This window comes from Nomascus leucogenys, chromosome 8, assembly GCF_006542625.1.
Source record: "Nomascus leucogenys isolate Asia chromosome 8, Asia_NLE_v1, whole genome shotgun sequence".
Lineage (NCBI taxonomy): Eukaryota > Metazoa > Chordata > Mammalia > Primates > Hylobatidae > Nomascus > Nomascus leucogenys.
In genome coordinates, this window is record NC_044388.1 from 3,505,727 (window position 1) to 3,577,815 (window position 72,089).

Genomic DNA, 72,089 nt, shown 5'->3' on the forward strand with positions numbered 1-72,089 from the left:
GATGGGGTCTCACAATGTTGCCCAGTCTAGAGGACAGTGGCTATTCACAGGTGTGAGCACAGCACACTACAGCCTTGAACTCCTGAGTTCAAGAGATCCTCCTGCTTCAGTCTCTCGAGTAGCTGGGACTATAGGGATGTGCCACCACACCTGGCTTAGGCTCTACTTTAGCTGCTACTTGTTAAGGATGAAGATAGGAGGAGACACTCTAATTTTATTTCTTTTTTTTTTTTGACAGAGTTTTGCTCTGTCGCCAGGCTGGAGTGCTCACTGCAACCTCCGCCTCCCAGGTTCAAGCAATTCTCCTGCTTCAGCCTCCCAAGTAGCTGGGACTACAGGCGTGAACCACCACACCAGGCTAATTTTTGTATTTTTAGTAGAGACAGGGTTTCATCATATTGGCCAGGATTGTCTTGATCTCCTGACCTCGTGATCCGCCCACCTCGGCCTCCCAAAGTGCTAGGATTACAGGTGTGAGCCACCACGCCTGGCCTATTTGATTTCTTTCTAAGTTGTTATGGGATATAGATCTTTCCAGGGACTTTTTGGCATGAGAACAAAAGAGGAGTTGGGTTACAGTGCCAACATGGACTATCCCAGAATGCAGAAGGACATTTGCTAGTGCTCTGATAGGTTGATTTACCTTTTGTGCATAGACATAAGTAAAAGGGAGAGGGAGAGGCAGGAAGAAGAGGGATAAAAAGGCAAGAAATGAGAGGAAAAAGCATTAGCTATAGAAATGGCCAGGGATGCCCTGAGGATTTTCTTGCATAATGACTGGGCCCCCTCTGATGGGTGCTACCTGCTCTGTGACAGTTTCCTCATTGCCTTTGGCTGGGAGCAGGGCGTTGGAGGAAAGAAACTAAGGTCTCTGTTTTGGAAAGAGATGAATGTTTAGATAGCTGAGTGGTGATAGCTCTTCCTCCCTCCTTTTTTCCCCATAACTTTTCCTCCTGCTGAGGCAGGGGCGCTGGGCTACAAGGGAAGCCTGGACTTCCTGGCCAGCATCCTCCTCAGAGCCACCTTTACCTCTTGGTTCTTCAGACTGTAGATGAGGGGGTTCAGCAGGGGGGTTATCACACTGTACTGCACGGAGAGCACTTGCTCTAGGGCTGAGCCGGATGCTGGAGTCATATACCTTGAAGGGAATTGCACAGAAAAGCAACTTATGACAATGGTGACAATTCTCACTGTTGGCAGCAATAATTCATCCCCTCCCTGCAAAGACTCTGCAAAGGAGGTCTTCAGAGCTGACTTTCTCTGGTGGCAGCATCTAGAAATGGCTGATCTGTGAAAAGTCAGTCATTTCTGCCTTCAAACACTTCCAAACATAAGTGAGCTCACACAGAAAGTTATAGGAGCTGCCCCGAAGAACAAGCAGTTCTGCAGCATATCAAAGGTTGCGGGTTAGAACAGAATTAATATTAGGGACAGATACAAAGTAAAACAAAAAAATAGAATTAATAATAATTTCATACATTTCCATAGCATTTCATACTCTTCAAAGCATTATTCCTTAATAGCTATGATGATCCTATGAGGAATTTTTCTCTTTATACACAACAGTACAGAAACGCAATGTTCTCACCTTGTGATGACTGTTCATGTAAAACTGTACACTTAGTTTAAAATATTGTCATTATTCCCAACTTTTATAGCCCTGGGAATTACCCTCAGAATCCTGGCCTATTATTTGTATAAAGTTGAGTGGAACAAACATTTGTCCTTTTAGTTGCATTTTTCTTTGGTTTGGAAAAGAAGCCAAAACTGGTAAAATGGGAGATAAAAATGTGTTAAGCACATAATATGATTCCAAAATAATAAGATTAAAATCTTGGGTACATTTTGCTAAGTACCACTTGGAGTATCTTCCAAAGAAGCACTAGTATTATTATTTATTTGCAATGGCACCATCATTATTGGAATAGACTATCCCAAGGATGTTCCTTGTGGGTTCCAATGTGTTTGGTTATAAAAAAAAATCATCATTTTACTGTTATTTTTTGTCATCTAACTTATTCTTTCTAACATTTCTATGAAGTAAGTAGTCACATCCCTTATGGCAGATGAGGAGACTGAGACAAAGGGAGATGAAGAGATTGGTGCACAGCTCAGTTGAGCTCTCCTGGGCTATTTATTTACTTTTTTCTTTTACTTTTTTTTTTTTCTTTCCTAGCCACTGGACTATAGGTACTGGACTATTCTTACCATCCATTTCCATCCTTGACTTCTCTCTGAATCACAGGCAGGTGAGAAAAATATTGAACAATTTGTGCAAATCCACCTTCAATTTACTAGTAGAAAGCACAGGCATCGATTGTTTTGTCTCCTAGTGAAGGAGGACTAGGCAGCCAGAGCTGTCGAGGTTTGAGAAGCATGGTAAGGAAGGGCACGGATCTTGGTCCAACTTATGGCTCCATTACTAGCTTGTTCTGGGACAGCTGAGAAATTACCTGATCACTCCCCAAACCCCGGTTCTTTGCCTAAGAGTGGGTTGATAATATTTCTCTTGTAGTGTGATGGATGCTAAAATTGGCTTGGCGATGTAAAGCAGCTGGTATACAGTAAATGGCTAGTAAATTGCTACAACATATGTAAGCTTTGGTGACCATCTCCCAGTAGGAAATAAAGATGGCATATGTTTCAAAGAAAGGTTTTATTTTTTGTCTAACACTGAATAAAAATCTAACAAAGTTTCTCTGATTTCTTTTTGCAAACTCCCAAATCTTAGGTTAATGAAGTAGAAAAATCTTTATCTTGGTCTAAACTCATTTTCCAGAATGGACAATTGAAGACTTAGGAAGAAAATAGATTCTGTTTTTTTTTTTTTTTTTTTTTTTTTTTTTGACCTAGTCTCACTCTGTCACCCAGGCTGGAGTGCAGTAGTGCAATTTCCACTCACTGCAACCTCTGCCTCCGAGGTTGAAGCAATTCTCCTGCCTCAGCCTCCCGAGTAGCTAGGACTACAGGTGCATGTGACCACACCTGGCTAATTTTTATATTTTCAGTAGAGATGGGGTTTCACCATGTTGGCCAGGCTAGTCTCCAACTCCTGGGCTCAAGCGATCCACCCACCTCAGCCTCCCAAAGTGCTGGGGTTACAGGCCCGAGCCACTGTACCCAGCTGAAAATAGATTCTTTACAATTCATACAGCTAGTCCATGGTAGAGCCAGCACTAGAGCCTAGGCCTTTTGAATGTCCTGCTATTTTGTAATACTCTCTTCTGCCAACGGAGGCCACTTAGGGTAAGGAATATCCCACATTTATATTCAGGGGTGTAGTATGACATACCTGAGAACTCCTGAAGTATAAAAGATGGTGACCACAAGGAAATGGGAAGAGCAGGTGGAAAAGATCTTGCTCCGACCTGTGGCAGAGTTGATCCTCAGGGCTGTCATGATGATACAGCTGTACGAACCCAGCAAAAGGACAAGGGTGCCAAGGCCCAGGACTGACATGGTGGTGAGAATGGAGGCGATGCTAGCGCGGGGGTCAGAACAGGTCAATGAGAGCACCGGAGGAAGCTCACAGGCAAAACTGCGGATGACATTAGGGCCACAGAAGTGCTGCTGAGCCAGGAGGAGGGTGTTAATTAGACCAGTCCCCATTCCTATGGCCCAGGATGCCCCCACCAGGCCAGCACACACCCTCCTGTTTATAATCACCCCATACAACAGTGGATGACACACGGCCTGAAACCGGTCATAGGCCATGACCGAGAGGAGGCAAGCCTCAGTAGCTCCGGAAAATATGACCAGGGAGATCTGAGTGAAACACTCAAGGAAGGATATTGTCTTCCCCTTAGAAAGAAGGTTCTCTAGCAGTTTAGGCACAATAATGGAGGAATAGAAAGCATCCAGGAAGGAGAGGTGTCCCAGGAAGAAGTACATGGGGGTGTGGAGGTGGGAATCAGTACTGATCACCAGCACCATCAGCAGGTTCCCCAGTAGAATCAAGAGGTAAATCACCAGGAACAGAACAAAGAGCAGCGCCTGAACCTGAGGGTTGTTGGACAGTCCTAGGAGAACAAACACAGTGACTGTGGTCATGTTGCTGACTTCCATGGAGCATTCAAGTTTCCCTTTTGACTGACAAGAACTGAAAAGAATGGTCCAATGGGTTATCAGTGTCAGGGTATGCCTGGGGATCAGGCATTGGCAGTAAAGCTTCAGGGCAGACCCAGGACAGATTCTGTAGCAGAGGAAGCCTTGCCATGTCAGGCTGTGCCAGTCCTTTCCAGCTCAGGGCAGTAACCTATTGGCCATGGTAGACAAGGTGGGGAGGAAAAGTTCAGAGAATCAGACCTAGAAAGGAAGGAGAAGAGAGCAGGGATTATTCAGTCTGGAGAAGGAAGGGAAGGGAGTTGGGACTCCTGAGCGCTGAGAAGTGCTATTCTCTACTTCCAAAAGGAACCGAGCTCAAACCACCGGAAGGCTAACTGGCATAGTGAATAAGCAATGAACATTTTGGCTGACCATCTGGGTGGCAGACCATGACGAGTGTCTGAGTGACTGATAGAAGTATTATGAGACCTGGTCATGGTGCAAGTTGTCTCTCAACCACTGTAAGCTCATAAGCCACTTCAGTTTCTTAAAAAAAAAAAAGTCTGGGAAAAATAGATGGTTTCGAAAGTTCATTCCAGATTAGATTTTTTTTTTTTTTGAGACAGTGTCTTACTCTTTTGCCCAGGCTGGAGTGCAGTGGCACAATCTCGACTCACTGAAGCCTCCACCTCCTAGGTTGAAGCTATTCTCGTGCCTCAGTCCAGCTTAGATTTTTTAAATCTGATTTTTAATTTAATTTTTTTCTAGGGATGGGGTCTCATTACATTGCCCAGGCTAGTTGCAAACTCCTGGTGATCATCCCTCCTTAAGCCTCCCAAAGTACTGGGATTACAGGTGAGTCAATATACCTACTACCAGCTTAGAAATTAAAAAGATGGGGAAACAGTCTTCCTGGGGTGTTTCTGGTACTAAATAGAAGCCCCTTCTCCCCTTCTGTGTCAATCCAAGTAGAAATAACACATGAGTGTATTGGTTTCACGGAAGCCAGGCAGAGGGAAACCCTTGAATGGAAATGAAGACTGTGAACATCAGTCATTCCAAGGCCTTCCTTCCCATTTCAGCGTTTCTGTGAATCTATGATGCCCACTGTTTTCACTGCAATTTCAGGCCTTAACATGGGCATCCACAGAGACTATGCTATTCTTTGGAATATTTGGAAAAAGATTTGGAAAAAGCCAAGTCAAACTTGGATAATTTTTGTGCATCAGAGGGAAGTTAAAGACCAAAAATAGGGATGAGAAATAAAAGAACACGTGGTAAAATGGACAGTTAGAGGATTTAGTCTAGATCAGAGGAAGGTAAAGTGGCTAGTCCCCCTCCCCTTGATGGTTAACTCAGGAAGGTTATCAATGAGAATCTGATCTCAATTCATGACTTGTACCCTCGTGGGTTCCCAGAGTGGGTAGTTTTAGGAGAAGATTGATTTGAATGAGAAGGAAATTTGCCTTCACCTGGGCTCCCTCGGCCAACGAGATGCCCTGAATGGAAGATCCCTGTATGGCATCCTTTCCAAGAGTGGAGCAAAAGCCACAGATAGGAGAGGGCTCTGTGGGCTTCCCTCGGCTTTGTCCTTCCTTTAGAGAATGCAGGGGTGAAACTTCTGAGCAAGAAAATATCCCTATAGCCTTTCTGTCCAAGGGGAAGCCTTAAATCTACCTCCCAAATAATAATGGCCGGAGGGACTTGGTCTCAGCTCTAGGCCTTGGAGAGTGAGGGAGGTCCCTGGAGAGGTCCTTAAGCAGGAGACCTGTTCTGATTCTGAACCGGTTCTCCAGGGCCAACTACATCCCCCTTGTATCATTCTTGTTTCAGTGGGTTGCATCATCAAGAGGGCCCTAGGGTGGCCAATAATTTCATTTTTTCAGGTCTATTATTATGTTTTAAAGTATCTTTGAAAAAAAAAATTTTTACAGTATTTTCAACTTACACACTATTCCCATTGAGCATGTATGGCAGCTTAACTACCCGAATATAAAGTTCGGGAAGTCAAAACTAATCTAGCTTTGTTTTAAAAAATTGTGCTATTGTTATAACGGTTAACAAAGTGAGGAGAAGCACCACTCAAATCATGTTACAATCTCTTTGTTCAGTTGGATTATGGGTTGGTCAAACATTAGACTTCACCCAGGCATAGCTACGATGCAGTGATTCCTCAGAAGAAGACGAAATTCTCAAATCACATACTACCTCAGATGTAATATTAGGGGCAGAATTTAACATTTTCAACATAATACACCATAAAAGTCAGGACTAGTTCTTATCTGAGCCCCACCTTGTAACTTCAGTAACCAAAGACATACTGGTCTATAATGAATTATTTCAAATTAACTAACCAGCCTTTCTCACAAAGAGGAGATTCTTTTTGATGGGGAGAAATGCGAATTTAAGTCTGAACTGAGAAATCTGCTTAACAGTTAGAACTTAATTGTATTTCTGCATTTAAAAAAAGTTTAGGCTTTAACAATTGTTAGTTAACCCTAAAGAACCATTTTAGTTTCCAAAAAGCCAATCCAAATCCCCCAGCAAAAGAGAGCCCCATCTGCTCAAATATGTGAGTACTTCACCCCAGGAGCAAATCCTCTGCATTTGGATTGATTGCTGTGGATCACAGGGTCTTTTAGAGAGGAGTCATCATTGATAATAAGGTCATTCAACTGGTCTTGGACTTGGTCCACAGTTCGTGGGAAGTCTTGAACCGGAATAAACTACTCATGTTCTTCCCCTTCGGCATTTCTTGGAAACAGTGTGGTAGGAGTTATTAAGAAATTATTTTAGGCAGATAGAGAGGAAAAGGGGTCCTTGGAAAGTTTTCATCTCTTTTAAAGCAGCTCCAGAAATGTTGCCTGTCTTAGAGCCAGGTTGGCAACCTTTGATATGCAAATGCAAGCCATTAGAAATTGGGTCCACCCAACATGGCGATTCCCACTATTGTCCTCTTGCCCTTGCCCCCTTATGTGCCTGGCAACAAGGCCACCCCCACATATCCCCATGTTTGTAGAACATCATGGTGCCCTGCATTTGTGTATTAAAAGGCTAGAGTGGGAGGGCCGGTTTTTTTCATGGGCTATGTGAATGATGTACCCGGTCAAACCAATCCCCTAAGCCCTGTGCAAAGCAGACACCACCTCCTCCAGCCTCTTCATATACCTGGCTGCTTTCCACCACACTTGGGGTCTCCTCTGTTGGCTTTAGAGACCCCCACCCTCTATCTCTGTACAGGGGAGCTTCTTCTTTCTTTCTTCTCCCTTCTTTCTTGCCTATTAAACTCTCTGCTCCTTAAAACCACTCCATGTGTGTCCCTGCCGTTTTATCTAATTCAGCATGGGGACCAAGAACCCTGGTGTTCCTCTGCTTATCAAAGCCATATCAGTTTGGTGCATTGGCTGGGAATCTGAGGCACAGCCTTTGTTGGAGTGGTGAATATGAAAGCAAGCTTAAAACCTGTTCTATCATTCAGAGGTGCTCTTAGCCTCTATATTAGAATAAATCAAACAAATCAATGGGAATCTGTCAGCCTAGTACATATGCTTAGCATTGGCTGCCGTACTAAAGACACAGATGTGAAGCTTTCTGGGAAGAACATGGAGAATCCCCTATTACCCACGGGTACTGGTAATGTTGGCCATGTTTGAACTAGCTTCTTTTTACAGGGAGACTTTGCTATCATGCGAGGCTGGGAAAAGTTCTGAGGCAACTGAGAATTACAGACCAGGGCCTAGTGTGATTCAAATGCCTCTGGACCGAATGCAGCCTCTGACAGGCCATTCCAGTGTTTAGGTAGAGAATCCTCAACTGTCCTGTTGCAAAACTCTTCTCCCTTCTCTATCTGTGGCCTCTTACTCTTTCTCTGCGTGAAATGTGCAAGGATTTTTACAGTCTAGGAACAGCGTTTTCCCCTTTTCCTCTGAGGAGAGGTTACTTGCTACAACTTCTCTGGTGAGCACGTGGTATTTCTAAGCCACCTAGTGGAAATAAAAGTCCTCTTCGTAAGACACGTTGCTGCTTCTCTGCGGGACATTGCAGCTTTGGAAGTTTTCTATTTTGCGCTTTTCTACTGCTACTTCTGTAGGCGGGAAAGCTCTGCTTTTAACAGTTAGGAGTAAGATGTCTTCCATAGCCAAATTTTAGTCTTGATATTGTCCCACTGGCAGGAAAATGGCCATTCGGTTTCTACGTTCCTTTAAGGCACCTATTGTGTCTTCTATTAAGACTACTTAATTGGTAAGGGGATTTTAAGTCTGGAAGTTAACCAGAACCATTCTTCTATGGGTAAGTGCTTTAGTATGAGCCATAATAGTATATAAAGTTCAATCTAGCATGCCCCCCGCCTTAAAGGGGGCTTGCCCAATTATGACCTCCTAGAAGTCTAGGAGGTCAAAGGGAAATAAAAGGCAGAGGACTAAGACTTCTTGGGGACAGCATGACTAAGGCCCAAAAGTATAGTTCCTCTGGTGTCATGGCTTGGAGGGTCATGCCTGCAGTCATGGGCGGCACATTTAAATGGGTGCCAGGGATTCAGGAGCCAAGGAGAGAAAATAATTGGGGGGACGCCTCCTACTGCTTTCTTCTCCATACTGGATCACATACTAAAAGGAAGGAGACTAAAAGGATGCTTTTCTTCTCACTTCTCTTTCTAGATGGGTAACAGATCATCTTCAACATGCACTCCCCTGGATTGTATTTTGAAGCACTGGGACTTCTTTGACCTTTAAACTTTGAAGAAAAAGTGGCTTATTTTCTTTTGCAAAAGGGCATGGCCTTTTTACTAGACCTTTGCAAGTGTTGCAAAATCAATCCAGCTCTTTTAGCAACCACATTGGGCAGGCCCAGGGAAAATAGTTCCCCAGAATTAAAAAAGTAACATTCAGGGAAATAATCTGAATGTCCCCCTTATTTTGGGCCCCTTCACGTTCCCTTCTCATTGCAGGACCTTAGTCAAGTAAAGGAGTCTTAGGCCAATTTTCTGATAACACTGATAGGTGTATAGAAGCTTTCCAAAGTTTAACTCAGGTATTTGACTTCTCATGGAGGAATGCTATGCTGCTCCTAAGCCAAACCCTGCTGCAGCTAAAACAGGCAGCTCTGCAAACAGGAGAAAATTTTGGAGATGAGCAATATGTCTTCTATAGTAGGCCAAAAGGGAAAAGAGAAAATAGAGAAGGCAAAGAAATAGGGGAAACACCATTCCCAATAGGAAAAGAGGCAATACCTCTTGACAACCCAAATTGGAACTTCATTCCGTGGTGTTTTTCCTTCTTTCATGGTTTAAAAAGGCTTCTATCTCTTTTATAATGTTCTCCCAACCTGGAAAAGTTAATTTTCCAAAACTTAAAAATATTTGGCTTAGAGTTGAGCTGGGGGAAGGGAACCCAGAAGACTAATATGCTGGCAAAAGGGTAAAAATTTCTTACCAGTCAGGCTTTTGTCTTCTCTCTCACTGTGCAAAATGGCAAAAGGGATAATAAGAATCATTGTTGGAGAGGTTCCAAGATGGCCAAATAGGAAAAGCTCCAGTCTAGAGCTACCAGCATGAATGATGCAGAAGATGGGTGATTTCTGCATTTCCAACTGTGGTACCAGGTTCATCTCACTGGGGCTTGTCGGACAGTGGATGCAGCCCACGGTGCGTGAGCCAAAGCAAGGTGGGGCATTGCCTAACCCGGGAAATGCAAGGGGTCGGGGAATTCCCTTTCCTAGCCTAGGGAAGCCGTGACAGACGTTACCTGGAAAATAGGGACACTCCCACCCTAATTCTGTGCTTTTCCAATGGTCTTAGCAAATGGCACACCAGGAGATTATAGCTTGTGCCTGGCTCAGAGGGTCCCACGCCCAAGGAGCCTCGCTCACTGCTAGCACAGCAGTCTGAGATCGAACTGCAAGGCGGCAGCGAGGCTGGGGGAGGGGTCTTGCCATTGCTGAGGCTTGAGTAGGTAAACAAAGCGGCCGGGAAGCTCAAACTGGGTGGAGCCCACTGCAGCTTAAGGAGGCCTGCCTGCCTCTGTAGACCCCACCTCTGGGGGCAGGTGCATAGCTGAATAAAAGGCAGCAGAAACTTCTGCAGACTTTAATGTCCCTGTCTGACAGCTTTGAAGAGAGTAGTGGTTCTTCCAGCATGGAGTTTGAGATCTGAGAATGGACAGACTGCCTCCTCAAGTGGGGCCTTGACCCCCGAGTAGCCTAACTGGGAGGCATTTCTAAGTAGGGGCCAACTGACACTCATATGGCTGGGTGCCCCTCTGAGACAAGGCTTCCAGAGGAAGGATCAGGCAGCAACATTTGCTGTTCTGCAATATTTGCTGTTCTGCAGCCTCCACTGTTGATACCCAGGCAAACAGGGTCTGGAGAGGACCTCCAGAAAATTCCAACAGACCTGCAGCTGAAGGTCCTGAGTGTTAGAAGGAAAACTAACAAACAGAAAGGACATCCACATCAGGACCCCATCTGTATGTCACCAACATCAAAGACCAAAGGTAGATAAAACCACAAAGATGGGGAGAAACCAGAGCAGAAAAGCTGAAAATTCTAAAAATCAGAGCTCCCTTCTCCTCCAAAGGAGTGCAGCTCCTCACCAGCAACGGAACAAAGCTGGATGGAGAATGACTTTGATGAGTTGAGAGAAGAAGGCTTCAGATGATTGGTAATAACAAACTTCTCTGAGCTAAAGGAGGATGTTTAAACCCATCACAACGAAGCTAAAAACCTTGAAAAAAGATTAGATGAATGGCTAACTAGAATAAATAGTGTAGAGAAGACCTTAAGTGACCTGATGGAGTTGAAAACCATGGCACAAGAACTACGTGACATATGCACAAGCTTCAGTAGCCGATTTGATCAACTCGAAGAAAAGGTATCAGTGATTGAAGAACAAATGAATGAAATGAAGTGAGAAGAGGAGTTTAGAGAAAAAAGAGTAAAAAGAAATGAACAAACCTCCAAGAAATATGGGACTATGTGAAAAGACCAAATCTATGTCTGATTGGTGTATCTGAAAGTGACGGAGAGAATGGAACCAAGTTGGAAAACACTCTGCAGGATATCATCCAGGAGAACTTCACCAACATAGCAAGGCAGGCTAACATTCAAATTCAGGAAATACAGACAATGCCACAAAGATACTCTTCAAGAACAGCAATTCCAAGACACATAATTGTCAGATTCACCAAAGTTGAAATGAAGGAAAAAATGTTAAGGGCAGCCAGAGAGAAAGGTTGGGTAAACCACAAAGGGAAGCCCATCAGACTAACAGTGGATCTCTTGGCAGAAGCTCTACAAGCCAGAAGAGAGTGGGGACCAATATTCAACATTCTTAAAGAAAAGAATTTTCAACCCAGAATTTAATATCCAGCCAAACTAAGCTTCATAAGTGAAGGAGAAATAAAATCATTTACAGACAAGCAAATGCTGAGAGATTTTGTCACCACCAGGCCTGCCTTACAAGAGCTCCTGGAGGAAGCACTACACATGGAAAGGAACAATCGGTACCAGCCACTACAAAAACATGCCAAATTGTAAAGACCATAGGTGCTAGGAAGAAACTGCAGCAACTAACGAGCAAAATAACCAGCTAACATCATAATTACAGGATCAAATTCACACATAACAATATTAACCTTAAATGTAAATGGGCTAAATTCTCCAATTAAGAGACACAGACTGGCAAATTGGATAGAGTCAAGACCCATCAGTGTGCTGTATTCAGGAGACCCATCTCACGTGCAGAGACACATATAGGCTCAAAATAAAGGGATGGAGGAAGATCTACCAAGCAAATGGAAAACAAAAAAACAGCAGGGGTTGCAATCCTAGTCTCTGATAAAACAGACTTTGAACCAATAAAGATCAAAAGAGACAAAGAAGGCCATTACATAATGGTAAAGGGATCAATTCAACAAGAAGAGCTAACTATTCTAAATATATATGCACCCAATACAGGAGCACCCAAATTCATAAAGCAAGTCCTGAGTGACCTACAAAGAGACTTAGACTCCCACACAATAATAATGGGAGACTTTAACACCCCACTGTCAACATTAGACAGATCAACGAGACAGAAAGTTAACAAGGTTATTGAGGAATAGAACTCAGCTCTGCACCAAGCAGACCTAACAGACATCTACAGAACTCTCCACCCCAAATCAACAGAATATACATTCTTTTCAGTACCACACCACACCTATTCCAAAATTGACCACATAGTTGGAAGTAAAGCACTCCTCAGCAAATGTAAAAGAACAGAAATTATAACAAACTGTCTCTCAGACCACAGTGCAATCAACTAGAACTCAGGATTAAGAAACTCACTCAAAACCACTCAACTGCATGGAAACTGAACAACCTGCTCCTGAATGACTGCTGGGTACATAACAAAATGAAGGCAGAAATAAAGATGTTCTTTGAAACCAATGAGAACAAAGACACAATATACCAGAATCTCTGGGACACATTTAAAGCAGTAGGTAGAGGGAAATTTATAGCACTAAATGACCACAAGAGAAAGCAGGAAAGATCTAAAATTGACACCCTAACATCACAATTAAAAGAACTAGAGAAGTAAGAGCAAACAAATTCAAAAGCTAGCAGAAGGCAAGAAATAACTAAGAATAGAACAGAATGGAAGGAGATAGAGGCACAAAAAACCCTTTAAAAAAATCAATGAATCCAGGAGCCAGTTTTTTGAAAAGATCAACAAAATTGATAGACAGGTAGCAAGACTAATAAAGAAGAAAAGAGAGAAGAATCAAATAGATGCAATTAAAAATGGTAAAGGGGAGATCACCACCGATCCCACAGAAATACAAAGTACCATCAGAGAATACTATAAACACCTCTATGCAAATAAACTAGAAAACCTAGAAGAAATGGATAAATTCCTGGACACACATACCCTCCCAAGACTAAACCAGGAAGAAGTTGAATCCCTGAATAGACCAATATCAGGCTCTGAAAATGAGGCAATAATTAAGAGCCTACCAACCAAAAAAAATCCAGCACCAGATGGATTCACAGCCGAATTCTACCAGAGGTACAAAGAGAAGCTAGTACCATTCCTTCTGAAACTATTCCAATCAATAGAAAAGGAGGGAATCCTCCCTAACTCATTTTATGAGGCCAGCATAATCCTGATACCAAAGCCTGGCAGAGGCACAACAAAAAAAGAGAATTTTACGCTAACATCCCTGATAAACATCGATGCAAAAATCCTCAATAAAATACTGGCAAACTGAATCCAGCAGCACATCAAAAAGCTTATCCACCACGATCAAGTTGGCTTCATCCCTGGGATGCAAGGCTGGTTCAACATACGCAAATCAATAAACATAATCCATCATATAAACAGAACCAAAGACAAAAACCACATGATTATCTCAATAGATGCAGAAAAGGCCTCGACAAAATTCAACAACCCTTCATGCTAAAAACTCTCAAAAAATAGGTATCGATGGGAAGTATCTCAAAATAATAAGAGCTATTTATGACAAATGCCCAGCCAATATCATACTGAATGGGCAAAAACTGGAAGCATTCCCTTTGAAAACTGGCACAAGACAGGGATGCCCTCTCTCACCACTCCTATTCAACATAGTGTTGGAAGTTCTGGCCAGGGCAATCAGGCAGGAGAAATAAATAAAGGGTATTCGATTAGGAAAAGAGGAAGTCAAATTGTCCCTGTTTGCAGATGACATGATTGTATATTTAGAAAGCCCCATCGTCTCAGCCCAAAATCTCCTTAAGCTGATAAGCAACTTCAGCAAAGTCTCAGGATACAAAATCAATGTGGAAAAATCACAAGCATTCTTATACACTTATAATAGACAAAGAGAGAGCCAAATCATGAGTGAACTCCCATTCACAATTGCTACAAAGAGAATAAAATACCTAGGAATCCAACTTACAAGGGATGTGAAGGACCTCTTCAAGGAGAACTACAAACCACTGCTCAATGAAATAAAAGAGGACACAAACAAATGGAAGAACATTCCATGCTCATGGGTAGGAAGAATCAATATTGTGAAAATGGCCATACTGCCCAAGGTAATTTATAGATTCAATGCCATCCCCATCAAGCTACCAATGACTTTCTTCACAGAATTGGAAAAAACTACTTTAAAGTTCATATGGAACCAAAAAAGAGCCTGCATCGCCAAGACAATCCTAAGCAAAAAGAACAAAGCTGGAGGCATCACACTATCTGTCTTCAAACTATACTACAAGGCTACAGTAACCAAAACAGCATGGTACTGGTACCAAAACAGAGATATAGACCAATGGAACAGAACAGAGCCCTCACAAATAATACCACACGTCTACAACCATCTGATCTTTGACAAACCTGACAAAAACAAGAAATGGGAAAATGATTCCCTATTTAATAAATGGTGCTGGGAAAACTGGCTAGCCATATGTAGAAAGCTGAAACTGGATCCCTTCCTTACACCTTATACAAAAAATAATTCAAGATGGATTAAAGACTTAAAGATTAGACCTAAAATCATAAAAACCCTAGAAGAAAACCTAGGCAATACCATTCAGGCCACAGGCATGGGCAAGGACTTCATGACTAAAACACCAAAAGCAATGGCAACAGAAGCCAAAATTGACAAATGGGATCTAATTAAACTAAAGAGCTTCTGCACAGCAAAAGAGACTACCATCAGAGTGAACAGGCAACCTACAGAATGGGAGAAAATTTTTACAATCTACCCATCTGACAAAGGGCTGATATTCAGAATCTACAAAGAACTTAAACAAATTTACAAGAAAAAATCAAACAATCCCATCAAAAAGTGGGTGAAGGATATGAACAGACACTTCTCAAAAGAAGACATTTATGCAGCCAACAGACACATGAAAAAATGCTCATCATCACTGGCCATCAGAGAAATGCAAATCAAAACCACAATGAGATACCACCTCACATCAGTTAGAATGGCCATCATTAAAAAGTCAGGAAACAACAGGTGCTGGAGAGGATGTGGAGAAATAGGAACACTTTTACACTGTTGGTGGTACTGTAAAGTAGTTCAATCATTGTGGAAGACAGTGTGGTGATTCCTCAAGGATCTAGAACTAGAAACACCATTTGACCCAGCCATCCCATTACTAGGTATATACCCAAAGGATTATAAATCATGCTGCTATAAAGACACATGCACATGTATGCTTTCTGCAGCACTATTCACAATAGCAAAGACTTGGAACCAACCCAAATGTCCATCGATGATAGACTGGATTAAGAAAATGTGGCACATATACAGTATGGAATACTATGCAGCCATAAAAAATGATGAGTTCACGTCATTTGTAGGGACATGGATGAAGCTGGAAATCATAATTCTGGGCAAACTATTGCAAGGACAGAAAACCAAACACCTCATGTTCTCACTCATAGGTGGGAATTGAACAATCAGAACACATGGACACAGGGTGGGGAACATCACACACCGGGACCTGTCGTGGGGTGGGGGGAGGAGGGAGGGATAGCATTAGGAGATATACCTAATGTAAATGATGAGTTAATGGGTGCAGCACACCAACATGGCACTTGTATACATATATAACAAACCTGCACATTGTGCACATGTACCCTAAAACTTACAGTATAATAAAAAATGAAAAAATAAAAAAATAAAAAAATAAATCCAGTCTACAATGGCAAGAAATAAAAAAGAATCATTGTTTATATTCTTTGTAAATTTATAATTAATGACAAAGAATTTGTGAGGTTGGTCGTAAGCTGTAGACTATCTGATGTGCTTTGCATGTCTTTCTCATTGGTTCTGTCAAAGAAAGAGTATCTTAGGTTAGGAAGCAGGCCCAGGATCCCATAAGCCTGCTGTTCAAGCCAGCCCAGCAAAACGATCAGTAACAAACTGGGTACAGGCCTCCTTCTTGTTTCATGTCCTTGAGAACATAACCTGTAACCAAGTGGCAATACTTTTGAGGCAGAAATTAGAGAAAGAAGAAAATAAAATTAAAAAGAAAAAGAAATAAGCTTTCCTATATTTCCTATATTACCCTTCCCAGCCTCTGGTAGCCATCCTTCTACTGTCTATGTTCATGAGTTCAATTGTTTTGATTTTTAGATCCTACAAATAAATGACAACATGCAATGTTTGTTTTTCTGTGCCTGGCTTATTTCATGTTACATAATGATCTCCAGTTCCATCCATGCTGTTACAAATGACTGGATCTCAATCTTTTTAATGGCTGAATAGACTCCATTGTGTATGTGTGGTAAGACAGTCTTGATTACCATAACTGTGTAGTAGTTCTTAGAATTGGATAATGTGAATCTTCCAATTTTGTTCTCTTTTCTCAGAATTGTTTGGGCTTATCCTAGTACCTTTGCCTTTACATATTCACCAGTTTCCTCAGGGTAAGGTTTTGAATCTGTTTTCCTGTCTACAATGGGATTGCACCAGTACCCTCAGAGTAGGTGCCTCTGGTTTAGCCTTTTGTTCTATACGGGAGATAAGAGAACCAGGTCTGGGAGGATTTAACAGTGGCTTCTGTTCTCCTACCCCAGCTAGAACTATGGGGAGAGATTTTCTTGAGAGCCTCATGGGGCTCCTGGAGGAAAAGGCTGGAAAAAGTTGGGAACCCCTCTATGATTGTGACCCTCAGGAACTTGAAAGTCTCATACTACCGTACACTCAGTCACCAGCAATTTGTCAAAATTTCCAGTTTAATCTTCCTATTTCTTTACATAACACCCAGCAGCTTCTGTCCTAGGTAAGCAAATGCTCAGGTTCTGTGTCTCCTTGCAGGAATCTGCCTCTCCAGATTGATTTCTGTATGGTCATCTGCCCTGTGACCTCAGTTCTCTTATGGTCCAAGAAAAGTTGCTGATTTTCAATTTTTTCAGCTTTTTTTTTTTTTTTTTTTTTAAATAAGAGTGGGAGTGACATCTTTCCAGCCCTCTACTTTTTTTTTTTTTTTTGAGACAGAGTCTTGCTGTGTCACTTAGGCTGGAGTTCAGTGGCACAATCTCAGCTCACTGCAACTTCCACCTCCCGGGCTCAAGGGATTCTCCTGCCTCAGCCTCCTGAGTAGCTTGGATCGCAGGTGCATGCCACCATGCCTGGCTAATTTTTGTATTTTTAGTAGGGATGGGGTTTTACCATGTTGGCCAGGCTGGTCTTAAACTCCTGATCTCAGGTGATCCGCCTGCCTCTGCTTCCCAATTTGCTGGGATTACAGGCATGAGCCACCATGCCTGGCCTAGCCCTCTGCATTTTTGAGTGGAAACTGGAAGTCTGAGTTTTAAGATAATAAAATCAGAGCTCCTTGTTCCAGGATGCCTTTTATTGTGCTGTATTTGAATCTGTAATTCCTCTTCATGTATTTTTTTTTTTTCAGGCCGGGTGCAGTAATCCCATCACTTTGGGAGGCCTAGGCAGGTGGATCGCCTGAGGTCAGGAGTTTGAGACCAGCCTGGCCAACATAGGTAAACCTCATCTCTACTAAAAATACAAAAAATTAGCTGGGCATGGTGGCAGGTGCCTGTAATCCCAGCTACTCAGGAGGCTGAGGCAGGAGAATCACTTGAACCCAGGAGATGGAGGTTGCAGTGAGCCAAGATCATGCCATTGCACTCCAGCCTGGGCAAAAAGAGCGAAACTTCATCTCAAAAAAAATTATATATATATACACACACACACACACACACACACACACACACACACACACACACACACATATATGTATTTTTTTCCATGGTAGTTGTTTTGGTCCATGTGTATCTCCTTCAACATTTTTTAATGGGGTTGTTCTGATTATTCCTCTTGATGGTTCTCTCTCATCGCCTGTTTGTACTATTGTTTCGTTTGCTCATTGTGGCAAAAGACTGGCTATTTCAGTTCTTTAAGTGGTAACAGTCTCATGAGAGAAGGGAATCTCCGCCTGTAGTGTAGCAGCAGACAAGTTGCCAGTCCCACTTCCAGGCACCCACCTCTGCACTCCAGTCTTATGCTTTCCCATCCTCAAGATAGGGAAAACTTCCTCTGTTTTAGTTCTTCTTTAGATGCTTGGGAGTCAGATAGAGAGGTGCATTTACATGGGGCAATACCAGCCTTTCAGCTGTATGTCCATCACCCGAGTGCTAATGTTCCTGGAACATCCATGTTCAGCCCCTGGAGAGAAAGGGTCGCACACGCTGCAGCAGCTGCTGCTGCTGCTGCAGACAGGACTCCCATGGGACCTGGGGCTTTACCACTCCCATCTCCTGATTGCTGTAGCTGCAGCTTAGCTCAGGAAAGCCTTGGACTTGGGATTAGAGAGTATGGTGGGACATGTTCATGTTAGATATAGATAATATTAGATATATTAATGGTCAGTCATGCTGCATCTTCAGTTGATTTTGCATATCATTAGCCTATTCCATTAAATACTAATTATATTATTTAATAGAAAAATCTATTATTTTCACTTCCAAGTTTTATGAGACTTCATTCAAGTCCTTGAGTACTTATGATTTATTCTCCCTCCAGAAAAAATTTCCTCAAACCCAGATATCTTCTAATGTCCGCCTTTCTCAAAACCCCCAGCAAGCTCTTTGGTTATGGGCTTAGGGCAAAATAACCCTAGCTCATTTAGACTTCATTGCATCTGAATGACCAACCTACCATTTCTCCCCTTGGCTCATGAGAAACCCTCCCTGCCAAGCTTCTGGGCCTCCTTGCTGACCCCACACTTGCTATTCAGCTCCCACTAAACTGCAGACTTCCTGAGGGTGAGAGGTTTTTTTGTACTAATGATGACAGTTAGACAGGACTCCATTGATAAAGAAGACTCCAGGGACCCAAAATGACATTGCTTACAAATCTATGATTTGCAGGAAAAATGATACAAATGTAGCAACAGCATTAAAGTAAGGGTATGCATCACAGCCAAAAGCTGCCTCCCAGCAAGGAGTCCTGCAGAGAGCCCTGGAGGGAGCTCCAATATTCTTCTCCCTACAAGGTCGTACTAGCATGTGCTCACTCTCCTGATTAGAAACCACCAATGTGTATGTGAAACACATCAGAACCAGGAGCTCAGACATATCTGGGTATGTATGACACGTCCTTCCCTTGATCCAGTCTAGTGAACTAGCAGCTGCCCTATGAACTGTCCCTGCAAAGGTAGCAGACAACTGAAGATCCAGCATAAGCCCAAATATTCCCTTAGGAGCTGGCAAACATTCTTCCCTACTCAGCAGTGTTCAAGGACAGGAACACTGCACCTTGATCTAAAACCCTCAGGAGCCATTTCAACAAGGGCTCAAAGGGAAGCTGCTTTTAACACTACAAAATGTCTCAATTATTTCACCTAACAACCCCTTACTTTCATGTTTCCTTTTGCCCTCCCTCCATTATCAGTCAGCTTGCCCCATTTGAAATGTCTTTTTTTTTTTTTTGAGACAGAGTCTCGCTCTGTCACCAGGCTGGAGTGCAGTGGCATGATCTTGGCTCGTGCAACCTCCACCTCCAGGTTCAGGTGATTCTCCTGCCTCAGCCTCCTGAGTAGCTGGGACTACAGGCACGAGCCACCACGCCCAGCTAATTTTTTTTTTTTTTTTTGTATTTCAGTAGAGATGGGGTTTCACCATGTTGGCCAGGTTGGTCTCGATCTCATGACCTCGTGATCTGCTCCCCTTGGCCTCCCAAAGTGCTGGTATTACAGGTGTGAGCCACCGCGCCCGGCCAATAACAACTCTTTATTAGCAAAGAACACAGAATAAACACCTTTACAACCAAAAAGTAATTTTTGCCATAAAAAGGTGGCATATCTATCTATCTATCTATCTATCTATCTATCTATCTAATGGCTGAGGAATAACCAAAACTTGCCATGTAAGGCCAGTAAGAAAATTCCAACAATTAACAAGAATGTAATTTTCAATGGCCCATTAATTACAGAAAAATTAAACAACTACATCAAAATTAAAATTGCCTACATATTAGAAATACATTTCAACTTACCTAAATATCTTTTTAGTAGTAATTAGTCTCATAGGCACGGCCTGGTGTCAGGTTATGGTTGCCCAGGTTCCTTTGGTTGGAGCGCCGTCTCCTGGCCAGAGAGGGTGAAGCTCAACCAAAGGAGATCTTTGGGCTTCCTTTTATCTTTGCTAATGCAGCAACCGTGGAACTGAATTTTAGTGGACCTGCCACCAGATTGAAATTTCCTGCCAATCCATTTTACTTGCTCCTGGGGTTTCAGTTTTACAATTTTCAGATCTCACTGGGAAGGTTTATTATCAGCAAGTGATTTCAAAGCATGTGCTACTTCAAACTAAGGGCAAAGAGGCAACCAACCACATGGCGTCAATGATTCATTTTCATCCTCTTTATCAGAACCACCCCTTTTCTATCTAAATAATGCCTTAGTTATAGTTTTAGCTAAAAATGAGTTGGGGAGACAAATTTCTAATCCCACATATGATGCTGGCTGGCTGAACTAATGGCAGCAGTTAGGCAGAGTGTAATGGCTAAATCCAAAACACTTAATTTTTCTTTAATTGCAAAGTCCAAAAACACTTCTGGTCCCTCACAGGACCCCAAATAATGATGCTTACCAACCTATGGTTACTTCGGGAAAGGGATACAACACAGCAGTAACTTCAATTCAGGAGAAATGTTACAGCCAAAGGATGTCTCACACAAGGTGTCCAGAGAGACCTGGCATGGGTTCCAGTTGTCCTCTCTTTATAAGGCCATGCCAGGACCTGCTTCACCCTCAGATCAGGAATCAGCAATGGGTAATGAGCTCAGCTAAGTGTAAGAGCAAGGCCTTCTTCATCTTCTCCCCACAATATCTGGTGAATTCTATTATACAAGACAGGCTTAGTCAGCTGCCTTAGCACCTCGATGGTTTCTGTGTGTGACCAGGCCGTTATCTTTGCAGGACTGCATTGTGACACTTTTAAAACTCATAATCTATAGCTTGATTATTGTGGAAGTCAAGCAACAAAATGATAAAATTCGAACTCTGTCTGAAAATCTGTAAAGACACTAGGTAGTTCATCATTTTTGTCTCCCGTACAAAGACAAAGAAGTCTCAGGGAGTAAAGGTAATGTCAACACAAACTTGCATTTTCTTTTTTCTTTTTTTTGTTTTTGAGATGGAGTTTTGCTCTTGTCGCCCAGGCTGGAGTGCAATGGCGTGATCTCAGCTTACTGCAACCTCCACTTCCCAAGTTCAAGTGATTCTCGTGGCTCAACCTCCAAGTAGCTGGGATTACAGGTGCCTGCCACCACGCCTGGCTATTTTTTTGTATTTTTAGTAAAGACAGTGTTTCACCATTTTGTCCAGCCTGGTCTCGAACTCCTGACCTAAGGTGATCCACCCTCCTCAGCCTCCCAAAGTGCTGGGATTACAGGTGTGAGCCACTGTGCCTGGTCTAACTTGCATTTTCTTGATCAGTGGTGTATTGTAATTTTTTAGCCCACAGACTCAGGTATGCAAAATATAATTTTATTTTAAACACCTGCTACATGTTGAGTATCTCTCATCCAAAATGCTTGGGAGTAGAAATATTTTGGATTTCACAGTTTTTCAGATTTTGGAATATTTTCATCACACTTGTCAGCTGAGCATCCCTAATCTTAAATTCCAAAATTCAGATGCTCCAATGAGCATTTCCTTTGAGCTTCATGTTGGTGCTCAAAAAGTTTTGAATTTTGGAGAATTTTGGATTAGGAATCCTCAATCTGTATTAATTTATCTTTCAAGCTTCTGTTTATGTCTGAAGCAAAAATTTAATTCAGTCATGTTAAGTATGAACTCAGTGAAAAATTCTGTGATTTCTCAGTCATTTAAGGTTTCATAACTATACATTAAGATTTCCCCCTTCTTGTCTCTTACTGGGGGCTGATGTTATGCTGACCCCAGAGTAACTGTGGTGTTGGTGACCACAGGCATCTACTCACCGGTGGCCTGCCTTGGTTCTATGCTGATTTCCTGCTCCACATGTGACTCATCCCCTCTGGTCCTCAGGTGTGGCCCTCTCTCTCCTGGTAATCTAGCATGGCGTAGATGATCCTCATCCAGTTGCTGGCAAGGCTGTCCAAGGCATATTTGCTAAGTCAATTTCCTTTTGTTCTGGTCATGAGACCCTTTGTGGGTGTAGTATATACTATTAGAGACATACTGTGGCTACAAGATTAACAATAACCATAAGGCCCACTCAAATATCACACAGGGCCTACACTATATGTCAGTTAGCAGTATCATGCAAGGTGGCCTGGGGATTTCCAACTCTGGCCAGAGTATTACTAGGATAAGTTGCATCATGATATATAGTGTAGGTCCTGTGAGATGTTTGAGTGGGCCTTACAGTTATCATTAATCTTACAGCTGCAATATGTCTCTTATAGCATACTGCAGTGGGCTGCTAACTCTCTCGTAAGCTGACATTCTTTTTTTTTTTTTTGAGATGGAATCTCCCTCTGTCACCTAGGCTGGAGTGCAGTGGCGCAATCTTGGCTCACTGCAACCTCCGCCTCCGGGTTCAAGCGATTCTTCTGCCTCAGCCTCCCGAGTAGCTGGGACTACAGGTGTGCGTTACCATGCCCGGCTAATTTTTGTATTCTTAGTAGAGATGGGGTTTCACCATACACGCCAGGCTGATCTTGAACTCCTGACCTCGTGATCTGCCCTCGGCCTCCCAAAGTGCTGGGATTACAGGTATGAGCCACTGCGTCCGGCATGTAAGCTGACATTCTTGCCCTACTAGTAGAGTCACTGCCTTCCCCTGTCATTCTAAGGCTAAGGGGAACTCAGGAAAGGATCTCTTACCTCTTATACCTGTACAATTCATTCTTCCATTTCTTGTTCATAGTGGTTGCACCATATTTTGCAAGGAAGTTCTCAAGGGACTTGCCATTTTTCTGGGTCCCAACTAACCTTATGATGATAAGAAAGAGAGAGGACATGTTTTGCGGAATGAAAACATGATGCTTACCATTTAGCTCATTTAGCTATGCTCATTTTTCTGCCCAAGTCCACTTCTCATTTCTCTTTTCATGTACTCTTTAGGGACCAATCTGAGTGGGAACAGAGGTGAGGCCAAGGCTTAAGAATGGTGGCAGCAAGAGAACTCCCACTATTGCTAGTCATGCTAATTTAGCCTTTCCACCATTTTCCTTTCCTTTGGAGTTTGATGGATACTTTCTGTGTAAAGGGAAAGGATACTTAATTTAAACTATTGATTGTTCCACCACTTGAGTTCTAGGGCTAATGTAATAAGTCAGAGTTAAGTAGAGAAGCCTGACCCTTCTGAAATGTCTACTGAATTCTATTCCCAAACCACTTGTATCACATATAGTATGTTATCACTGGATCAGAAGGGAGTCAGTGATTGCCTGCCTTATCTCCTCTCCCTTCTGACACTTATCCCCACCCCAAACACTTGTAATTCTTTTCAAATGGGATTCAGTGTTTTTGTGGGGTCATTCCTATGGGTCTGAGATGTAAACACAGATATCTAGGCACAGTGACGGCGCTGAGGGGTCATTTGAAGGCATGCAGCCTCCTTGTATATCCTCATTCTTAAATAGGAAGAATAAATGTCTTTTCAATATTTCATTAAATACACCAATACATCCTTCCCCCCAGCTTTTATGAGGTATAATTGATGAATAAAAATTGTATATATTTAAGATATGCAAACTGATGTTTTGATATATGTATACACTGTGAAATAATCACTGTAATGGAGCTAATTAACATATCCATCATCTCCATACTGCTTTTCATAGAGGTTGTACTAATTTACATTCCCACCAACAGTGTATAAGCATTCCCTTTTCTCTGCATCCTCACCAACATCAGTTATTTTTTGTCCTTTGAATTCTAACCATTCTGACTGGTGTAAGATGATATCTTATTGCAGTTTTAATTTGCATTTCTCTGATGATTAGTGACGTTGAGCATTTTTTCCTATACTTGGCCATTCATATGTCTTCTTTTGCAAAATATCTATTTACATCCTTCTTTCACTTTTTTTTTTTTTGAGATAGAGTCTTGCTCTGTCACCCAGACTGGAGTGCAGTAGTGCAATCATAGCTCACTGCACCCTCAACCTCCTGGGCTGAAGTGATCCTTCCACCTCAGCCTCCCCAGTAGCTGGAACCACAGGCTTACACCACCATGCCCAGCTAACTTTTTAATTTTAATAGAGATAGGGTCTTGCTACATTGCCCAGGCTGGTCTTGAACTCCCGGCTCAAGCGATCCTCCTGCCTCGACATCCAGATGTGTTGAGATTGCAGGCATGAGCCACTGCGCCTGGTCATTTGCCCACTTTTAAATAGGATTATTTGTTTTTGTTGTTGTTGTTTGCATTCCTTGTACATTCTGAATATTAATGCCCTGTTGAATGCATAGTTTGCAAATACTTTCTCGCATTCTGCAAGTTGTCTGTTCATGTGTTGGTTATTTCTTTTGCTTTGCAGAAGCTTTTTAGTTTAATTAAATTTCATTTATTTATTTTTGTTTTTGTTGCTTGTGCTTTTGAGGTCTTAGTCATGAATTCTTTGCCTAGACAAATGTCCAGAAGAGTTTTTCCTAGGGTTTCTTCTAGTATTTTTATAGTTTCAGTCTGTTTTTTTTTTTTGAGACAGAGTCTTGCTCTGTCACCCAGGGTGAGTGCAGTGGCACCATTGTGGCTCACTACAGCCTTGACCACCCAAGCTCAAGCGATCTTCCTGCCTCAGCCCCCTGAATAGCTGGGATTACAGACATACACCACCATGCTTGGCTAATTTTTATACTTTTTGTAGAGAGAACATTTTGCCGTGTTGCCCAGGCTGGTCTCGAACTCCTGAGCTCAAGTGATCTGCCTGCCTCGGCCTCCCAAAGTGCTGGGATTATAGGAATGAGCCACTGTGCCTGGCCTAGTTTCAGCCTTTTAATTTAAGTCTTTAATCTATTTTGAGTTGATTTTTGTATATGGTGAGAGACATAGGTCAGTTTCATTCTTCTGCATGTGGTTATCTAATTTTTTCAGCACTTTTTATTGAAAATGTTGTCCTTTCCCTAACGTAAGTTCTAGCAGGCTTTGTCAAAAAGCATTTGGATATAAATTTGTGGCTTTATTTCTGGGTTCTCTATTCTGTTCCATTGGTCTACGTGTCTATTTTTATACCAATACCATGCTGTTTGGTTACTGTAGTGTTGTAATATATTTTGAAGTCAGGTAATGTGATGTGGACTGCTTTGTTCTTTATCCTCCAGATTCTTTGGCTGTTTGGGCTCTATTTGGTTCCATATGAATTTCAGAATTGCTTTTTCTAATTCTGTGAAGAATGATGTTGGCATTTTGATAGGGATTGCATTGAATCTGTAGATTGCTTTGGGCAGTATGGTCATTTTGATGATATTAATTCTTCTGATTTGTGATCATGGGATGTTTTTCCATTTGTTTGTGTCATCTACAATTTCTTTCATCAGTGCTTTGTTGTTTCCCTTGTAGAGATCTTTCACTTCCTTGGTTTAATTTGTCACTATAGGTATTTTATTTATTCTGGATACTGGATCCCTTCCTTACACCTTATACAAAAATTAATTCAAGATGGATTAAAGATTTACATGTTAGACCTAAAACCATAAAAACCCTAGAAGAAAACCTAGGCATTACCATTCAGGACATAGGCGTGGGCAAGGACTTCATGTCTAAAACACAAAAAGCAATGGCAACAAAAGCCAAAATTGACAAATGGGATCTAATGAAACTAAAGAGCTTCTGCACAGCAAAAGAAACTACCGTCAGAGTGAACAGGCAACCTACAAAATGGGAGAAAATTTTCGCAACCTACTCATCTGACAAAGGACTAATATCCAGAATCTACAATGAACTCAAACAAATTTACAAGAAAAAAACAAATAACCCCATCAAAAAGTGGGCGAAGGACATGAACAGGCACTTCTCAAAAGAAGACATTTATGCAGCCAAAAAACACATGAAAAAATGCTCATCATCACTGGCCATCAGAGAAATGCAAATCAAAACCACAATGAGATATCATCTCACACCAGTTAGAATGGCGATCATTAAAAAGTCAGGAAACAACAGGTGCTGGAGAGGATGTGGAGAAATAGGAACACTTTTACACTGTTGGTGGGACTGTAAACTAGTTCAACCATTGTGGAAGTCAGTGTGGCGATTCCTCAGGGATCTAGAACTAGAAATACCATTTGACCCAGCCATCCCATTACTGGGTATATACCCAAAGGACTATAAATCATGCTGCTATAAAGACACATGCACATATATGTTTATTGCAGCACTATTCACAATAGCAAAGACTTGGAACCAACCCAAATGTCCAACAACAATAGACTGGATTAAGAAAATGTGGCACATATACACCATGGAATACTATGCAGCCATAAAAAATGATGAGTTCATGTCCTTTGTGGGGACATGGATGAAACTGGAAACCATCATTCTCAGTAAACTATCGCAAGGACAAAAAACCAAACACCTCATGTTCTCACTCATAGGTGGGAATTGAACAATGAGAACTCATGGACACAGGAAGGGGAACATCACACTCCGGGGACTGTTGTGGGGTGGGGGGAGGGGAGAGGGACAGCATTAGGAGATATACCTAATGCTAAATGACGAGTTAATGGGTGCAGCAAACCAACATGGCACATGGATACATATGTAACAAACCTGCACACTGTGCACATGTACCCTAAAACTTAAAGTATAATAATAATAATAATAAAAAAAAAGAAAAGGTCTAAGCTCTCAAGGTTTTCTAACTTTTTCAGGGGCTCTATTGTGCTGAGGTCTTTAATTTTGTTGCCACTTAAATTTAGATGTATGAGGTTCGGACACTTTTCTGCCAATACTTCTAGCCCCCCTGAGGCTCTGTTACTGCTTAGTTCAAGCTTCTTAAGTTTGTTTAACTTCGGCAAGTTTGCGATTGAGGTGAGGGCTACATTGATTGTACTTAAGAATTCCAGTTCTTTAAATTCATCTGTGAGGCCTTCCAATTTGCCTTCACTCGACTGACTGTTGTCCAGGAGAAGTTCTTTCACATCAGAGGGCGTCCTGTTCTACAGCTCTAAATGAATCTGTTTGCCCATCTCCATCTCTCACACTTTCTCTGCAGAGGCTCCCGAGCCAGCGGAATTCAATCAATAAACCCCGAACCCACAACCACGCATTTGAAAGCTCAACCAGCTCCACTGGCTTCTCCAAAAGTAAGTTCTTAATTCCACCCACACCCAAAATCTATTATCTCCCATCACATTAAATTGTGCTATCATTCACCCAGTTGCTCCAAAACCTTAGAATAATGACTACTTCCTCTATTTTTCTATTTTACATCAGATAGATGTATTGGCTGTACCTTTACAGTGTATCCTAAATCTGATCACTTCTCATCATCTCTAGGCCACGCCATACTATATATCTCACGGACTGTTGTCAAAGCCTCCTAACTGGCTCATTCTTATCTTCCTGCAGCAGCCAGAATGCTCATTTTAAAATGCAGAAAACCCTAAAGACTCTGCCAAAAGGTTAATAGAACTGATAAACTGTTTTAGTAAGGTTTCAGGACACAAAATCAATCTACAAAACTAGTAGCATTTCTATACACCAATAGTATTCAAGCTGAGAGTTAAATCAAGAACACAACCCCATTTACAATAGCCACAAAGAAAATGAAATACCTACAAATACAGCTAACCAAGGAGAGGTGAAAGATTTCTACAAGGAGAACTACAAACCACTGCTCAAAGAAACCAGAGATGGCACAAATAAGTGGAAAAACATCCCATGTTCATGAATTGTAAGATCAATATTATTAAAATGGTCATATTCCCCAAAGCAACTTACAGATTCAACACTATTTCTATCAAATTACCAATGTCATCCGTCACAGAATTAGAAAAAAACTACTCTGAATTCATATGGAACCAAAAAATAGCCTGAATAGCAAAAGTAACCCCAAGCAAAAAGAACAAAGCCAGAGACATCACACTACCTGACTTCAAACTATCCTATAAAGCTATAGTAACCAAAACAGCATGGTATCGACACAAAAACAGACACATAGACAAATGGAACAGAATAGAAACTTCTGAAATAAAGCCTTACACTTAAAAATATCTAATCTTTGACAAGACCAACAAAAACAAGCAATAGTGAAAGGACTCTCTATTCAATAAATGGTGCTGGGATAATGGGCTAGCCATATGCAGAAGAATGAAACCAGACCCTTACCTTTCACCATATACAAAAACTAACTGAAGATGGATTAAAGTTTTAAATGCAAGACTTCAACCTATAAAAATCCTAGAAAATATGCCCCAAAGAAAGGAAATCAGTATATAGAAGAGACATCTGCACTCCTATGTTGGTTCCAGCACTGTTTACTAAGATTTGGAAGCAACCTAAATGTCCATAAACAGCTGGATGGATAAAGAAAATGTGGTACATATACACAATGGAGTACTCTTCAGCCATAAAAATAATGAGATCCAGTCACTTGCAACAACATGAATGGAACTGGAGATTATTATGTCAAGTGAAATAAGACAGGCACAGAAAAACAAACATTGCATGTTCTCACTTATTTGTGGGATCTAAAAATCAAAACAATAGAACTCATGAAGGAGGGGCTGAGAAGTGTAGTGGGGGCTGCTGGGGGAGATGAGGATGGTTAATGGGTACAAAAAATAAAAAGAATGAATAAGACCTACTATTTGATAGCACAACAGGGTGGCTATAATAAAAATAACTTAATTGTACATTTAAAAATAATTTAAAGAGTGTAATTGCATTATTTGTAACTTAAAAGATAAATGCTTGTGGGGGATGGATACTCCATTATCCATGATGTGCTTATTTCACATTGCATACCTGTATCAAAACATCTCGTGTATGCCATAAGTATATATATCTAATATGCACCCACAAAATTTTAAAAAATAAAAAAAGAATAAATAAACATAAAAATTGAAAACAAATTCGAGAAGAAAACCTAGGAAATGCCCTTGTTGACATCAACCTTGGCAAAGAAATTTTTGGCTAAGTCCCCAAAAGCAATTGCAACAAAAACAAAAAAAATGGAACAGTGGGACCTAATTAAACTAAAGAGATTCTGCACAGCCAAAGAAACCATCAGTAAACAGACTACCTACAGAATGGGAGAAAATATTTGGAAACTATGCGTCTGACGAAGATCTAATATCAGGACTCTATAAGGAACTTAAATCAACAAGCAAAAAGCTACCCCATGAAAAATGGGCAAAGGACATGAACAGACACTTCTCGAAAGAACACACACAAGTAGACATATGAAAAAATGCTCATCAGAGAAATGCAGATCAAAACCACAATGAGATACCGTCTTCCACCAGTTGGAATGGCTATTACCAAAAAGTAAAAAAATAACAGATGTTGGGGAGGCTGCAGAGAAAAGAGAACACTTCTACACTGTTGGTGGGAAAGCAAATTAGTTCAGCCACTGTGGAAAGCAGTTTGGAGATTTCTCAAAGAACTTAAAACAGAAATACATTTGATCCAGCAGTTCCATTACTGCGTATCTACCCAAAGGAAAATAAATCATTCTACCAAAAAGAAACATGCATGCATATGTTCATTGCTGCACTATTCAGAATAGTAAAGACATGGAATCAACCTAGGTGCTCATCAATGGTAGACTGGATAAAGAAAATGTGGTACATAGACACCATGGAATAGCATGTAGCCATAAAAATGAATAAAGTCAGGTCTTTTGCAGCAACATGGTTGGAGATGGAGGCCATAATCCTAAGGAAATTAATGCAGGAAAAGAAAAGCAAATACTGCATGTTCTCACCTGTGGGAGTGAAACAGTGGGCATTCATGAACATAAACATGGGAATGACAGACATTGGGGACAACTAGAATGGGAAGAGACAGTGTTGTGGGAAGTCAGGGACCCCAAATGGAGGGACCGGCTGAAACCACAGTAGAACATACACTGTGAAGATTTTGTGGACATTTGTTAGTTCCCCAAATTAATACTTTTATAATTTCTTATGCCTGTCTTTACTGCAATCTCTGAACATAAATTGTGAAAATTTCATGGACATTTATCACTTCCCCAATCAATACTCTTATAATTTCCTATGCCTGTCTTTACTTTAATCTCTTAATCCCATCATCTTCGTAAGATGAGGATGTATGTCGCCTCAGGACCTTGTGATGATTGCGTTATCTGTGCAAACTGTTTGTAAAATATGTGTGTTTGAACAATATGAAATCTGGGCATCCTAAAAGAACAGGATAACAGCAATTTTCAGGGAATGAGGCAGATAACCATAAAGTCTGACTGCCTGCGGGCCCAGGCAGAACAGAGTCATATTTCTCTTCTTTCAGAAAGCGAATAGGAGAAATATCGCTGAATTCTTTTCTCAGCAAGGCATAACCCTGGGAAAATGAATGCATTCCCAGGGGGAGGTCTCTAAAATGGCCACTCTGGGAGTGTCTGTCTGATGCAGTTGTAAATAAGGGATGAAATACACCCTGGTCTCCTGCAGCACCCCCAGGCTTGCTAGGATTAGGAAATTCCAGCCTGGCGACTTCTAGTCAGACCGGTTGTCTGCTCTCGAACCCTGTTTCCTGTTAGATGTTTATCAATGACAATGTGTGCCCAGCAGGACATGAAACCTCATTAGTAATTCTAATTTTGCCCTGGCCTTGTGATCTTGCTCTGCCCCCATTTGCCTTGTGATATTTTGTTGCCTTTGAAGCATGTGATCTCTGTGACCCACACCCTATTCATACACTCCTTCCCCTTTGAAAATCACTAATAAAAACTTGCTGATTTTGTGGCTTGAGCATCACGGAAGCTGCCGACATGTGATGTCACCCCCGGAGACCCAGCTGTAAAATTTCTTCCTTTTGTACTCTTTTTCTTTATTTCTCAGACAGGCCGATGCTTAAGGAAAATAAAAAAGAACCTACGTTGAAATATTGGGGGCTTGTTCCCCCGATAAGACAGAGGGGGGTGTGGGCTGGAAAACTACCTATTGGGTACTAAGCTCACTACCTGAATGCAATATACCCATGTAACAAACCTGCACGTGTATCCCCTGTATCTAAAATAAAAGTTGAAAAAAAAGCGACTACTTTGTCTGATATTAATATAATCATAACAGCTTTATTGTTGTTGTAGTTAGTGTTTGCATGATATCTTTTTTGGTCCTTGTACTTTTGATCCATCTGTATCTTTATACATAAAATGTGTCTCTTGTAAAATAAATAAACAAACAAATATATAAAACACATATAGATCACATCACAGCCTTCCTCAAAACCCTGTGTTCCCTCTGCATCATTCTTAGGATAAAGCACACAGTCCTTCCATGTCCAGGCCTACCCCTTGGACATCATTCCTGCCCACTCCACCTGTCCATTCTGCTTTAGTCACACTAGCTTCCTTTCCCTCAGGTGTGCCAGATGTGCACTTCTGTCTCAAGGTTTTGGCTCCCTCACTCAAATGACATATCCTCAGAGAGATCTTCTTATATCCCCTCTCTAAAGCATCAGCTGCCACCACTTGCCCTTTACTCTGATTTGTATTTTTTAAATCCCCACTGGACATTATAAATGCCTAATAGTTTTATCTGTTTCATCTCATGGAATGTAAGCTTCATGAGGGCTTTTGTCTTAATCATTATTGATTGTGTTTACACTACCAAGATCTATATTTGAAAAATAGAAGGAACTCAGATGTATGTAGAATAAATGAGCCAAGGAATACTACATAGTGACATTTCCTGTGGGTGGGAAGCCATCGGATTATTATCCAGGCCAGCGATGAGGATAAGAGGGCATCCTACAGAGGAGAGGCACCCCTCTGCTGCCATGATATCATCTAAAATAGCTAAGTTGTTACATGGCCCCCCAACACAAAGACTAAATTTAGACTATATTTTCGAGAACTTTATTGAGGTATAATTGACATGCAATAAAAGACATATACTTGTTAAGTTTGGGCACGTATATACACCCATGAAATTATCAACAAAAACAAGATAATAAAAATATCCATGAATTCAAAAGTTTCCTTGGGCCCCGTGGTAATCTGTCATCTTAGCCCTCTCTGTCATCCTGAAGCAACCATTGATATGCTTTCTCTTATTATATTAATTGAATGTTATGCATTTTCTAGAATTTTATTTAAATAAAATTATACAGTGTGTACTTTTTATGGTACAGGTTCTTTCATTCGGAATAATTATTTTGAGATTCCTGTTACTATGTACAGCATTCATTTCATTCGTTTTCATTGCTGAGTAGTATTCCATCATGTGGTGTATTCATTTCATAGGGCTGCCATAACAAATTACCACAAAATTGGCGACTTTAACAACAAAAATGTATTCCCTCACAGTTCTGGAGGCCAGAAGTCTGAAATCAAGGTGTCGACAGGGTTCGTTTCTTCTAAAGGCTTTCAGGGAGAATGGGTTCCAAGCTTCTCTTTTAGCTTTTACTGGCTGCAGACAATCCATGTGGTTCCTTTGTTTGTAATGCCTCATTTCAGTCTCTACCTCTGTCTTCCCATCACCTTCTCTTCTGATGTGTCTTTTCCCTTCTCTTCTAAAGACTCTTGTCATTAGACTTAGGTCTCATCCTAATCTAGGATGATCTTATCTTGATATCCTTAACTTAGTTATATTTGCAAAGACCATTTTCCCAAATAAAGTCACATTTACAGGTTCTGAGTGAACATCTGTTGGGGAGGGGTACCATTCACATCACTACATATACATATACTACCATTTGTTTTTCCATTTACCTGTTGATGGACATTTGGTTATTTTCAGTTTGGGGCTATTACAAATAAAGTGGCTATGAACATCCATTCACAAATTTTTGTATGGACATATGCTTTGTTTCTTTTGGGTAAATAGGAATGGAATGGCTGGGACATATGGTAGGGGTTGTATATTTAAAAAATTAATAAACTGTCAAACTGTTTTCTAAAGTTGCAGTACCATTTTACATTCCTACTACCAGTGTATGAGATTTCAAGTTGCTCTATATTTTTACCAGAATTTGGTATGGCCATTATTTCTGATTTTAAATATCCTAATAGGTGTGTAGTGTTGTCTCATGGTTTTAATTTGCATTTCCCTAATAACGAATTGTGTTAAGCATCTTTTCATTTGCAAGCCATGTATCTTTTTATTGAGGCAGAGTTTCGCACTTGTTGCCTAGGTTGAGTGCAATGGCTCGATCTTGGCTCACTGCAACATTCGCCTCCCCAGTTCAAGCGATTCTCCTGCCTCAGCCTCCTGAGTTGCTGTGATTACAGGTGCACATCACTATGCCCGGCTAATTTTTGTATTTTCAGTAGAGCTGGGTTTCACTATGTGGGCCAGGATGGTCCCGAACTCCCGACCTCAGGTGATCCATTCACATAGGCCTCCCAAAGTGTTGGGATTACAGGCATGAGCCACCGCGTCCAGTCCCAAGCCATATATCTTTGATGAAATGTCTGAACAAATATTTTACCCATTTTATAATTGGGTTTCTTGTTTTATAATAATAGATTAAGTTTTGTGTGTTTGTTTATTCTGGATTCAATTCCTTAATCATATATGTGAATTGCAATTGTTTCTCTCAGTTTGTTTTTTAGGAAGAGGAAAATCTTTAATTTTGATAAAGTTCAATGTATCAATTTTTCTTTTTAGAAATCTTTGCCTATCCCAAGTTTGCCAAGTATTTTTCTAAGGTTTTCTTCTAGAAGTTTTATAATTTCAGATTTTTTAGGCTTTACTTTTAGTTCTATGATTCATTTTGAATTAATTTTTGAAGTGGTGTGAAACATATCATAGATAGAAGTTCTCCCTTGTTGATATTCAATTAGTCCTGCACTTTTTTTTTACAAGACAGTCTCTTCTCCCCAACTGCCTATGTACTTTTGTTGAAAAACAATTGACCATATGTTCATGAGTCTATTTCTAGACTTTCTATCTGTTCTATTTGTCTATTTTTCTGTCTTTATATCAATACTGCATTGTCTTAATTGTTATAGCTTTACAATGTCTTGAAGTCAGGCAGTGTAAGACCTTTGACTTTGTTCTGTTTCAAATCGTATTGGCTATTCTAGATAATTTACATTTCTATGGGAATTTTAGAATCTTTTTGTCAATTTCTACATAAAGACCTGCTGGGATTTTGAGTACAATTGTATTGAATCTATAAATCAAACTGGGGGGCACTGACATCTTTAATATTGAGCTTTTTTATGCATTAATGTATATCTCTAGCTCTTTTTAAAATGTAACTTTTAAGTTCAGGGGTACACATGTAGGTTTGTTATGTGGATAAACTTGTGTCATGGGAGGTTTGCTGTACAGATTGTTTCATCACCCAGATATTAAACCTAGTACCCATTAGTTATTTTCCCGATCCTCTCCCTCCTCTCACCCTTCACCCTCTGTTAGGCCCCAGTGTGTGTTGTTCCCCTCTATGTGTCCATGTGTTCTCACCATTTGGCTCCCACTTGTAAGTGAAAACATGTGGAATTTGGTTTTCTGTTCGTGTGTTAGTTTGCTAAGGATAATGGCTTCCAGTTCCATTTATGTTACTGCAAAGGACATGATCTAGTTCTTTTTTTGTGGCTGCATAGTATTCCATGGTGTGTATGTACCACATTTTCTTTATCCAGTCTATCACTGATGGGTGTTTAGGTTGATTTCATGTCTTTGTTATTTTGAATAGTGATGCAATGAACATATGCATGCATATGTCTTTACACTAGAACAATTTATATTCCTTTGGTTATATACCCAGTAGTGAGATTGCTAGGTTGAAGGGTATTTCTGTTTTTAGGTTTTTGAGTAATTGCCACACTTTCTTCCAAAGTGGTTGAATGAATTTACACTCCCACCAATAGTGAATAAGCATTCCTTTTTCTCCACAACCTTTCCAGCATCAGTTATTTTTTGACTTTTTAATAATAGTCATTCTGTCTGGTGTGAGATGGTGTCTCATTGTGGTTTTTATTCACATTTCTCTAATGATCAGTGATGTTGAGCTTTTTTTCATATAATTCTTGGCTGCATGTATGTCTTCTTTTGAGACATGTCTGTTCATGTCCCTTGCCCACTTTTTAATGGGATTGTTTGTTTTCTTGTAAATTTGTTTAAGTTCCTTATAGATACTGCATTAGACGGTTGTCAGAGGCATAGTTTGCGAATATTTTCTCCCATTCTGTCAGTTGTCTGTTTACTCTGTTGATAGTTTCTTTTGCTGTGCAGAAGCTCTTTAGTTTAATTAGATCCCATTTGTTAATTTTTGCTTTGATTGCAATTGCTTTTGGCATTTTTGTCATGAAATCATTGCCTGGTTCCTATGTCCAGAATGGTATTGTGTAGGTTGTAATACAAGGCTTTTATAGTTTTGGGTTTTACATTTAAGTCTTTAATATATCTTGAGGTAATTTTTGTATATGTAAGGAAGGGGTTCAGTTTCAATCTTCTGCATATGACTAGCCAGTTATCCCAGCACCATTATTGAATAGACAGTCTTTTCCTCATTGCTTGTTTTTGTCAGCTTTGTTGAAGATCAGATAGTTGTAGGTGTGTGGCCTTATTTTTGAGTTCTCTATTCTGTTCCATTGGTTTATGTGTCTGTTTTTGTACCAGTACCAAGCTGCTTTGGTTACTATAGTCCTGTAGCATAGTTTGAAATTGGGTAATGTGATGCCTCCAGCTTTATTCTTTTTGCTTAGGATTGCCCTGGCTATATGGGCACTTTTTTGGTTCCACATACATTTTAAAACCATTTTTTCTATTCTGTAAAGAATGTCATTGGAAGTTTAATAGGAATAGCAACGAATCTGTAAATTACTTTGGGCAGTATGGCTATAATAATATTGATTCTTCCTACCCATGAACATGGAATGTTTTTCCATTTGTTTGTGTCATCTCTGATTTCTTTGAGCAGTATTTTGTAATTCACATTGTAGAGATCTTTCACCTCCCTGGTTAGCTGTATTCCTAGGTATTTCATTCTTTTTGTGGCAATTGTGAATGAGATTGTGTTCCTCGTTTGGCTCTCAGGTTGGCTGTTATTGGTGTATAGAAATGCTACTGATTTTTGCACATTGATTTTGTATTCTGAAACGTTGCTGAAATTATCAGCTGAAGGAGCTTTTGGGCCGAGACTATAGAGTTTTCTAAATATAGGATTATGTCATCTGCAAACAAAGATTGTTTGACTTCCTCTCTACTTATTTGGATGCACTTTATTTCTTTCTCTTGCCTGATTGCTCTTGTCAGGACTTCAAATACTATGTTGAATAGGAGTGGTGAGAGAGGATATCCTTGTGCCAGTTTTCAAGGGGAATGCTTCTAGCTTTTGGCTATTCAGTATGTTGTTAGCTGTGGGTTTGTTATAGATGGCTCTTATTATTTTGAGGTATGTTCCTTCAATACCTAGTTTGTTGAGAGTTTTTAACATGAAAGGGGGTTGAATTTTATAAAGAAAGCCTTTTCTGCATCTATTGAGATAATCATGTGCTTTTTGTCTTTAGTTCTGTTTACGTGATGAATCACATTTGTTGAATTGTATATGTTGAACCAACCTTGTATCTCAGGGATGAAGCCTACTTGATCATGGTGGTTAAGCTTTTTGATATGCTGCTGGATTAGGTTTACCAGTTATTTTGTTGAGGGTTTTTGCATTGATGTTCATCAAGGATATTGGCCTTAAGTTTTCTTTCTTTCTTTTTTTTTATACTGTGTCCTCCAGGTTTTGGTATCAGGATAATGCTGGCTTTATAGAATGATTGGAGAGGAGTCCCTCCTCCTCAATTTTTTGGAATAGTTTTCTTGGTACGAGCTCTTCTTTGTATCTCTGGTAGAATTCAGCTGTGATTCTACCTGGTCCTGGGCTTTTTAAAGTTGGTAGGCTATTTATTACTGACTCAATTTTGGAGCTCATTACTGGTCTGTTCAGGGATTCAATTTCTTCCTGGTTCAGTCTTGGGAGGATGTATGTGTCCAGGAATTCAGCCATTTCTTTTAGATTTTCTAGTTTATGTGCATAAAGGTGTTCATAATAATCTCTGATGGTTATTTATATTTCTGTGGGGTCAGTGGTAATATCCCCCTTAGCTTCTTTAAGCTATATTTCATAGTTTTCAATGTACAATCTTGCACATCTTTTGTTAGATTTATACCTAAGCATTTAATATTTCTTGACGCTATTGTAAATTGTATTTTTCCCTTTTAAGTTTTGGTTGTTCCTAGTATTTGAATATCTACATCTAGTTTGTATGTTGAATTTTCTATTCTGCAACCTTGCTAAACTCATATATTAGTTGTAGTGGAAGTTGTTTTATGAATATTCTACATAGATGATCATGTTGTCTATGAATAAGCGCAATTTTAATTTTTCCTTTCCAGTCTGGAAGCCTTTTGTCTCTTTTATTGTCCTAATTGTACTGGCTAGAATCTATAGTACAATGTTTAATAGAAGTGGTGAAAGCAGATTTCTTTCCTTGTTCCAAGAAGGCCTAAAGAGACTGCTTTCAGTCTTTTACTATGAAGTATCATGTTAGCTGTAGATTTTTTTATAGATCTCCTTTGTCAAGTTGAACAAGTTTCCTTATATTCCCACTTTGCTGAAATTTGCTCATTGGGAATATTATAGATTTTAGATTTTGTCAAATGCTTTTTCTGTCCATATTCAGATTAAGATTTTTTCTTCTTTATTCTGTTAATATGGTATATAATATTAATTTTTGAATGTTAAACTAATCTTGCATTCTTAGAGTAAACCCCACTTAGTTATAATGTATTATCTTCTTTATGTATTATGAAATTTGCTTGATAAAATTTTATTGAAAATTTTGCATCTATGTTTATGAATGATACTGCTGTCTGGTTTTTTCTTATGATGTCATAGTCCGATTTTTGGCATCATAATAATCTTGGCATCACAAAATTAATTGATAAGTATTCCTTCCTCCTAATATTCCAGAAGTTGTTGTTTATTTTTTATTATTTATTATTTAAATGTAGAAGTCATTAGTAAAGCCATATGGGCCTGAATTTTTCTTCATAGAAAGGTTTTAACTAGAAATTATTTCTTTAATTTAAATATTTAATAGGGCTATTCAAATTATCTATTTCTTCTTGAGTGAGCTTTAGTAGTTTGTATCTTTCAAGAAATATGTCGATTTCTTATCCATTTTCAAATTTATTAAAATAAATCTTTTCTCAAAATTCCCTTATTAGTCTTTTCATATCTATACAATTTGTAGTAAAGTCACCTTTCTCATTCTTGACACTGGAAATGTTGTGTCTCCTTTCTCTCTCTATCCATCTCTCTCCCTCCGTCTCTTTTTTCCTGATCAGTCTGATTAGAGATTTATCAGTTTTATTCATCTCAAAGAATCAGCTTTTGATTTCACTAATTTCTCCTTTTCTATTCCAATGATATCCGTTATAATTTTTATATTTATTATTTCTTCTGCTTACTTTGGTTTTATTGGATCTTAATTTGCTAGCTTCTTACAGTAGAAGCACTGACTTTAGACCTTTAATTTCTTATGCAGACATTTAATACTATACATTTCCCTCTAAATTGGAGGGAAATTTGTGGGACTTAGCTGCATCCCGCAAGTTTTAAAATATTGTTTCCATTTGTATCTAGTTCAAAATGCCATCTAATTTTCCTTTTTGATTTCTTCTTTGACCTTTAAATTATTGAGATGTACGTTAGTTTACAAATTTTGAAGATTTTTCCAGATATCTTTTTGCCATTGATTTATAATTTAATTGCTTAATAATCAGATAAAATACTTTTATGACTTGAATTTTAAAAATTTTATTGAGACATGGTTTATAGCCCAGAATGTGGTCTCTCTCAGAAAATATTCCATGTATACTTGAAAATAATGTGTATTATGCTGTTGTTGGGCGGAGCATTACATAAATTTCAATTATGTCAAGTTGATTCATAGTGTTTTTCAAGTCTTCTATTCACTTACTGATTTTTGGTCTACTTGTATCAGTTATTGAGGGGGTATTTAAATCTGCAACTAAAATTATGAATTTGTCTATTTCTCCTTAGTTCTCTGTCTTTGTGACATATATTTTGTCAGATGCACAGATGCCTTTTTTATGAATTGACCCTTTTATCATTATGAGATGACCTTCTTTAGCCCTGGTAATTTTCTTTGCTCCTGAATCTACTCCCTCTGATATTAATAAAGTCACTTCAACTTTATTTTGATTAGTGTCAGCACGGAATATCTTTTTCCATCACCTTTTTTTTTGACATGCTTATGGTATTATATTTAAAGTGGGTTTCTTATGAGGCAGCATACAGTTAGGTTTCCTTCTTTTTAAAAAATCAAATCTGGTTATCTCTGTCCTCTAATTGAGATATTTAGTTGACATTTAGGTTTTTCACTCTCATTTCGCTCTTTGTTTTCTATTTGTCTTAGCTATTCTTTGTTCCCTTGTTCCTGTTTTTCCTGCATCTTTGTATGAGTATTTTTGTGATACCATTTGATCTCCTTTGTTGGGTTATTAGGTATAACTACTTCTGTGTTACTTTAGAGGCTGCTTTATGGTTTATAGTTTATATCTTTAACTTATTAGAGTCTACCTTCAAGTGATATGTATTACTTTATTTATAATGTAAAAATATTACAACAATATGCTTCCATTTATCCCAACAGCCTTTGTGCTATTATTGTTGTCATATGGCATAAACCCCAAAATATATTATTTTCTCTTTAAATAGTCAATTATCATTAAAAATAAAAACATTTTAAAAAGAATACCAAGTCTTTTGTAATTACCTTTGTAAGTATCATGTGTGGGGCTCTTCACTTCTTTGTGTAGATCCAGATTTCCATCTGGTGTCATTTTCCTTCTCCCTGAAGGACTCTCCTTAAGATTTCTTACAGTGTAGATCTCCAGGTAATGAATTCCTTCAGTGTTTATATGTCTCCAAAAGCCTTATTTCCAAAGTTTCATTTTACTAAATGTAAATATTTACATTATTTCACCTTTCTTTATAGTTTTGTTTGGACATTTCTTCATTTTTTAGTATAATGAGTGTTTCAAAACTGGAAATGACTTGGGTTTCTATAACAATCAGAAGAGGCTGTATGACCCCCAAAATCAACTCCCTGGGCAGGAAAGAATACACTCTGTAGGCCTAGGTTTTTCATACTCTGCATATTCCAAAGAAAGGCTTGTCTTCAGTATTGGTTCTTGGATTGCTCCTAGATGATAACTCCTAAACCCTTGGAACATTCTGCCTGATAAGAGTGTTTTGTACGTCTGAGGCTTTGGGCCATCCTGTACCAGTTTGACCAGACAAGTTTATCTTTATGGTGAATGCCTGTTTTTAATCTGGAGTGGACTTGAGTCTGAGTAACTGATCAGGGTCATTCATATGTACATGCCTATGGTACTGACCTCCAATAAAAAGTGTAGACCTCAAGAGCCTCCCTGTTTGGCAGTATTTTACACGTTGCCACACATTACTGCCAGGAGAATTAAGAGTACTCCTGTGCGACTCTGCTGGACAAGGACACCTGGAAACTTGCACCTGGTTTCTCCTGGATTTGGTGAGATGTGCCCTTTCCCTTTGCTCATTTCGATTTGTACCCTTTCCTTGTAATAAACCGCAACTGTAATTACGATAGTTTCTGAGTCATGTGAGTCTTTCTAGAGAATAACTGAGCCTAAGAATGGTCTTGGGAATCCCTGACACAGCCTTTAAATTTCAGTGACCTAAAATCGGAAAGGTTTATTTTTTTACTCACACGACGTGTCCTCTCTAGATGGGCGTGGAGGAAGGGCTTTGCTCTGTACCATCTCCACCCAGGTAACCAGGCCGAAGGAGCCTCCTCCTTCATGCTTCAGCATTGTTGAGATATGGAAAAAAAAACATGATGAATCACACACTGTTTTAAAAACTTTTGCCTTGAACTGACACATCACCGCCACTCACTTTCCATTAGCGCAAACTAGATATTTAGCTACACTTACCTTTGAGGCAGCTGAGAAGTTCCATCTCACCATGTGCTCAGACAGAGGACTGGAATATTGGTGAAAGCATTCCTGATTACCTCACCACCTACAAGCTCTAAAAGTCCTGGCTTGAGTCTTCTACCACTGAGATAGCAGGACCTATCAAGCAGAGAAAAATGATAAGAAGAATGAGGGAGAGCTAGGAAAGTGCAATTTCATAATATTTAAGCAAGTAAAGAAATAAAAGGATAAAGGGGTAGTTACAATTTATCGAGAAGATTTTGGTGCAGAAAAAGTGTATGATTCCTGAAGAGGAGGATAGATGGAAGCCAGCTTACAGGAGAAAGTGAGGTTCAAAAAAGGAACTGATGGGTAGAAAAGCATGTCAGCATGCTTGGACATCCGCCTGAAAAGTTGGGCGGCAAAGATGAGAGAAAATATTTGATAAGTTCTATTAAAATGCTTAAAATCTCTGAAAATCTAAGTAAAATAGTAATACTTCAATGAAGACTAGAGGTCCATGACGCTCATGCATACTTAATCATTTCAGTCTTTCCAAAATAGGAAGTGAGGCACCATCAGGATGAGGTATGAGGTTCGGTTTAAAAAAAAAAAAGAACAATCAAGGTATCCTCTGTGGAGCAGGTGTCAGGCATAAAACAATAATGACTAGGGATCACGATGTTGATGGTAACACTAGAATTTTGTAAACATTTATTAAGCACCCATGTCTTGAGCACTAAGATACAAGTTGGGAATAAAATAACTGGAGGAGACTGGTCCCTGTCCTTGAGAAGCTTCTTTGCAGTTAACAGTAACATTTGGGTGAACCATGCAGTAAATGACTATATGAATCAGGTATGGAGGTCAACAGAGAGGTGGCTGTTACAATACAGAAGTAGAAAGGTGGTATGAACAATTATGGGAAAGAGAAGCCCATTCTGTCCAAACACCCCGATAATAAAATTCCATGTATGTTTAACTCAAATATTGAGTTATGTGTTTTCAATGCATATAGCTCAGAGTTTTGACTGTTCAGATCCCTCTCCTGTACCAATCAACAAATATTCTCTAAATCCAGAATATTCTCCCCACTAGCTGCTGAGCAGCTGCAGTGAATGAGGCCAAGGGCAGTTTGTGCATTTAATTGATTCCAGCAGGTCAGGCTGGAGCTCACTAGGAAAGCCTCAAGGGCGTCTGCCTCCTTTTCTGCATTTCTGATATTTCTGCTGAGAGGAAGCCAAAAACAAGGTGGGCGTCTGGCCAGTTTCTTCAAAAGTCTGTAGGTGAGGGAAGTAAAGCACAGGCCATCCTTGCCTTCAGCAATTGTTCCTGGACTCAGACACTGGGGAGCTGCTTCCTCAAACTCCTGTCAACTAAGCTTTCTGTGATCTGTCAGAGGAGGGAGAAGCTGCTGGGGCCTGAAGGGACAAGCGCCAACTTGCAGTAAGGAGACCCTGGAACGCCAGGCAGAACATCACTCCCCAGTCATCCTGTCCTCTCGGTAATGATGCTCAATGGGCTCACAGCTGCTTCTCCCGCAGGACACAATTTCAGTGTCATTGTGGAGGTAGAGAATGCCACACAGAAAGAGGACCCAAAGCCAAGGAGGCAGCAGACTGGTGAGACTCACAGCTTCTGGGCACCGAAGCCGAAGCTGAAGCTGAAGCCGACTTCCCCGTCCCATTGGAGGCAGGCTTGGAGGGGCCAAACACCATCAGAACAATTGTCCCTGGCAGAGAAGCCTGGGACTAGAGCAAATCCAACTTTGGGAGACCGAGGCAGGCAGATCACAAGGTCAGGAGTTCAAGACCAGCCTGACCAACATGGTGAAACCCTGTCTCTACTAAAAATACAAAAATTAGCCGGGTGTGGTGGCAGGCACCTGTAATCCCAGCTACTGAGGAGGTTGAGGCAGTAGCATCACTTGAACCCGGGAGGTGGAGTTTGTGGTGAGCTGAGATCAAGACATCGCACTCCAGCCTGGGCCACAGAGCAAAACTCCGTCTCAAAAAAAGAAAACAAAAAAAAACTACACAAAAATCAAAAACCAACAACAACAACAACAAAAAAAAACTGCTTGTTGCATTCATTTGGCACCAAGCTTATGACCCATTCTTCTGAGTTCTGGCCTGGGGCCCTACAGTCACCTCTCACCCTTTACCACCCCCAGCTTGGTCTGATTCCATTTAATTTCACAGTCTATGGATTACCCAGGATGTGCTGGGGACGTATTACACAGAGACCACATATTAATAGGGGAGACAGACACAACTAACTACACACTAAACTTAATGCATGATTTAAGAGCTACAAAGTATCTAGAAACCACTAAAAAAGGAAAGATTTTAACAGTAGGATCACATCTAAATATTCAGCATCCTATGAAAGAGTCTTGGCAGACTGGTCCTCATAATGATGATAATATGCTTTCCTTGATTTGAAGATGCACACTTTTCATACTTTGGTGTTTCTGAGATTCAGCTGCATCTTACAATTGATGTGTGCATTTAATGTGGTTTATTCTGCTTGCCAAAGAAGAAAAAAGCTGACAATTAACAGATAGTTCAGTTTTTTCAACTGATGGCAACCTAGACAGAGGGAAATATATTAATAATAACACAGCACCAATGGGCTAGACAATATGCTAAATGTTATGTGAACGTCTCATTTAATCCTCACAACCAACCTAACATAGAGAACAATTGTCAAAGCCGTTTTCCAGGCAAAGAAACAAAGAGAAATAGCTTTCCCGAGGTCACCGCAGGCAAGGAGCAGAGTTGGGATTCAAATTTAACCCTCTTTGGCTCCAGAGTCCATGATCTTAATCTCAAATGCTACCTGTTCACATCTCTCTTCCTTTACTAAACTGGTTCCTCTGCCGGGAAGACTTCTGCCACTCCTCGTTCTAAGACTTGCTTCTCTAGATAAGGCAGGTTCAAATGGTATCTTTCTTGTAACTGTTTCCCTGACCACTTGAAACAGCTTGAATTTTTCCTCCTCTGAACTCCCATAGCAACCTTGTCACACTGGTAGAGTATAACTTACTATACTGCATTAGAGCTGTCAGTATAACTTTATTCCTCATTACAGTGTGAGTGCCTTAAAGGCAGAGACTCTCTCCTACTCGTCTTTATATACCCAGGGCCCAGTACAGTGCCTGGAAAACAATTGTTGTTGGCTGAGCTGCTTAAAAAATGTGTTTTCCCTACTTCATTGAGATATAGAGAAAGCTTTACAGACTTTTAAATGATAATTTGTTGAGTACAAACTACCGACATAATATTAGCTAAGAGCTTTATATGCTCTTATACTTTCTGTGAGAAGAAATGAGATAATCTGTAAAACACTTAAAATAGCATATGGCACATGGTAAGGATTCAGTCACTTTTTAAAATTATTATCACTATTTAACCATTGTGAAAATTCACTGAGTAGTTACGATGATTGTTAGTGTTCTATAAATAAGGCAACTGAGTAATAGAAGGTGAAGTAACTTATTCACTGTCAAACAGACAATGAATGACAGATTTTGATCATTTATGTGTATGTATCAAATCTTACCTCATGGATACATTTTTCATAATTTTACACAGCGCAGGGGGTTATCTCTGCCTGTTCTCTAGACTTCCAGTGCCTGTTAGCTCCTCTGTACAATCATGCTGGAGCCGCTCACTGATCTTTAGGTGCTGCTCAACTCCAGATTTTCTTGTTATTTAAATCTTTTCTTCAGCCTCTCTGTCCCAAAACCTGGGAGATCTGAAAGAAAAACCTGGCTGACTATGGTTGTGTCTCTGACAGAGACTGCTGTTCTGCTGATGTTTCTCTGAGATCTGTAACAACTCCGTCTGCGTCCCAAGCCATGGCTTTGGTGAGCTGCTTAAAATTGGCAATCAAAACCCTGATTTGACCATAAAGACACTTGCATGCATATGTTCATCACAGCACTTTTCACAATAGCAAAGACATGGAATCAACCTAGATGCCCATTAACAGTGGACTGGAAAAAGAAAATGTGGTATATGTACACCATAGAATACTATGCTGCCATCAAAAAGAATAAAATCATGGCTTTTGGAAAAACATGGATGCAGCTGGTGGCCGTTATCTTAAACGAATTAATACAGGAACAGAAAACCAAATCCTGCAAGTTCTTATTTATAAGTGGAAGGTAAACATTGAGTACACAGGGACACAAAGAGGAGAACAATAGACACGGGGGCCTACTTGAGGTTGGAGGATGGGATTGAAAAACTGCCTGTCTGGTACTATGCTCACTACCTGGATGACGACATCATTTGTACACCAAACTCCGGTGACATGTAATTTACCCATGTAACAAACCTGCACAGGTACCCTCTGAACCTAAAAGTTGGAAGGAAAAACAAACCCAAAAAGAATCCCCTATGATTTGAAGAAACTTGCAGTAGTCAAAACTTGTCATTCTAAAGTTGAGCCACAAGGAAGCAGTAGTGTCCTAGCCGTAAGGTCTGAAGATGCTGGCATATTTATTCTAATGCCTTCCCTAGACTTACAACATTGAGCTTTGCATATTTCATTTACTAAGTTACTATAGTTACCCAACAGTATTTTTAAAATATGATACTTGCAATTTATGTTACAAAGAAATAATTTCAATCTTAAAAAGAAAGTCAAAGTATAATTTTGCATTTTTCTTTTAACACTTATTTTATTCTGAATAACTTTCCTCTTAGGCTGCATTAAAGAAAGAAGGAAAGAGATAGAGAAGAAGGGGCAGGAGGAGAGAAAGCAGGCCACAGGCTTTATTCTTAGCAATCAGACCTGCTCAGGCAAACCCCACATCTCCTAGGTCTTTCTAATCTGCCTGCAGTTTGTGATAGTCTTCATCTTGTTTCTATGTCAGGTAAAAATGAGTATGCAACCTGTCCAATCTGATTAATCGAATTAAAGAACTGTCTTGGCCAGGTGTGGTGGCTCACGCCTGTAATCCCAGCACTTTGGGAGGCCGAGGTGGGCAGATCACGACGTCAGGAGATCGAGACCATCCTGGCCAACATGGTGAAACCCTGTCTCTAGTAAAAATACAAAAAAAAATTAACTTGATGTGGTGGTGCATGCCTGTAGTCCCAGCTACTCAGGGGGCTGAGGTAGGAGAATCACTTGAACCCAGGAGGCAGAGGTTGCAGTGAGCCGAGGTTGCACCACTTCTCTCCAGCCTGGCAACAGAGCGAGACTCCGTCTCAAAAAAAAAAAGAGAGAGAGAACTGTCTTGATTTTGCTTCCTGTAATTTAGAGCCCCTGATTTATTTTTCAACAATAACAGGAGTTCCCTGATCTCATGGTATCCTGATGCTCCCAAGTTACAGAAGGCTTCAAGTACAATGGATCTAAATCAAAAAAAGGCATTTCTTTTTTCAGTTTGGTTGAGAAGTAAAATATCACCTTCTTTGTTTTCTCAAGGTCAGAATAAATGAGCTGTGAATGATTACATGTATATGGATATGGATAGATAGGTAGATAGATGAATATAGATATATGATATTATGTTTATATGCTTCATATATATAGTGTGTGTGTGTTTGAAACAGGCAATGTGCAAAATATTTTGTTTTACTCTTTAAAAAATACCTTAGGTTTCAATAAACTTGAGGGTAAATCCTGGCTCTTCATTATCTTTAAATTTCTACCTGTGAGGCACTGGGCAAATTAGTTTCTTTGAATATCAGAACATGAATATATATATATATATACACGTATATATGTATATACGTGTATATATATGTATATATGTATATATGTGTGTGTATATATACGTATATATGTATATATGTGTATATATATGTATATATATGTGTATGTATATATATACACATTTATTTATTTCCAAATTTTACTTTAAGTTTAGGGGTACATGTGCAGGATGTGCAGATGTGTTGCATAGGTAGACATGTGCCATGGTGGTTTGCTGCACAGATCATCTCATCACCCAGGTATTAAGCTCACCATCCACTAGCTATTCTTCCTGATCCTCTCCCTCTTCCCATCCCCCACCCTCCAACAGGCCCCAGTGTATGCTGTTGCCCACTGTGTATCCAGGTGTTCTCATCATTCAGCTCCCACTTATAAGTGAGAACATGTGGTGTTTGGTTGTCTGTTCCTGCATTAGTTTGCTAAGGATAATGGTCTCCAGCTGCATCCATGTCCCTGCAAAGGACATGATCTCGTTCCTTTTTATGGCTGCATAGTATTCCATCATGTATGTACCACATTTTCCTTATCCAGTCTATCATTGATGGGCATTTAGCTGGATTCCATGTCTTTGCTATTGTGAATAGTGCTTCAGTGAACAGACATGTGCATGTGTCTTTATAACAGAATGATTTATATCCCTTTGGGTATATACTCAGTAATGGGATTGCTGGGTTGAATGATATTTCTGTCTCTAGGTCTTTGAGGAATCATCACACTGTCTTCCACAATGGTTGAACTAATTTACACTCCCACCAACAGTGTAAAAATGTTTCTTTTTTGCCACAATCTTGCTAGTGTCTGTTATTTGGTAATTTCTAATAATAGACATTCTGGTGTGAGATGGTATTTCATTGTGGTTTTGATTTCATTTCTCTAATGATCAGTGATGTTGAGCTTTTTTTCATATGTTTGTTCGTCACAAGTATGTCTTCTTTTGAGATGTATTTGTTCATGTCCTTTGCCCACTTTTTAATGGAGTTGTTTTTTCTTGTAAATTTGTTTAAGTTCCTTATAGATGCTGGATACTAGACCTTTGTCAGATGCATAGATTGCAAAAATTTTCTTCCATTCTGTAGGTTGTCTATTTACTCTGTTGATAGTTTTTGTTGTTGTTGTTTTGTGTTCTGTGCAGAAGCTCTTTAGTTTAATTAGATCCCATTTGTCAATTTTTGCTTTTGTTGCAATTGCTTTTAGCATCTTTGTCATGAAATCTTTTCCTGTGCCTATGTCCTGAATGATATTGCCTAAGTTTTCTTGTAGAGTTTTTACAGTTTTGGGTTTTACATTTAAATCTGTAATCTATCTTGAGTTGATTTTTGCATATGGGGTGAGGAAGGGGTCCAGTTTCAACTGTCTGCATATGGCTAGCCAGTTCTCCCAGCACCATTTATTAAATAAGAAATCCTTTCCCCATTGCTTGTTTTTGTAAGGTTTGTTGAAAATCAGATGGTTGTAGGTGTGTGGTCTTATTTCTGGCTTCTCTATTCTGTTCCATTGATTTATGTGTCTGTTCTTGTACCAGTACTAGGCTGTTTTGGTTACTGTAGCCCTGCAGTATAGTTTGAATTTGGGTAGAGTGATACTTCCAGCTTTGTTCTTTTTGCTTAGGATTGTCTTGGCCACTTGAGCTCTTTTTTGGTTCCACATGAATTTTAAAATAGGTTTTTCTAATTCTGTGAAGAATATCAATGGTAGTTTAATGGCAATAGCATTGAATCTATAATTATTTTGGACAGTATGGCCATTTTCACAATATTGATTCTTCCTATTCATAAGCATGGGATGTTTTTCTATTTGTGCCATTTCTGATTTCTTTGAGCAGTGGTTTGCAGTTCTCCTTGAAGAAGTCCTTCACTTCCCTTCTTAGCTGTATTCCTAGGTATTTTATTCATTATGGCAATTGTGAAAGGGAGGTCATTTTTGATTTGGCTGTTGGCTTGCCTGTTGTTGGTGTATAGGAATGCTAGTGATTTTTGCACATTAACTTTGTATCCTGAGACTTTGCTGAAGTTGCTTATCAGCTTAAGAAGCTTTTGGGCTGAGATAATTGGGTTTTCTAGAAATAGGATTATGCCATCTGCAAACAAAGATAGTTTGACTTCCTCTTTCCTATTTGAATATCCCTTATTTCTTTCTCTTGCCTGACTGCCCTGGCCAGAACTTCTAATACTATAGAATAGGAGTGGTGAGGGAGGGCAACTTTGTCTTGTGCTGGTTTTCAAGGGGGGAGTGCTTCCAGCTTTTGCCCATTCAGTATGATACTGGCTGTGGGTTTGTCATATGTGGCCCTTATTATTTTGAGATATGTTCCTTCAAAACCTAGTTTATTGAGAAGTTTTCTTTTAATATGAAGAGATGTTGAATTTTATCAAAGGCTTTTTATGGATCTATTGAGATAATCATGTGGTTTTTGTCTTTAGTTCTGTTTATGTGATGAATCACATTTACTGATTTGTGTATGTTGAACCAACCTTGCATGTCAGGGATGAAGCCAACGTGTTTGTGGCAGATAAACTTCTTGATGTGCTGCTAGATTTGGTTTGGTAGTATTTTATTGAGGATTTTTTCTTTGATGTTCATCAAGGATATTGGCCTGAAGTTTTCTCTCTCTTTTTTTTAATATCTTTATCAGGCTTTGGTATCAGGATGATGCTGGCCTCATAGAATGAGCTAGGAAGGAGTCCCTCCTTTTCCATTTTTTGTAATAGTTTTAGTGGGAATGGTGCCAGCCCTTCTTTCTACCTCTGGTAGAATTTAGCTGTGAATTCGTCTGGTCTTGGCCTTTTTTTGGTTGGTAGGCTATTTATTACTGCCTCAATTTCAGAACTTGTTATTGGTCTGTTCCAGGATTCAATTTCTTCCTGGTTCAGTGCTGGGTGGGTGTATGTGTCCAGGAACTTGTCCATTTCTTCTAGATGTTCTAGTTTATGTGCATAGAGGTGTTGATAATATTCTCTGATAGTCGTTTGTATTTCTCTGGGGTCAGTGGTAATATCCCCTTATCATTTCTGATTGTGTTTATTTGAATCTTCTTTCTTTTCTTCTTTGTCTAGCTAGCAGTCTATTTTATTACTTTTTCCAAAAAACTAGCTCCTGGATTCATTGATCTTTTGAACGGTTTTTTCATGTCTCTGTCTCCTTCAGTTCAGCCTTGATCTTGGCTATTTCTTGTGTTCTGCTAGCTTTGGGGTTGGTTTGCTCTTGGCTCTCTAGTTCTTTTAGTTGTGACGTTAGGTTATTAACTTGAGATCTTTTTAGCTTTTTGATGTGGGCTTTCAGTGTTATACATTTCTCTCTTAACGCTGCTTTAGCTGCATCCCAGAGATTCTGGTATGTTGTATCTTTTGTGCTCATTAATTTCAAAAGACTTCTTGATTTCTGCCTTAATTTCATTATTTAGCCAAAAGTCATTCAGGGGCAGGTTGTTCATATACATATATATTTTGACTGTTAGAAAGGATTGTTTCTTCTCCATTCCTCTAGTTTTAAAATGGTTAGATAACAGCATTAGTGCAATGTATTAGTTCGTTTTCATGCTGCTGATAAAAGACATACCCAAAACTGGGAAGAAAAAGAGGTTTAACTGGACTTACAGTTCCACATAGCTGGGGAGGCCGCAGGATCATGGTGGAGGGTGCTTCTTACGTGGCAGCAGCAAGAGAAAAATGAGGAAGAAGCAAAAGCAGAAGCCCCTGATAAACCCATCAAATCTCATGAGATTGGCCCCCGTGACTCAATTACCTCCCACCTGGGTCCCTCCCACAACACGTCGGAATTCTAGGAGATACAATTCAAGTTGAGATTTGGGTGGGGACACAGTTGAACTTTGGGTGGGGACACAGCTGAGCTTTGGGTGGGGATACAGCCAAATCATATCATGGAACAATTTTATAATTGAATCTTCAGAAGATGTTTTATTAATATACATTAATTAAAATTTTATGTGAAAAAATATCAGGTTATCTCAACAGATACAAAAAGGCATTCAATTAAATTCAACTCTTATTTATTATAAAGGTCTTAGCAAATTGGGAATAGTAAGGAACTTTCTTAACATGATAGAGTACAAAGCCTAGTGTAAACTTTTACTTAAATAATACATTTTAGAAATGAGGACTAAATTCTGATTTGTTCTTATCTCGCCCAAATTCCTATCTAAACAGTCTGGGGGTCATGCCCTACAAACCATACATTCTCATGAGATGGGTTTTATTTAACCCTATATAGTGACTTACTTTCCAATTTGACTCTGGCATAACATTATGTGACAAAAAAGAAAATAAAAGTATTTTACCTCAAAACATGCTTCTTTGCCATATTTTGAAATGGCCTTACAAAGCCATCCTTTGTGGGGGGAAATTTGCATCTGTAAAGAATCTCTATTAACATCTTTTAGTAGATAATAGCTAGATCTTTTTCTTTCAGGCCCTCCCAATCCTGAAGAGATGAACTGAGAGTCTAGCACATTTCAAAGGTCTGAATAGGAAACAGTCATCATCTATTGTCTCTAAGGGCAGCCACTATGAGACTTCAAAAGAACCTTGATTTCCACAATCTTCTATCTCAACCTGAATGTTTCCTTTCTATTGATCCCAGGTCTTTAGACAAACTCAACCAATTGTCAAGCAGAAAATGTTTAAATTTTCCTACAGCCTGGAAGCTATAGCCCATAGCTGCCCCCTCTTCAAGTTGTTCTACCTTTCTGGACCAAACCAGTTTATTTCTAAATTTGTATCTGATTGATGTCTCATGCTCCCCTAAAATGTATAAAACCAAGCTGCACCTGACCACCTTGGGCACATGTTCTCAGGATCTCCTGAGGGCTGTGTCATGGGCCATGGTCACTCATATTTGGCTCAGAATAAATCTCTTCAAATATTTTACAGAGTTAGACTCTTCATCAACAGAAGTATTGTATTCAATTAAAATAAGGCAAGGATGGCCACTCACCTCTACAACTAAACATTGTATTGAAAGTCCCAATTAATGCAATATGACAAGGAAATAAAATAATTTAAAATTTAACAATGGGAAATAGAGATAAAGGGCTTGTTATTATTTGAAGATGATGTGCTTGTCTACATAGAAAATCCTATAAGATATGCAGATAAACCAAAACATGTTCAAATTCTTACTTGTTCTTTATCTTCTGAAAAATGTAGAAATGTGGTATAATCATATAATACAACACTTTATAACAATTAAATGAATGAACTATTTTTACATATATCAACCTGGATAAATTTCTAAAGCAAGTTGAATGAAAAAAAGGTAATTTCAGAATGTCACATATAACAAGAAACATTTATGTAAAGTCTTTAAAAACAGACATATGTAATAAAAATATAAAAGCATACATGGGGAAATATATTCATTTTCTATTGCTGTGTAACAAACGAAATTACCACAAATATAGCAACCTAAAACAATACGTATTGATTAGCTCATGGCTCTATAATTCAGCAGTCTAGATACAGAGTGGCTCACATGGCTTCTCTGCTCAGAGTCTCACCAAGCTAAAGAAAGGTGTCATCAGGGCTGCATTCCTTTCTGGAGGTTCTGGGAATGAATCTATTTCCAAGCTTAGACTGATAGCTGATTTTTTTCAGTTGTGGGACTGAGGTCTCCGTATTTTTTGCTAGCTGCCAGCTGGGGGCTGGTCTTTGCGCCTAGATCCTGCCCACATTACTTCTCATGCATTCTGTGTGTCCCTCATTGAGCAACAAACAATAGGTCAGGTCCTCTTATGCTTTAAATCTCTTTGACTTCCATTTCTATCACATCTCTCTCACACCAGTGGGAGAAAGTTCTCTGCTTTTAAAAACTCATGTGATTAGATTAAACCCACCTGGATAATCCAAGATAATCTCCCTATTTTAAGGTCTATAACTTTAATGACATCTGCAAAATCTCTTTTGCCATGTAAGGTAGCAGTCATAGATTTCAGAGATTAGGGCATGGACATCTTTAGAAGACAATTCTGCTACCATGGGTAGCAGAAGAAGCTACACAAGAAACCATATTCTAACTTTAGGATAGTGGTTATGTATGGATAGGGAGGAATGGATTAGAGAATGGTATAAAAAAGACTTCGGTTCTATAATTTCCTACTTTTGAAAATTGGAATCCTAAGCAGAGGAAAGGCAAGTCTGGAGGAGCAAGGTTTCTGAGGAAGCAGAATAATCTATCTAAAGCACAAGTAGAGGCATTTATTTTGAATTGAGAAGAGATGCCTTCTCTATTGTATTAGTCAATTGGACTGCTATAGCAAAACACCATAGTCTAGTGCCTTAAGCAACATAAATCTATATACTTACTGTTCTGGAGGCTGGGAAGTCCAAGATCTTCCTGGCTTGTAGATGGCCACCTCCTTAAGGTGTCATCGTGGGGTGGGGACACACACACACACACACACACATACACACAGAGAAAGAGAGAGAGAGAGAGAGAGAGCTCTCATGTCTCTTATAAGGGCACTAATCCCATCACATTAGACTTGTAACAAGAAGACAGAAGATCCTGCAGTGATATCTTCAAATTACTGAATAAAAAATAACTCCCTGTTAGAATTCTGTGCCAGTAATAAATCCTTTAAGAATTAAGGTGAAATATATATATATATCACTAAAAGACTCGCACTAAGAGAAAATTTAAAAGGAGGACTTCAAGGAGAAAGAAAATTCTCATAGACGGAAGTTCTTATTTTCTTTTTACCTATCTTTTGAGTCACTAAAATTTCTTCTGCTTTGTCTATTTTGTGTCAAGTGTATCCACTGAAATCTCAGTTCCAGCTATTAAGATTTTCAGTTCTAGATGCAGAAAAGTTGAGCAAAAAACCAAAAGTTAAATATGTGGGTAGATTTGAATTATTATTGATTGCCTAATAATAATAACATCATATATATAATAATCACTATTTTTAACATATCTAGTAATTAAATACATGACAATATTGGCAAGATGATCTAAAAATAAGCCATGAGTCAGTTAGCTTCAATGGGAATTCCCAGTGGAATCAGCTAGTAACCATTTTTAGCTAATGAGCCTAGCATTTGCTTCAGGCTGAGCTTTCTAATCGGGATGGGCCCAGCTGCCCCCAGGGTTTTCAGATCATACTTTGCCATCCCTTTGGCCAACTTAACCCAGCAGCCCTTCTGAATGGCTAGACCTGAGCCTCCTTTGTTAGCATGGTGCTCTTAGTACCGTATTAACAGGCATAGAGAAATGATTGTGTAATTAGGCCAGGGGAAGTATGAAAGAAGTTGCTGTTAAGAATTTGAAGGTTTCTAGTTTCCCTTTCTTTGTAGTTTTGGAGTTGTTACAGGATAAGAGCAAAAATGCTGTCAAACTTCAGAAAAGCTTTTTAAAGTCTTTACTTCCTGAAGCTTTTGAGGAATGAGCTTACATATTTCTCTTTATGCAAAAAAGTTCTTAAAAAACAATGTCAGCTCACAAGATCAGACAGTTGTGGTACATTTTCTCGCCTGTGAATTTCTCCCAAGTTCAGAGGCACACCCACCAACTCAGAAAAACAGGATACATTGTGCACCAGGAAAAGACAGAAGTATGGTAATGGTTTCCCTCTGTCCTTTCAGGATTTTCCCTGCTACTTTGTTCCCCTCTGTTTCCACCACTTCCTGCCATTCTTCCATCAGGCACTTCCTTTCCCTGTCAGTCCTCGCATCTGATCTTTGTTCGCATGGTATTTAAGAGGTATTTAAGAGTACTCTCCCCGCTCTCTCAATATGGTGTTCATTTGTGTTACCTAAGATGTTTTGGTCGGCTCCTCAACATCACTTCTCTTCCTCCTTTTGGGAAAATGAAACACTTGGATTGGGAGTGAAGAAAAGACAACTGGATGATTCTTCAGCCCCTCAATTGTCTTCAGCACTATATTCAAGTTAGCAATTAAGACCTCACCACTTTGCAGGGTAGTTATTGCTTGATTCCATTGTACAAATGGCACAATTGAGACAAGATCTCTTTCCTATAGCTTGCTGTATTCCTTGTTTCTGGCGCTGAAAGCCTGCATTATGCTAGAAACCTGGAAGTTTGGGGAGGCTAATACTTGAGAATTCTCTGTAAGGGGTGGGAGGAGATGAGCACTTCAGCGATAGACTCTGGGCACTTTGTGACTCAAAAAGAACCCTCTCCCAGAACTCCAAACATGAGATTCGGAAACTAACCATATCTTTACTTATGGATATCCCCTATAATTATATACTCTGAGGTATGCGGAAGTGCAGAGCAGAGCAAAACACACTACTTTGGGGCAAACCTGTCCAGTTGGTGAAATTCTTCTCTATTACCTTTACTATATCTGGCTTAATGCAAGCCCAGGGAGTCTAAAATCCTCAACTGGCTCCCAATTAGGTCTGTTCTCGGTGAGCAGCAAAGCCCTAGACTATTCTCTTCCTGAGCCACATTCATTCACATACTCATCCATTCATCAATGTATTAATTTTTTTTTTTTTTAAGAGACAGAGTCTCACTCTGTCGCCCAGGCTGGAGTGCAGTGGCGTGATCTTGGCTCACTGCAAGCTCTGCCTCCCGGGTTCACCCTCCATTCTCCTGCCTCAGCCTCCCGAGTAGCTGGGACTACAGGCGCCCGCCACAGCGCCTGGCTAATTTTTGTATTTTTAGTAGAGCCAGGGTTTCACCGTGTTAGCCAGGATGGTCTCGATCTCCTGACCTCGTGATCTGCCCACCTTGGCCTCCCAAAGTGCTAGGATTACAGGCGTTAGCTACTGTGCCTGGCCATTCATTTGTATTTTTAAATAATATATTTGGAGCAACTTTTGTGACTGCCACAGTGCTAGATACTTTTGTATGTCTCGTTCTTAAAAAAGTTCCTCTCAGGCAGGCCTTTTTGGGAAAGATCTAGTCAGCTGACTCCAACTGATTATAACAATAACTAAACATAGTGGTAGCATTCTCAGAGCTTTTTCCATTCTAAATTTGGATTCAGAGTTTGAATAGATGAAGCATTGAGAATAGTGAAATTGCAGCAGCAGGTTAAAAAAAATAAGAGATGACTTTATTTATTCCTATGACCCCTTGAATAATGCTAACGCAGTATATGTAAGGAAGTCTAGGCCCTGACAGGGTAGAATTTCCAAGTTTGTCCTTTGTGAAAATGTCCTTTGTAAGATTTTCACTCTTTGACCTTCATTTCTAAAGGAGAAATTCCCCCCATGATTTAAGTTTCTTGTGCTGGTGAATGGGGCTCCATCTGGAGACAAGTGGAAAAGAGGCGACCTTTATTTTTGCTGCCCTCCAAATTATAATGAGTGACGCGGTTCTGTGTCTGCATTTCTTGGTTTGATTCCTGACTTTCCAGCATCTTCTGCCAATGATGTGATGTTCTCAAAAAGAATCCAGGTTGCTCTAGCTAGAGCTACACTGGTGAGTAAAAGAAAAACAATTAAAATAATATGGAAAATGCATTCCCCACATGACAGAAGTATTTAGGTTTTCAGAAATAATACACGCTATGTAACCTTTTATTTTCCTCTTTTAGGAACCAAGGAAGAGATCTATATCCAACAGGAATTTTCCAACTCCCAACTTCATAATTCTCACATTGACATTCAAACTTATTAGTCTGGACCTCTGGATTTGAAAAAATTTTTCTTTAATTTTGTACTGTTTATTGTTAAACTGGGTAAGAAATGCTGGTGGTGTGGACTCGATTCCGAAGAATAGCATTAATGCTGGGTGGTGTTTGGGTAAACAGTGGGAGAGAAACCGTAAGTCCTTTGAGAATGAATGTGCCTGTTTTGCAGTATGAACACAGAAGATAGAGCAGAACAGGAAGGGCCAAAATGGTGTAGTTAGTAGTGCTGAAGGGTTCTCCTGAGTCTGTGATTTTAATCTGGGCTGTCAGTGCAGAGTAGGAAAAAAAGAAGACCACGCTTTAGGGTTAGTAGGTAGTCTATGTTTACAAATGCATGAGGGTACAGACAAGAACTGAACCTGAATCTGAGTAGATCACATATAGATTGGGGCATGGAGATTATGACTGGAGTATGTTCCCATATTGGCCAACAGTTTCTCATGATCAGTTACATACCATTGGAGGTCTCTCTGTGCTGCCTTCTCTCTGATTATTTCCCTTTCTCTGTACTCTGCAACTCTCCAATCACAATCCCTTTTCACTTTCCATGACTGACCTCACTTAAGTATTTATTGAAAAAGTAAAAGTCACTGGATGGAAATTGCTTCCTCCCCAACACCAAATCTGCTCCTCTCATGCTGTCTGAAGGATGAAGCAAACATGCTCCCACATAAAGCCGTGCTCTACTTCGGCTCTCACACCCTCAGAGACACCATTTCTGCCATTTTTATCTTATTTTTCCTTCAATCTCTCCCTATTAGATCATTAGCAACAGTTTACAAACACTCTGTAGTAGCCTTAATAATAAAACAACAGCAACAACAAACTCTGAAACATTAAAGAAAGAACACAAAGGTAGAGAGAGAAAGATAATCTAAGGTTGGGGTCTTGCAGAAAAGATGATCATGGGTTTAGGAAATCTAGGGACAGAGTAGTTTATCAGTTCTGCATATGAATGTTTAGGTAAGCAAGAAACTTTGTGAATAGAGAAGAGGGTTAAAACACTTAAATATTTGTTATGCATAAGAAGAGGCTTCACTCAATTTATTTATCTTATTCCAAATAAAATACTGAAGGCAATGAGAAACCACAGTGTTGTCCCCGAGTTTGTCCTCCTCGGGCTGTCAGCTGGCCCCCAGACCCAGGCTCTGCTCTTTGTGCTGTTCCTGGTGATTTACCTCCTGACTGTGATGGGAAACCTGCTGCTGCTGGTGGTGATTAATGCTGATTCTTGCCTCCACACACCCATGTACTTCTTCCTGGGACAATTGTCCTTCTTGGATCTCTGCCGTTCCTCTGTCACTGTACCTAAGCTGTTGGAGAACCTCCTGTCTGAGAAGAAAACCACTTTGGTAGAGGGCTGCATGGCTCAGGTCTTCTTTGTGTTTGCCCCTGGGGGCACTGAATCCTCCCTGCTTGCTGTGATGGCCTAGGACCGCTATGTTGCCATCAGCTCTCCTTTGCTCTGTGGCCAAGTGATGAACAGACAGCTGTGTGCATGGCTGGTGGGAGGCTCATGGAGCTTGGCTTTTCTGGATGCCCTCATCAATATCCTTGTAGCTCTTAATTTAGACTTCTGTGAGGCTCAAAATATCCACCACTTCAGCTGTGAGCTGCCCTCTCTCTATCCTTTGTCTTGCTCTGATGTGTCTACAAGTTTTACCACCCTGCTCTGCTCCAGCTTCCTGCTTTCTTTGGAAATTTTCTCATGATATTCTTGTCTTATATTTGCATTTTGTCCACCATCCTGAGGATCAGCTCCACCACAGGCAGAAGCAAAGCCTTCTCCACCTGCTCCTCCCACCTCACTACAGTGATTTTCTTTTATGGCTCCAGATTACTCTGCTATCTCATGCCAAATTCAGGATCCATTCAAGCAAGAGTTGATCTTCTTGCAGTACAGCATGATCACTCCCATGCTGAATCCCCTCATTTACAGCCTGAAGAACAGGGAGGTGAAGGCAGCTGTGAGAAGAACATTGAGAAAATATTTCTAGTGTTTCAATAGACTTATGAAATCAGAATGATGAGGGAACTGGATAGAACTGCAACAAGCAGTGCATGGACACTAGGATAATTCCTTGATGTCAGGATCTGCGAGGTCCTTTTCTGAAAAATATTTAAGAAAAGGTGGAAAATTTACCTTTTCTGAAAAATACTGAAGAAAAGGTGGAAAATTATTTTCTTGGGATGATACCAGTTCAGTCCTAGTCAGAGGAAGATGGATAAGATAAGCCTCTTGCTTAGCAATTTTTTATTACAAAGATATGTATTTATTATACACAGTATGGTAAACACTGTTATTGTCTGCTCAGCTTATCTCTACCATTCCTCTAATAACTGAACTCCATGGTTCAATATGCTTCCAAGAGACACTGTTAATCATGGAATCCCCAAATCCTCTCCACCCTCACCTCCCCACCCCCGACCCCTGTCATTATTCACTCATTCTTCCTGGCACAGTGACTGGTCCAGAAATGGGCACGTGGTCAATGCCAGATCATTTACTCTCTCGGGATTTTTTTTTTTTCTTTTAAGACAGCCTCTTTTGGTCACCCAGGCTGGAGTGCAGTGGCACGGTCTCGGTTCACTGCAACCTCCACCTCCCAGCTTCAAACGATTCCCCTGCCTCAGCCTCCCAAGTAGCTGGGATTACTGTCTTAGGAATTTTAGTCTCAAGGAGAGAGTCAAAGGTCAGCCTTTTTGCATGCAGCACTCTGACAGCCTACGCAAGTGCCCTTGCTGATAAGATCACTAGAGTTATCCTAGATTCTGCCCTTTCAAGGCCAGATTTATAAACATGAATCATAACAAGAGTTCATTCTCAGATATTTGCATCCTATCAGGCACTGTGTTAAGCAATTTATATTTTTTATTCCATTTAAATACCACAACACATACGTTAGATAAATGCTTAAGTTATTCCTGTTTCAGAGAAGAGGAAACTGGCTCAGGGAGATAAACCATGGTGTTGGAATTTGGAACCAATGCGACTTGCACCAATGCCTGTTTTCTTTACCACCTTAATACACTGAGTATCCCATTGAGGCTGTGAGCTACCCCAGACTCCATACATGAATTCTCCTTTTAATGATTTATTTTTGTTGCCTTATTTTATTTTGCTTAAGTCAGTCAGAATTAGATTCTGTCATTTGCAAGGAAAGGACCTAAAAGATAAATATTGGTACACAATAGAATTGCAAGTATAGACATCTGAGGACAATTGGAATCTGTGAAATTGTGTTTTGGACCTAGGCATGTCTCATAGAGACTGTAAATAACATGTTGGTTTATCCTGCTTCAAACTATTCATCCAATGGCCAACCATCTGTAGCTATGAGGGGACCTATGTATAACCAGAGACGATTCGCCAGCTCAGACACATTGCTAGACAAGTAGCTCTGCCTCTTGGCCCTAATGATGCTGTAAAAATGGTAGACCATGAGAGAGCCAATGGCAGAGGAAGGACTGGGCAGAGCCTGTGGCAAACTTCAAAAAGAAACCAGAAACATTTAACAAAGACCCTTTAGATGATGAAACACAATTGGAAGATTAATGAGAACTATATTTGAGAGAGGCATGTGGACTAAAATTATCATGGTCCAAAATTAGTTATTCTTTCTAATTACCTTTTACTTTTTATTTATTTACAAGCTGGCAAGTGTCATCCTTCCCTTCACCTTGAACTCCTCAGCACCAAAAAATATAAACTCAAAGAGAACAAGGACATTTTTCTGCCATCTTTACTACCTTCTCAAGAATATTTTCTTTTTTTTTTTTTTTTTGAGATGGAGTCTTACTCTGTCACCCAGGCTGGAGTGCAGTGGCACAATCTCAGCTCAATGCAACCTCCGCCTCCCGGGTTCAAGCAATTCTCCTGCCTCAGCCTCCCGAGTAGCTGGGATTACAGGCACCTGCCACCATGGTTGGCAAATTTTTGTATTTTTAGTAGAGACAGGGTTTCACCATGTTGGCCAGGCCGGTTTCGAACTCCTGACCTCAGGTCATCCACCCACCTCAGCCTCCCAAAGTGCTGGGATTACAGGCATGAGCCACTGCGCCTGGCCAAGAATATTTTTATTTTTATTTTTTTATTATTATTATACTTTAAGTTTTAGGGTACATGAGCACATCGTGCAGGTTTGTTACATATGTATCCATGTGCCACGTTGGTGTGCTGCACCCATTAACTCGTCATTTAGCATTAGGTGTATCTCCTAATGCTATCACTCCCCCCTCCCCCCACACCAAAACAGGCCCTGGTGTGTGATGTTCCCCTTCCTGTGTCCATGTGTCCATGTGTTCTCACTGTTCAATTCCCACCTATGAGTGAGAACATGCGGTGTTTGCTTTTTTGTCCTTGCGATAGTTTGCTGAGAATGATGGTTTCCAGCTTCATCCATGTCCCTACAAAGGACATGAACCCATCATTTTTTATGGCTGCATAGTATTCCATGGTGTATATGTGCCACATTTTCTTAATCCAGTCTATCATTGTTGGACATTTGGGTTGGTTCCAACTCTTTGCTATTGTGAATAGTGCCGCAATAAACATATGCACGTGTGTGTCTTTATAGCAGCATGATTTATAATCCTTGGGGTATATACCCAGTAATGGAATGGCTGGGTCAAATGGTATTTCTAGTTCTAGATCCCTGAGGAATTGCCACACCTACTTCCACAATGGTTGAACTAGTTTACAGTCCCACCAACAGTGTAAAAGTGTTCCTGTTTCTCCACATCCTCTCCAGCATCTGTTGTTTCCTGACTTTTTAATGATCGCCATTCTAACTGGTGTGAGATGGTATCTCATTGTGGTTTTGATTTGCATTTCTCTGATGGCCAGTGATGATGAGCATTTTTTCATGTGTTTTTTGGCTGCATAAATGTCTTCTTTTGAGAAGTGTCTGTTCATATCCTTCAGCCACTTTTTGATGGGGTTGTTTGTTTTTTTCTTGTAAATTTGTTTGAGTTCATTGTAGATTCTGGATATTAGCCCTTTGTCAGATGAGTAGGTTGCAAAAATTTTCTCCCATTCTGTAGGTTGCTTGTTCACTCTGATGGTAGTTTCTTTTGCTGTGCAGAAGCTCTTTAGTTTAATTAGATCCCATTTGTCAATTTTGGCTTTTGTTGCCATTGCTTTTTGTGTTTTAGACATGAAGTCCTTGACCATGCCTGTGTCCTGAATGGTATTGCCTAGGTTTTCTTCTAGGGTTTTTATGGTTTTAGGTCTAACATGTAAGTCTTTAATCCATCTTGAACTATTTTTTGTATAAGGTGTAAGGAAGGGATCCAGTTTCAGCTTTCTACATATGGCTAGCCAGTTTTCCCAGCACCATTTATTAAATAGGGAATCCTTTCCCCATTTCTTGTTTTTGTCAGGTTTCTCAAAGATCAGATAGTTGTAGATGTGTGCTATTATTTCTGAGGGCTCTGTTCTGTTCCATTGGTCTATATCTCTGTTTTGGTACCAGTACCATGCTGTTTTGGTTACTGTAGCCTTGTAGTATAGTTTGAAGTCAGGTAGCATGATGCCTCCAGCTTTGTCCTTTTGGCTTAGGATTGACTTGACAATGTGGGCTCTTTTTTGGTTCCATATGAACTTTGAAGTAGCTTTTTCCAATTCTGTGAAGAAAGTCGTTGGTAGCTTGATGGGGATGGCATTGAATCTATAAATGACCTTGGGCAGTATGGCCATTTTCACGATATTGATTCTTCCTACCCATGAGCATGGAATGTTCTTCCATTTGTTTGTATCCTCTTTTATTTCATTGAGCAGTGGTTTGTAGTTCTCCTTGAAGAGGTCCTTCATATACCTTGTAAGTTGGATTCCTAGGTATTTTATTCTCTTTGAAGCAATTGTGAATGGGAGTTCACTCATGATTTGGCTCTCTGTTTGTCTGTTATTGGTGTATAAGAATGCTTGTGATTTTTGCACATTGATTTTGTATCCCAAGACTTTGCTGAAGTTGCTTATCAGCTTAAGGAGATTTTGGGCTGAGACAATGGGGTTTTCTAGATACACAATCATGTCATCTGCAAACAGGGACAATTTGATTTCCTCTTTTCCTAATTGAATGCCCTTTATTTCCTTCTCCTGCCTGATTGCCCTGGCCAGAACTTCCAACACTACGTTGAATAGGAGTGGTGAGAGAGGGCATCCCTGTCTTGTGCCAGTTTTCAAAGGGGATGCTTCCAGTTTTTGTCCATTCAGTATGATATTGGCTGTGGGTTTGTCATAGATAGCTCTTATTATTTTGAGATACGTCCGATCAATACCTATTTTATTGAGAGTTTTTAGCATGAAGAGTTGTTGGATTTTTCAAAGGTCTATTCTGCATCTATTGAGATAATCATGTGGTTTTTGTCTTTGGTTCTGTTTATATGCTGGATTACATTTATTGATTTTTGTATGTTGAACCAGCCTTGCATGCCAGGGATGAAGCCCACTTGATCATGGTGGATAAACTTTTTGATGTGCTGCTGGATTTGGTTTGCCGGTATTTTATTGAGGATTTTTGCATCGATGTTCATCAAGGATATTGGTCTAAAATTCTCTTTTTTGGTTGTGTCTCTGCCAGGCTTTGGTATCAGGATGATGCTGGCCTCATAAAATGAGTTAGGGAGGATTCCCTCTTTTTCTATTGATTGGAATAGTTTCAGAAGGAATCGTACCAGCTCCTCCTTGTACCTCTGGTAGAATTCGGCTGTGAATCCATCTGGTCCTGGACTTTTTTTGGTTGGTAAGCTATTAATTATTGCCTCAATTTCAGAGCCTGTTATTGGTCTATTAAGAGATTCAACTTCTTCCTGGTTTAGTCTTGGGAGGGTGTATGTGTCGAGGAATTTATCCATTTCTTCTAGATTTTCTAGTTTATTTGCCTAGAGATGTTTATAGTATTCTCTGATGGTAGTTTGTATTTCTGTGGGATCGGTGCTGATATCCCCTTTGTCATTTTTTATTGCATCTATTTGATTCTTCTCTCTTTTCTTCTTTATTAGTCTTGCTAGCGATCTATCTATTTTGTTGATCTTTTCAAAAAACCAGCTCCTGGATTCATTGATTTTTTGAAGGGTTTTTTGTGTCTCTGTTTCCTTCAGTTCTGCTCTGATCTTAGTTATTTCTTGCCTTCTGCTAGCTTTTGAATGTGTTTGCTCTTGCTTTTCTAGTTCTTTTAATTGTGATGTTAGGGTGTCAATTTTAGATCTTTCCTACTTTCTCTTGTGGGCATTTAGTGCTATAAATTTCCCTCTACAAATTGCTTCGAATGTGTCCCAGAGATTCTGGTATATTGTGTCTTTGTTCTCATTGGTTTCAAAGAACATCTTTATTTCTGCTTTCTTTTCGTTATGTACCCAGTAGTCATTCAGGAGCAGGTTGTTCAGTTTCCATGTAGTTGAGCAGTTTTGAGTGAGTTTCTTAATCCTGAGTTCTAGTTTGATTGCACTGTGGTCTGAGAGACAGTTTGTTATAATTTCTGTTCTTTTACATTTGCTGAGGAGTGCTTTACTTCCAACTATGCGGTCAATTTTGGAATAGGTGTGGTGTGGTGCTGAAAAGAATGTATATTCTGTTGATTTGGGGTGGAGAGTTCTGTAGATGTCTATTAAGTCCGCTTGGTGCAGAGCTGAGTTCAATTCCTCAATAACCTTGTTCACTTTCAGTCTCGTTAATCTGTCTAATGTTGACAGTGGGGTGTTAAAATCTCCCATTATTATTGTGTGGGAGTCTAAGTCTCTTTGTAGGTCCCTCAGGACTTGCTTTATGAATCCGGGTGCTCCTGTATTGGATGCATATATATTTAGGATAGTTAGTTCTTCTTGTTGAATTGATCTCTTTATCATTATGTAATGGCCTTCTTTGTCTCTTTTGATCTTTGTTGGTTTAAAGTCTGTTTTATCTGAGACTAGGATTGCAACCCCTGCCTTTTTTTGTTTTCCATTTGCTTGGTAGATCTTCCTCCATCCCTTCATTTTGAGCCTATGTGTGTCTCTGCACATGAGATGGGTTTCCTAAATACAGCACACTGATGGGTCTTGACTCTTTATCCAATTTGCCAGTCTGTGCCTTTTAATTGGAGCATTTAGCCCACTTACATTTAAGGTTAGTATTGTTATGTGTGAATTTGATCCTGTCATTATGATGTTAGCTGGTTATTTTGCACGTTAGTTGATGCAGTTTCTTCCTAGCCTTGATGGTCTTTACAATTTGGCATGTTTTTGCAGTGGCTGGTACCAGTTGTTCCTTTCCATGTTTAGTGCTTCTTTCAGGAGCTCTTTTAGGGCAGGCCTGGTGGTGACAAAGTCTCTCAGCATTTGCTTGTCTGTAAAGGATTTTATTTCTCCTTCACTTATGAAGCTTAGTTTGGCTGGATAAGAAATTCTGGGTTGAAAATTCTTGTCTTTAAGAATGTTGAATATTGGCCCCCCAATCTCTTCTGGCTTGTAGAGTTTCTGCCGAGAGGTCAGCTGTTAGTCTGATGGGCTTCCCTTTGTGGGTAACCCGAATATTCTCTCTGGCTGCCCTTAACATTTTTTCCTTCATTTCAACTTTGGTGAATCTGACAATTATGTGTCTTGGAGTTGCTCTTCTTGAGGAGTATCTTTGTGGCATTCTCTGTATTTCCTGAATTTGAATGTTGGCCTGCCTTGCTAGATTGGGGAAGTTCTCCTGGATAATATCCTGCAGAGTGTTTTCCAACTTGGTTCCATTCTCCCTGTCACTTTCAGGTACACCAATCAGGTGTAGATTTGGTCTTTTCACATAGTCCCATATTTCTTGGAGGCTTTGTTCATTTCTTTTTATTCTTTTTTCTCTAAACTTCTCTTCATGCTTCATTTCATTCATTTCGTCTTCCGTTGCTGATACCCTTTCTTCCAGTTGATCACATCGGTTACTGAGGCTTGTGCATTTGTCACATAGTTCTTGTGCCATGCTTTTCAGCTCCATCAGGACTTCTTTAAGGACTTCTCTGCATTGGTTATTCTAGTTATCCACTCATCTAATTTTTTTTCAAAGTTTTTAACTTCTTTGCCATTGGTTCAAACTTCCTCCTTTAGCTCAGAGTAGTTTGATTTTGATCTTCTGAAGCCTTCTTCTCTCAACTCATCAAAGTCATTCTCTGTCCAGCTTTGTTCCACTGCTGGTGAGGAGCTGCATTCCTTTGGAGGAGGAGAGGTGCTCTGATTTTTAGGGTTTCCAGTTTTTCTGCTCTGTTTTATCCCCATCTTTGTGGTTTTATCTACCTTTGGTCTTTGATGATGGTGATGTACAGATGGGTTTTTGGTGTGGATGTCCTTTCTGTTTGTTAGTTTTCCTTCTAACAGTCAGGACCCTCAGCTGCAGGTCTGTTGGAGTTTGCTGGAGGTCCACTCCAGACCCTGTTTGCCTGGGTATCAGCAGCGGTGGCTTCAGAATGGCAGATATTGGTGAACTGCAAATGCTGCTGCCTGATCATTCCTCTGGAAGTTTTGTCTCAGAGGATTATCCGGCCATGTGAGGTGTCAGTCCGTCCCTACTTGGGGATGCCTCCCAGTTAGGCTACTCGGGGGTCAGGGACCCACTTGAGGAGGCAGTCTGCCTGTTCTCAGATCTCAAGCTGCATGCTGGGAGAACCACTACTCTCTTCAAAGCTGTCAGACAGGGACATTTAAGTCTGCCGAGGTTATTGCTATCTTTTGTTTGTCTGTGCCCTGCCCCCAGAGGTGGAGCCTAGAGAAGCAGGCAGGCCTCCTTGAGCTGTCGTGGGCTGCAGTCAGTTCGAGCTTCCCAGCTGCTTTGTTTACCTACTCAAGCCTGGGCAATGGCGGGCGCCCCTCCCCCAGCCTCGCTGCCTCCTTGCAGCTTGATCTCAGACTGCTGTGCTAGCAATGAGCAAGGCTCCCCGGGCGTAGGACCCTCCGAGCCAGTTGTGGGATATAATCTCCTGGTGTGCCGTTTGTTAAGCCCATTGGAAAAGTGCAGTATTAGGGTGGGAGTGACCCAATTTTCCAGGTGCCATCTGTCACCCCTTTCTTTGAGTAGGAAAGGTAATTCCCTGAAACCTTGCGCTTCCCGGGTGAGGCATCGCCTCACCCGGCTTCGGCTCACGCATGGTGCACTGCATCCACTGTCCTGCACCCACTGTCTGGCACTCCCCAGTGAGATGAACCCAGTACCTCAGTTGGAAATGCAGAAATCACGCGTCTTCTGCGTTGCTCACGCTGGGAGCTGTAGACTGGAGCTGTTCCTATTCAGCCATCTTGGCTCCACTGCCGGCCAAGAATATTTTTAAAAGCTTCTGGCTGGCCAGGCCGGTGGCTCTCACCTGTAATCCCAGCACTTTGGGAGGCTGAGGTGGGCGGATCACAAAGTCAAGAGATTGAGACCCTCCTGGCTAACATGGTGAAACTCTGTCTCTACTAAAAATACAAAAAATTAGCCAGGTGTGGTGGCAGGTGCCTGTAGTCCCAGCTACTCGGGAGGCTGAGGCAGGAGAATGGTGTGAACCCGGGAGGCGGAGCTTGCAGTGAGCCGAGATTGAGCTGCTGCACTCCAGCCTGGGTGACAGAGCAAGACCCCGCCTCAAAAAAAAAAAAAAAAAAGCTTGTTGCACAATAACTGTATTTTGAATGTGTAAGTTGTGAGTCAAGAAACGGAGAATCCATTTAGGTTAATTTTTCACCAGAGGGATCCCACTGCTAAGGCAGTTCAAAATAGTTTTTTGAATAGAATCACCTATTATGCAAAGGTTGGTCTTTCCTTCCTGGTCAGCCTAGTTCTGGTCCATGAACGCACAAGCACTGTAGCCATGGCTGAACAAGGTGGTGGTTATGCAAACAGCAACATTTTCTTTCATTCACCAAGGCTGATCTGCTGTTGCCATTGGTGAAAGTTATTTTGATAAAGGTCACACATAAATTTTGCCAGATATATTACCAGATACCATCTATTTTTTGTTCCTATTGTGAATTAAAAATTCAGATATATTTACTACTTGGTTATTTCTAATGTATAGGAATGTTGTGGTATTTTGTACATTGATCTTGTATCTGTCAAGTCTGTTGACCTATCTTTCTAGTACTAGTGTCTTGTTTATAGATACTATTGGATTTTAACATTACATTTTACTTACTTTATCTTAAATTAGGGAAAGATTTTTTGTATGTTTTTTTTTTTTTTTTTTTGTAGAAAAAGTTTCACTCTTGTTGCCCAGGCTGGAGTGCAATGGCATGTTCTTGGCTCACCGCAACCTGCACCTCCTGAGTTCAAGCAATTTTCCTGCCTCAGGCTCCCGAGTAGCTGGGGTTACAGGCATGTACCACCACGCCTGGCTAATTTTGTACTTTTAGTAGAGATGGGGTTTCTCCATGTTGGCCAGGCTGGTCTTGAACTCCTGATCTCAGGTGATCAGCCCACCTCGGCCTCCCAAAGTGCTGGGATTACAGGTGTGAGCCAGTGTGCCTGGCTGTATGCAATTTTTATATATCTCATTTTTAAAGTTCATGCAGCAGCCAGGACCTCCAGTATAGACGTCTTTCTGTTAGGATCAATGAGAAAGCTTCTCATGTTTCAGCATTAAGGATGATGTTCTATTTTTGATGAATATCTTTAAGTTATTAAGAGGGTTCTTTTTTGTTTGTGTTTTCTGAACCTATGGATTATATTGAAAGGAGAGTCCTTTTCTAAACATATTTTGCTAAGAATTGGTGTGAGATTTTATGACACGCTTTTTCTGCTTCTATTGAGAACTATGGTTATTCCTCTTTTGTTTAGTACTGTACAGTGTCTGTCACACAATAGGCATGCAATAAAAATATTTTGGAAAAATATAAATTCATTGAAATGGTTATATGATTTTTGTCATTTAATTTGTTAATAACAAATTGTATCAGTGCATGTTCTGTTTTTGAAGAATTGTTGCATTCCTGGAATCACCCTACTTAGGTAGAGTATTAAAAACTTAATTAACTTTTACCAATATTTAACTTAGGAATTTCCTATTTGTATTTATAAGTGAGATTCTATAATTTTTTTATTGCATTCACCCCATCTTTTCTTTTTAAGAATTATATTGAGATTATAATTTATACATCACAATATTCAGCCATTCAAAATGCACAACTCAATGGTTTCTAGCATATTTACAGAGTTGTGCACCCATCACTACCACCAATCTCAGGACATTTCCTCATCCCCAAAGAAATCTCACACCTATGGGTAGTCACTCTCCAATCCCAACCCCATTCTTGGCTCTAGAAATCCACTAAACTACTTTTTATGTATATAGATTTGCCTATTCTAGACATCCAATACTGATATCAATAATATGCTTCATTCATCTTTGTATTTTCTTAAAATATTTGCTTAAAGAAGAGATGATCACTTTCTTGTAGGTTTTTATAAAACTCATCTTTGACATTTTAAGGACTTCTTGTCCTGTTGAGAAAATTTTTTATTTCTAATTTAATTCCTTTGATGATTATTGTACACTTGTGTTTTATATTTTGTTAGTGAATCAATTTTGGTGATTTGTAATTTTCATCACTAGTTTTCATCTAATTTAATTAGTATTTTGTTTCTCATAATATTCTCTTATAATTTTTAAATATTTACTCATGTATTCAGCATTCAATTCATTTGAAAATGAAAAGTTTCCAACATACAGCAAAGTTAACAGAATTTTATAGTAAACACCCAGATAATCACATCTAAATTTTATAATTAACATTTTAATATACATTCTTTTTTACTTTTTATTTTTCCATAGGTTATTGAGGGTACAGGTGGTGTTTGGTTACATGAGTAAGTTTTTTGGTGGTGATTTGTGAGATTTTGGTGTACCCATCACCTGAGCAGTACACATTGCACCCTATTTGTAGTCTTTTATCCCTCCCCCACCACCCTTCCCCACAAGTTCCCAAAGTCCATTGTATCATTCTTATGCCTTTGCATCCTGATAGCTTAGTTCCCACATATGGGTGAGAACATACGACGTTTGGTTTTCTATTGCTGAGTTATTTCACTTAGAATAATAGTCTCCAGTCTCACCCAGGTTGCTGTGAATGCCATAAATTCATTCATTTTTATGGCTGAGTAGTATTCCATTGTATACATATGTACCACCGTTTCTTTACCCACTTGTTGATTGATGGGCATTTGTGTTGGTTCCACGATTTTGCAATTGCAAATTGTGCTGCTATAAGCACGCGTGTGCAAGTATCTTTTCTGTATAATGATTGATTTTCTTCTGGGTAGATACTCAGTAGTGGGATTGCTGAATCAAATGGTAGTTCCACTTTTAGCTCTTTAAGGAATCTCCACACTGTTTCCATCTCGGCTGTACTAGTTTACATTTCTGCCAGCAGTGTGGAAGTGTTCCCTGATCACCGCCTTCACGCCAACATCTACTGCTTTTTTATTTTTTGATTATGGCCATTCTTGCAGGAGTAAGGTGGTATCACATTGTGGTTTTGATTTGCATTTCTCTGATCATTAGTTGAGCATTTTTTCATATGTTTGTTGGCCATTTGTGTATCTTCTTTTGAGAATTGTCTATTCATGTCCTTAGCCCACTTTCTGATAGGATTTTTTGTTTTTTTCTTGCTGATTTGAGTTCTTTGTAGATTCTGGATATTAGCCCTTTGTCAGATGTACAGATTATCATAATCTAGATTTTATCCCACTCTGTGGGTTGTCTGTTTACTCTGCTGACTGTTCCTTTTGCTGTGCAAAAGCTCTTTAGTTTAATTAAGTCCCAGCTATTTATCTTTGTTTTTACTGCTTTGCTTTTGGGTCCTTGGTCATGAAATCCTTGCCTAAGCCAATGTCTAGAAGGATTTTTCCAATGTTATCTTCCAGAATTTTCATAGTTTCATGTCTTAGGTTTAATTCTTTAATCCATCTTGAGTTAATTTTTGTATAAGGCGAGAGATGAGGATCCAGTTTCATGTGGCTAGCCAATTATCTTATTACCATTTGTTGAAAAGGATGTCCTTTCCCACTTTATGTTTTTGTTTGCTTTGTTGAAGATGAGTTGGCTGTAGGTATTTGGGTTTATTTCTGGGTTCTTTATTCTGTTCCATTCATCTATGTGCCTATTTTTATACCAGTACCTTGCTGTTTTGGTGACTACATTCCTATAGTATCGTTTGGAATCAGGTAGTATGATGCCTCCAGATTTGTTCTTTTTGCTTAGCCTTGCTTTGGCTATGTAGGCTCTTTGTGGCTCCTTATGAATTTTAGAACTGTTTTTTCTAATCTGTGAAGAATGACGGTGGTATTTTGATGGGGATTGTGTTGAATTTGTAGATTGCTTTTGGCAGTATGGCCATTTTCACAATATTGATTCTAACCATCCATGAGCATGGGATGTGTTTCCATTTGTTTGTGTCATCTCTGCTTTTTTTCAGCAATGTTTTGTAGTTTTCCTTGTAGAGTCCTTTCACCTTCTTGGTTAGGTAGATTCCTAAGTTTTTTTTTTTTGCAGCTATTGTAAAAGGGGTTGTGTTCTTGATTTGATTCTCTGCTTGGTTGCTGTTGGTGTATGGGAGAGCTACTGATTTGTGTGCATTTATCTTGTATCTGGAAACTTTGCTGAATTATTTTACCAGTTTGAGGAACTTTCTGGAGGAGTCTTTAGGGTTTTTGAGGTAAACAGTCATATCGTCAGCAAACAGTGACAGTTTGGCTTCCTCTTTACTGATTTGGATACCCTTTCTTTCTTTCTCTTGCCTGATTGCTATGGCTAGGACTTCCAGAACTATGCTGAAGAGGAGTGGTGAGAGTGGGCATCCTTGTCTTGTTCCCATTCTCAGAGGGAATGCTTTCAACTTTTCCCCATTCAGTATTATGTTGGCTGTGGGTTTTTCATAGATGGCTTTTATTACATTGAGGCATGTCCCTTGTATGCCGATTTTGCTGAGAGTTTTAATCATAAAGGGATGCTGGATTTTTGTCGAATGCTTTTTCTGCATCTATTGAGATGATCATGTGATTTTTGTTTTTAATTCTGTTTATGTGGTGTATCACATTTATTGACTTGCATATGTTAAACCATCTCTGCATCCCTGGTATGAAACCCACTTGATCATAGTGGATTATCTTTTTGATATGTTGTTAGATTCAGTTAGCTCTCACTTTGTTAAGGATTTAGCATCTATGTTCATCCGGGATATTGGTATGTAGTTTTCTTTTTTGGTTATGTCCTTCCCTGGTTTTGGTATTAGGGTGATGCTGGCTTCATAGAATGAATTAGGGAGGATTCCCTCTTTCTCTGTCTTGTGGAATGGTGTCAATAGGATTGGTACCAATTCTTCTTTGAATGTCTGGTAGAATTCCATTGTGATTCTGCCTGGTCCTGGACTTTTTTTTGTTGGTAATTTTTAAATTGCCATTTTAATCTCACTGCTTGTTATTGGTCTGTTTAGGGTATCTAGTTATTTCTGATTTAAGATAGGAGGGTTATATCTTTCCAAGAATTTATCCATCTCTTCTAGGTTTTCTAGTTTCTGTGTGTAAAGTTGTTCATAGTAGCCTTAAATTATCTTTTGTATTTCTATGGTGTCAGCTGTAATATCTCTCGTTTCATTTCTTATTGAGGTTATTTGGATTTTCTCTCTTCTTTTGTTGGTTAATCTTGTCAATGGTCTATCACTTTTATCTTTTCAAAGAAGCAGTTTTTTGTTTCATTTAT

General features: G+C 39.8%; 2 protein-coding genes and 1 pseudogene across 2 annotated transcripts; 1 reads left to right on the forward strand and 2 right to left on the reverse strand.

Moving 5' to 3' along the window:
* Positions 1 to 975: 975 nt before the first annotated feature.
* Positions 976 to 4,050, reverse strand: LOC100584175 (olfactory receptor 8S1). The gene is made up of 2 exons (XM_003252213.2): positions 3,293 to 4,050; positions 976 to 1,138 (listed from the first exon to the last, which is right to left on the reverse strand). The coding sequence occupies exons 1-2, from the start codon at positions 4,048 to 4,050 to the stop codon at positions 976 to 978; spliced, it is 921 nt and encodes a 306-aa protein (XP_003252261.2).
* A 17,533-nt stretch (positions 4,051 to 21,583) lies between these two features.
* On the reverse strand, positions 21,584 to 27,152 carry ANP32D (acidic nuclear phosphoprotein 32 family member D; the record flags this gene model as incomplete). Its single annotated transcript, XM_012508380.1, is given in 2 exon segments — positions 21,584 to 21,601; positions 26,790 to 27,152. Coding segments are annotated over 2 exon segments (381 nt in total), but the record flags the coding sequence as incomplete, so codon positions are not given.
* A 30,342-nt stretch (positions 27,153 to 57,494) lies between these two features.
* On the forward strand, positions 57,495 to 58,481 carry LOC100589981 (annotated as a pseudogene).
* The last annotated feature ends 13,608 nt before the right edge of the window (positions 58,482 to 72,089 follow it).

What these genes read in the sequence shown, in the direction of transcription:
- LOC100584175 (XM_003252213.2), bottom strand. Translation starts at nt 4,050, where the DNA reads ATGACCACAGTCACTGTGTTTGTTCTCCTAGGACTGTCCAACAACCCT. An exon ending in TATACTTCAGGAGTTCTCAG is followed by an intron (nt 1,139 to 3,292) that starts GTATGTCATACT and finishes ATTCCCTTCAAG; the next exon opens with GTATATGACTCCAGCATCCG.